Below are 63,531 nucleotides of genomic sequence, written 5' to 3' on the forward strand. Positions count from 1 at the left end.
TGCCTGAAGAACTTTCTGGTTTCTTTCGTTGTTGTCGTTTTCCATGAACATGATTATTTTCCCCAGTAGAAACTTGAGGTCAAGCAATGACCAATCTATTCTTGTCAAACCTAAGCCATTGCGTAAAATTGGTGAACAATCTTTTCAATTTTCGGCCCCCCATTTTTGAAACTCTCTCCCATCACACGTGAGATGCTCGGATTCGTTGACAACGTCCAAATCTCGCTTAAAGTTTTATCTTTTTACGACATAATGTTGCAATACTATTATCATATTTTGTTGTTGTTAAATTGAATTCGTATCACGTGTCCATCAAACTTGTCTTACCGTATTATGTTTTGTTTTATATCACTGTATAGCGCTTAGAGCCTGTGACAACGGGGTAAAGCTCTATATAAATGCCATTTATTATTATTATTATTATTATTATTATTATTATTATTATTATTATTATTATTATTATTATTATTATTATTATTATTATTATTATATTAACCCCCAATTTGCCTGCTTTGGACAAAATGGGTGATTCCTGTTGACATTTGACGTTTGTTTGGTGGATAATCTTTATAGTCTTTCATGGAATGCCTAGGCGACGGTGTCGTGCGGAATGAATTTTTTTAAAATCTAAATAATAACAATAATAATAATTATGTTAATGAGACCGTCCGAATTTGGGTGGACGATCGTTTTTGGAGCGTCCCAGTCCCATGTGTCAGCCCAACCACGTGTGTATGGTAAGATAATTCAGATTGACCACTGATTGCACACATATTATGTGTAATGTGTACAGACTTGTTGATGGTCTGCTATCAATGTTATCTCCCTGGAGTGTGTTTCACGAGAGGCACCTGGATAATTCAGAATGAGGAGATTCAGATAAGCCGACGGCGCCTCTAGGTTTAAAGTAATCCATGAAAACGGGAGTATGTTTTTACTTTAACGGGGCACCAGATCTTTTCGCTTTCACAGCGACGTCGATTTGACTCGGGCTTCTTGATAACCTAGAGCCGCATTGATGTGGCTGCTTTCTTAGTGAACATGTTTGATTGGCAATGTTACTTATCACTGTATAGCGCTTAGAGCCTGTGACAACGGGGTAAAGCTCTATATAAATGCCATTTATTATTATTATTATTATTATTATTATTATTATTATTATTATTATTATTATTATTATTATTATTATTATATTATTATTATTATTATTAACCCCCAATTTGCCTGCTTTGGACAAAATGGGTGATTCCTGTTGACATTTGACGTTTGTTTGGTGGATAATCTTTATAGTCTTTCATGGAATGCCTAGGCGACGGTGTCGTGCGGAATGAATTTTTTTAAAATCTAAATAATAACAATAATAATAATTATGTTAATGAGACCGTCCGAATTTGGGTGGACGATCGTTTTTGGAGCGTCCCAGTCCCATGTGTCAGCCCAACCACGTGTGTATGGTAAGATAATTCAGATTGACCACTGATTGCACACATATTATGTGTAATGTGTACAGACTTGTTGATGGTCTGCTATCAATGTTATCTCCCTGGAGTGTGTTTCACGAGAGGCACCTGGATAATTCAGAATGAGGAGATTTAGATAAGCCGACGGCGCCTCTAGGTTTAAAGTAATCCATGAAAACGGGAGTATGTTTTTACTTTAACGGGGCACCAGATCTTTTCGCTTTCACAGCGACGTCGATTTGACTCGGGCTTCTTGATAACCTAGAGCCGCATTGATGTGGCTGCTTTCTTAGTGAACATGTTTGATTGGCAATGTTACTTAAGATAAATAATGTAACAAAATATAACTGTGAGAGATTTGATTAATTCGGTCACGTAGCGGCTATGTGGTCTTGTGGTATGGCACTCGCTTTTGGATCTGAAGGTCCTGAGTACGAGACTCGCTCGGCACATAGTTGAGTCATTGGAAAAGGCTCTTTACTCACATTCTCTTTCCGTACTCAGGTGTAAAATGAATACCTGACCGTTAACAGCGTTGATAGAGAGTCCGAAAAAATATTGTAATATCGCCTAACAGGCGTCATGTTTCGTCCTACATGTTAAGTGTTGCTGTTGGCTAGTGACCCCTTGTAAAGCGATTTGAGCATAGTGGATATTACGCTATAGGTATAAAAGCTCATTGTAAAAAAAAAATATGTATTGACCAGATAGAAAAGGGAAAAGGTGTGAATGAAACAGTTCCAGATAAAGCAGACGAAAACTACAATGAAAAAAACCTTCCCGAAAACAATTAAGAAATAAAAATGCAAGAAAAAAAAGTGACACCAGCCTGCTTCGACTATCCCTTACCAAAAAAAAAATAAATAAAAAAAGAAAGTAAAAAAGAAAGAAAAGAAAATTACACACACACACACACACACACACACACACACACACACACATACACACCAAAAAAAAATTAACCCCCCAAAAATGCAGCTTGCCTCGACTCTCCCAGTCAAAACAGGGGAAAAGTTCCCCCAAAAAAAGGCAGCCTGCCTCGAGTGCTCCACAAGCAGAGCACAAACTTCGTATGAAACACATACTCAAAATGGAAGTTAAAATGGAGACATTAAACTTTGGAAATTCTTCTGTATGTGGGTGTTCAATGTCAAGTCGGTAAACATGGCATGTGTAGTGATTGTATGGGTTTAAATAAAATAAACACCATCTCTTTCCTTTATATCAATCGTAAAAATACACAAAAAGTTTATAGATAGTGTGCGCTTGGCTAAGAAGCTCACAACATTGCCATCCGGACCAACACACAAAACTATGTGTAACCTAAAACGTTTATAACCTGGTAATACAGTTTAGTGAGAATTACTTATAATAAACGCGAGATAGAATTTTGTGAGAATAAATTATCAGATCTGAATATAGAAAGCTGAGAAAAACCCGTGCCAAATTTCAATTGTATTACATATAAACATTATGAGCAAGAGGATGTTTACCGACTTGACACGGCCTGACATAGATACGTTTTGCCTGCTATTAAAAACTCTATTATTGCCACTTCAGAAGCCGTCTCCATAGAGAATACACAACAAGTAGTCTGTGGCCGTCTCCGCTCATAATATGACCTGCATTGTGAATCGGCTGAATTCGGTCATCCATTTGCCAAGTTTTGTTTTTGTTTTATCCATTATCTACTTTCTCTCATTAAGGCGAAAGTCACAACGTGAAATTTGACGCTGCCAATAAATAATAATAGATGGCATGTGTTTAGAGCATTATCAAAATTATAAATGCTCCATGCGCTTTACATTGCTTGAAAAAAAAAGGTCTGAAAAATTTATTCGTCAGGACTCTCTCTCTCTCTCTCTCTCTCTCTCTCTCTCTCTCTCTCTCTCTCTCTCTCTCTCTCTCTCTCTCTCTCTGCGTGTGTGTGTGTGTGTGTGTGTGCGTGCGTGCACTGCATTATTTTATTTCCATCAATCAAGCGCAATGGTCAAGCATGGTCACTCAACAGCTCATTAGACAACACAGTAGCGTGTGGCGTAAACACATCATTGTGTAGTAGCCCTGGCATCTGAAGCTCTCCTGGCTGTGTAAAGATCTATGTACATTGTTTATACTGGCCTCGGGGGACTGTGCAAATGACCTTTGAATAAGACTGCCTACTCATTTTTTCTCATCATTGTTTGTAGCCACGAGGCACTGGGTTCTCTCTTTGACATGGTGTGTTTGCGTTGGTGTGTGTATGTACGTTTGTATACGTGTGTTTGAGTGTCTTTGTATAGATAGAATGAAGATGACGTCACTCAGGTCTTTGTTATTGTTTTTTGCCATCCGCGTTTATGAGTAATTCTCACTAAACTGTATTAACCAGACTATAAACGTTCAAGGTTACACACAGTTTTGTGTGTTGGTACTTTATACTTCCGGATGGCAATGTTGTGAGCTTCTTAGCCAAGCGCATACTATCTATTTGGCAGGCATGCGCGTGTTTATAGAAAACTATATGAGTAAAAGAAGGCTTTCAAGTTTTGCATTCCACAACTTATAAAACACACACACACACACACACAACATATAAGGCTACGGAAGTTTCATAGTCTGTTTGATAAATTTGTAATTGATAAGATATGATCGTCTCCATGGCCTCCCGTTAGATTAAGATATAGATAGTATGCGCTTGGCTAAGAAGCTCATAACATTGCCATCCGGAAGTATAACGGACCAACACACAAAACTGTGTGTATCCATGAACGTTTATAGTCGGGTTAATACAGTTCAGTGAGCATTACTCATAAACGCGGATGGCAAAAAACAATAACAAAGACATGAGTGACGTCATCTATCTATACTAAATGGCCGTTCTTTGCTTGAAAAGCAACAAAACAACCCCTCTATAGATAGTATGCAGATGACGTCACTCAGGCCTTTGTTATTGTTTTTGCCATCCGCGTTTGTGAGTTGTTCTCACTAAACTGTATTAACCAGACTATAAAAGTTCATGGTTACACAAAGTTTGTGTGTTGGTCCGTTATACTTCCGGATGGCAATGTTGTGAACTCCTTGGCCAAGCGCATTCTATCTATATTTATGCACCCTTATAACATAATACACTCCTTGAACTGAACAAGTGTGTATGAAAGGGGTCAGACAAAGCAAGAAAGAAAAATACAAGAAACAAAAACATCCCAAAAACTCAGTCGACCTTGACTGGGGATCGAACCTCAGACCTTTTGATTGTCAGTCAGACGTGCTACTATTACTATGTCCCCAAAAATAGCTTCAATAAATTTTCTGATAGGTCCTTTCCTCATGTCGCTCCCTTTTATTTGTGTAACGGTATCACGAGTGTGGTGAAGTACCGTACAAAGAGGTGGATGGTCTCAGTCGCAGAGTCGACTTGGGTTCCGAACCGTAACCGTTCTGTGGAGGTGCTCAAATAGAGATAGAATAGGAAATAGTAATGATGATAGCTGATTTCATGTAAAGTAAAAGGCAGCCGAGAGACAATGATTTCATGTTGCGGCTATGTCTTTCAGCTGTTGTAGGAGTAGTAGTGTAAAGAAAATGAAGATCAGCGATTTCATGTGATGAGCACACACAGTTCAGTGGTTTAGATCCCTCGTCAACCCCGGTTCCTCGACCACCCACGTAAAGAAAGGGTTATTGAAGGAGTGAACGTCAGAAGGCGAATTATTCAAGAGCACGAAAAAATCACAGAACACACTACCCAATACCTACACAAACACATGCATACACACCTCACCAAAGAAGCTCTTCCCTCAAGAGGAAGACTCCACCCATCCAAAACATCGAGAGGGAAAGATCACTACCCAGACCACCACGACACATAGGAGACACACACCCCAATACTTAAACAAAACAATACACACACTAAACCCAGACATGCAGCCTACAGTCCACACATATATACCTACATACAAACGCAACTCTAGATACAACAAACACACCACCTCTAGAGAACAAGCAAAATCAAACACTAAAAACAAACCATACAAAATAAAAACACCCTACAAAGAGGATGACCCCCCACCATTGACAATCATAACACTCAACATCAGAGGCATGAGACAGAAAATACAAGACATTAAAAATCTAATAAGGAAACAAAGACCAGACTTCTTACTGTTACAAGAAACGAACATACACGACAAATTCACACAAGAACGAACACTTCTCGAACTCAAACCAGAAGTTAAAAATATATTTTGGACAATCGACAAGAAAAAAAGAAACTGTAGAGGAGTAGCCATAATAAAAATCTCCGACAATTGGACTGTTACCCAACACGACCATGACAACACAGGACGAATAGGGAAAATAGACGTGACTCAAGACGGCTACAAACTCCAAATTTACAACATCTACGGACCTGCCTCAAGAACGGACGAAAAAAAGACAACTTTCTTAGACTTAGAGAAAAGAATGGAAATAAACCCATCAACACCCATCATCCTAGCAGGGATTTCAATAATACACTACACCCCCGCGACACAACTCACCATAGAACACAACAAACAGTCATAGACAAACAAATACTACAACGAATTTTAGAAAAACACAATCTAACAGATACATACAGAGAAACATTCCCACTCGGAAAGAAACCACCTTTAAATCATTCGCAAACACAGGATCCAGACTCGACAAAATATACATATCCAAAACAACCCCAATAACAGAAATTAAACACCTAGAGAACACACTAGACTACACAGACCACAAAGCTGTCTACGCCCAGTACGGCACCCAAATTACAAGACCCAAACAAAAAAGTGCCTACTGGAAATTCAACAACAGTCTCCTGCAGGACCATTATTACATACAATACATGACCGACATCATATTAGACTATACGGACAACATACCAAATGACAACATCCGAGAATGGTGGGACACCCTCAAACAGACCATACAAACGCTAACACAAATGATAGGGAGAAAAGTACAAGACAAAACCAACAGAAAGGAAACAAAGTACAAAACAATCATCAACATAGACAGGGCGCGTGACAACAAAACAGAAATACAAACACAACCACATGTTACTAAAGCAATAGAAAAACTGAAAGAAATTGAACAAAGAAAATTCAGAGGCCACAAAGTAAGAAGCACATACAAAACACGCAACGACTACACTGATTTAAACGACACAATAGCACGAATAGAAAACGAACTACACAATAGACGACATATAGACAAAATCAGAACAACAGATGGGCAAATAACAAAAAACGAGACAGAAATCCTTGAGACCTTCTACAATTTTTACAAACAACTATACACAAGTGGCGAAATATCAACAGATATACAAGACCACTACACCGATTATACAAAGAAGTTGACAGACGAACAGAAAGAACAATTAGATACAGAGATTACAATAGAAGACCTACAACACAGCCTAGAGAACATGAACACAAACAAATCCCCAGGCCCCGATGGACTAACAGTAGAATTCTACAAAAGTTTCTCTCCCTCTCCTTAAAAAACCCCTCCTAGAACTGACTAAAGAAATACACAAAGAAGGACAATTAACGAACAGCCAAAAGATATCATACATAACCCTCATACCCAAAGAAAGCAACACAACAGACGTCAAACAATACAGACCCATATCCCTCCTAAACACCGACTACAAAATTATAGCGAAAACTTTAAGCAACAAAATCAAAATTCACCTACCCCAACTGATAGACAAAGAACAAACATGTAGCATAAAAAACAGAACAATAGAACAACACACAAACTTCATCAGAGACCTTATAGGATACGTAAAACAGACACACACACACGCATACATTTTGTCCATCGATCAAGAGAAAGCTTTCGATAGATTAGAACACAGTTTCTTACACAAAATATTAGAACACAACAACATAGGCCCTTATTACAGAAGATGGATAAAAATACTATACAACAACCCCTCCAGCTGTGTAATAGTCAATCAAAAAGTATCTGATCCCTTCAAAATCGGTCGGTCAGTACGACAGGGTTGCCCTCTCTCGGCCCAACTATACATCTTATGTCTCGAAACCGTTTTGGAAAAAATTAGGAGAAACCCGAAAATTAAAAGCACCAGAATTCCCGGAAAAGCCAACAAAAAACTCATCGCGTATGCCGATGATGCAACCCTAATTCCGAGTGATATACCTAGCATACACAAAATTTTAGAAACTTTCAAAAATTTCGGCCTCGCTAGTGGTGCCAAACTAAATATTAAAAAGACCAAAATCATGAATCTCGGTCCCGAACCCTTAGAAACCGAAAAAGCCCAGATACCCGACATGCAATGGGTTAACCAAATTAAAATCCTCGGAATAACGTACTGTCAAAGACACACGACACCGAAACACATCTGGAGTGGAATTGTACACAATATAGACAAGAAACTACATTCATACACATACATCAAAGCCAATATATTCGATAGAACCAGGATAGTGAACACCTACATTATTCCAAAAATCTTATACTACATCAAAATCTTCAAACCTCCGTTCACCACAATAAAGAAATTAGAAAGACGCATAGACACATTTATACTACAAGACGCAAAACCCATTCCACACGAAATACTCACACTTCCCATAGAATCAGGCGGCACAGGACTAAAATGTATTAAAAGAACCTTAGACACAACTAGGATCAGATATATTGACAAAATAATACAAGAATCGACAGGAAATAAATTCGGGTCATACTACTTAGGGACACGACTAACACAATTTAAAAAGATCGACCACACACTCCCCCATTTCGGAGGTAAGACACTCCCTCCTTTTTACAAAGAATGCGTAGGACTAGTAAACAAATACCCAGACACAATAAATAAACAATTAGACAGTAAACAGATATACAGAACAATAAACACACCAAACAGACGCAGAGAACAAGACCTAATGCACGCATCAGGACTAACATTAGATAACATGAGAGTGGCCTCAGAAAACTTACATAAACATGATACTTCTAGATACAGTAAGCATATAACATACAGACTGATGTTTGTGATGAGAATATTGGCTATTAAGCTTAACTGCTGGTCAAAATTATTTCGCGATGGTGGTGAACGAATCGGCGATCTCAAGAAGTGGGTGAGAGAGGTATCTAGAAATGACTTTGGGTTTGAAACGAATACCAGTTCGTGGATAGCTCACACGGTAGAGCCACGCTCTCACCTGCCAGGCGGAGTTGTCGTACCAATAAGGTCGCAGGTTCAAACCCCACCACCGCCGCGGAAAAAAAATTTTATTCTCTATTGTCTTCTGGCACTTTTCTACTCACTTCATATCAGACTGATGTTCAACGCCTTACCAACAAACAACACGCCCAGATGCGCCTTATGCCGAGCGCTTTGTCCAACACAAAATGTACACATTTTCACAAACTGCATTAAAACAAAAACACTGATTAGAGCCACAATAATAATAATAATAATAATAATCTTTATTGTCCAAATTAAAGGCAATTCATGTGAGGTAAACAAAGCTCAGTTTGGTTCATGGTATGAACATCAACACATTTACAAATACAGACACAGCCATACACGAACATACACGCTTGCACATTGTTTCTACACATGTATACAAAAGAAATGAGCGTACATACAAACACAATACAAAAAACAATACGACAACCCATACATACAGAAATAGCGTTTAGACATAATATCATCCCCAAAACTGACAATGCAACACATGAAATAAACATACACATCCTAGCAGCAGCAAGACAAGCGATTTGGACTGCATGGATGGGTCAAGTACACAGACAAAACACCACTAATACCGACATGTCATTAATATTTCTTAACATAATACAAAAGAAATACAAAAACGATTTAGATAAAGAGAGAGAAACAAGATGGAACAAATATACCGACCTAATAGCACAATTCAGATAGATGACCTTCCACCGAGACATTTCAACTCTCTGCACCACACCCACAACCTGACCCTACCCCTCCCCTCCGCCCCCCATAGCTAGCTTTACAAACTTTATTTATACATATATTATTTACACCTCTATTATCGATCATTTACCTGACTGATCACTTACTATTATATATTCCTACCCCTAGTATTTAGTTATTCCTCCTTCCCTTACTTTTGCTGTAGTATTATCCTTTTCTATATTAACTTCCCCTTTCGCCCCCTCTACCACACTGATATAGCCATAACTTTTTCACCAACTTCACTGCCAAACAACCTAGTTACAAACAACGAGGTGCGTCCATGTCTATTCTTACCCCCCCCCCCCCCCCCCCCTTTCTCTCTCAGCATTGATAATGATACACAACCCGATGATCGATCATCCTTCTCCTAACTCTTCGGCCTCCGGAATAATATAATCAGAACCATTCTGTATATAACTAATTCTACCTTTTCCTTTGTTTCTACCCCCCCCCCCTCCCCCACACAGTACATCCAATCCTACCCCACATTTAGATAGATAATACAGACAGCCCCCTTCCCATCAACCTGATACAAACGGAGACGGAAAAGAATACCAACATAAACGACAGAATATCTCGCCAAGGAAAAATGCAGAGTACCACCTTTTTTGTATTTTTATTTATCTGATTGCAAAACTATAGCTAGAGTAGAGAACACAGACCCTATTTCGGCTCTAAAAAATCATGTGGCAGAAAAAACCATCTAATAATTAATGATACTAATACTAACATACAAAACAACATCCCCCCCCCCCCCCCCCCCCCCCACCTAAAAATTCCCACTTATACTAAACTCAACAAAATAACAATAACAAACCTCCAAGGAAAGGAAGTGACACAAGTGTTTAGTAAGATATAATCCCCCTTTTTTTTAATTTATTTTTTTTCTTTCCGATGCGGCCCCGGCGAACTCGGCGCAACGGCCCACGGCAGGGACGGCGCGGGGCAATGTGTGTGCCGCGCAGCATGCCGGAGGGGTCTAGTCCCGCCCAACCCGCCTGAAGCGCGGCTGAAACAATTGCGCTGCGGCGTCTAGACTGCCGTGGACTACATGTATGCAGATGAGATCAGTCGGGGCCGACTCGGAAAGAAGAATATTTACAATATTTATAATATTAAAACGTACACCTTGTACACCCACAGTCACAACTGCCCCCCCCCCCCCCCCCCCCCCCACGATTCTAACCTTATCGAAAAATTAACTATATTCATAGAATAATAAAATAACCAATGCTGCATAGGAAAGACCACGTGCACAGTAGTTGAAGCAGCGAATGACGCTCGGCTAGAGAGCGGGAAAGTGGGTGGCCACCCTTGGACTCCTAAGGGAGCAAGGGAATAGGTTACTAACAAATTAATCAAAAGTTTTCCTTTTAAAAGCATAACCACCTTCATCACCAGTTCCAATCCACTCCCATAATTTAGCAATAGCCCAAGAACATCAACCGACCACAACAATTAATAAACCCACAAGACGTTTGACCCGTGTATTCACCATTCCAACAACAGAAGCAATTCAGAAACCTCCCCCCCCCCCCATCCAACCTAAAACCTAAACCTAAACTCATTTCCACAATAACTCCATATTACAGAAGTTCGAATATTCTGATCAGCTGATAGGCTGCAGCCTTTTAACTCCCACCAATCAAAACCCTCAGAATCCAACACCCCCCACCCCCTACTAAACCTCTGTCAGTCCCAGACAATTTATCTAAACAACATTACAAACAGCCCTGAATCATCAATAAACCGATTGGTACAGGATCTCTGTCATCCACCAATCACAACACATTTATCTACTATCCACATCCAACCATGAACAGCTATTTAATTGTTAATTTAAATCATCTAAAAAAAAAAAAAAATAAAAAATAAAAAAAATAAACAAAATTTATTACAACCCACCAACCCAATATAACCTCTAACTGACCAATTAACCCCCCACCCTCCACGAACGCGTTAGGCAACATTAATATTTCAACCATTATTTCATTTATAAAAAAAAAAAATTAAAAAAAATAAAAATAAATTAAAAAAAAAATCAATGTTTGAGGTTTATTGAATAAAGCAAAACAACATCAAAATATGAAAAATGCATGATATAATAATATCGACGCGGACCTCAGGGAAAGCACTTACGTCACAACAATATCATAGATGGGCATGTTTAGGAAAATTGGGAATTCCCGCGAGGGTGTTCGACATGCTAAAATGAAATGGCAATAAATCACAAAATGCAACATATAAAAATAAATGAACTGTTACAGGTGAAAATGTGGTATCATAATAATATTCTTACAAATTTGTGGGTACAACAGCAATTTGGTTATTGTGTAACACATGAATAAACAGTGTGCGAGTTGCTTGTTTGTAAATAAAAATGAAGATATTGGAATTACATCAATATTGTACAGAGAAATAAAATATACATTTTGAAGGCATGGATATCCCCGATCTAAGGAGAGTAAATTTGTCTTTTAAAGTTAACTGGAACAGGAGAAATAAATATATCAATAAAAAAATGTATCAACCGACACCGAGTACAAGGAAGACAATAACAAGATATGAAGTGAATAGAAAAGTGCCAGAAGACAATAGAGAATAAAAATTTTTTCGCGGCGGTGGTGGGGTTTGAACCTGCGACCTTTTTGGTACGACAACTCCGCCTGGCAGGTGAGAGCGTGGCTCTACCGTGTGAGCTATCCACGAACACAAAAATATTCGTTTCAAACTCAAAGTCATTACTAGATCCCTCTCTCACCCACTTCTTGAGACCGCCGATTCGTTCGTACACCACCATCGCGAATAATTTTGACCAGCAGTTAAGCTTAATAGCCAATATTCTCAACACAAACATATAACATAGAAACGATTGAGACATTGAGTATGCTCCGGTGTATGGGGTGAATTTTTAATTCAGAAAAGTGAGTGGAGCAGGCACTTATGTTGGTAACAACAAGATATGAAGTGAATAGAAAAGTGCCAGAAGACAATAGAGAATAAAAATTTTTTCGCGGCGGTGGTGGGGTTTGAACCTGCGACCTTATTGGTACGACAACTCCGCCTGGCAGGTGAGAGCGTGGCTCTACCGTGTGAGCTATCCACGAACACAAAAATATTCGTTTCAAACTCAAAGTCATTACTAGATCCCTCTCTCACCCACTTCTTGAGACCGCCGATTCGTTCGTACACCACCATCGCGAATAATTTTGACCAGCAGTTAAGCTTAATAGCCAATATTCTCAACACAAACATATAACATAGAAACGATTGAGACATTGAGTATGCTCCGGTGTATGGGGTGAATTTTTAATTCAGAAAAGTGAGTGGAGCAGGCACTTATGTTGGTAACAACAAGATATGAAGTGAATAGAAAAGTGCCAGAAGACAATAGAGAATAAAAATTTTTTTCGCGGCGGTGGTGGGGTTTGAACCTGCGACCTAATTGGTACGACAACTCCGCCTGGCAGGTGAGAGCGTGGCTCTACCGTGTGAGCTATCCACGAACACAAAAATATTCGTTTCAAACTCAAAGTCATTACTAGATCCCCTCTCACCCACTTCTTGAGACCGCCGATTCGTTCGTACACCACCATCGCGAATAATTTTGACCAGCAGTTAAGCTTAATAGCCAATATTCTCAACACAAACATATAACATAGAAACGATTGAGACATTGAGTATGCTCCGGTGTATGGGGTGAATTTTTAATTCAGAAAAGTGAGTGGAGCAGGCACTTATGTTGGTAACAACAAGATATGAAGTGAATAGAAAAGTGCCAGAAGACAATAGAGAATAAAAATTTTTTCGCGGCGGTGGTGGGGTTTGAACCTGCGACCTAATTGGTACGACAACTCCGCCTGGCAGGTGAGAGCGTGGCTCTACCGTGTGAGCTATCCACGAACACAAAAATATTCGTTTCAAACTCAAAGTCATTACTAGATCCCTCTCTCACCCACTTCTTGAGACCGCCGATTCGTTCGTACACCACCATCGCGAATAATTTTGACCAGCAGTTAAGCTTAATAGCCAATATTCTCAACACAAACATATAACATAGAAACGATTGAGACATTGAGTATGCTCCGGTGTATGGGGTGAATTTTTAATTCAGAAAAGTGAGTGGAGCAGGCACTTATGTTGGTAACAACAAGATATGAAGTGAATAGAAAAGTGCCAGAAGACAATAGAGAATAAAAATTTTTTCGCGGCGGTGGTGGGGTTTGAACCTGCGACCTTATTGGTACGACAACTCCGCCTGGCAGGTGAGAGCGTGGCTCTACCGTGTGAGCTATCCACGAACACAAAAATATTCGTTTCAAACTCAAAGTCATTACTAGATCCCTCTCTCACCCACTTCTTGAGACCGCCGATTCGTTCGTACACCACCATCGCGAATAATTTTGACCAGCAGTTAAGCTTAATAGCCAATATTCTCAACACAAACATATAACATAGAAACGATTGAGACATTGAGTATGCTCCGGTGTATGGGGTGAATTTTTAATTCAGAAAAGTGAGTGGAGCAGGCACTTATGTTGGTAACAACAAGATATGAAGTGAATAGAAAAGTGCCAGAAGACAATAGAGAATAAAAATTTTTTCGCGGCGGTGGTGGGGTTTGAACCTGCGACCTTATTGGTACGACAACTCCGCCTGGCAGGTGAGAGCGTGGCTCTACCGTGTGAGCTATCCACGAACACAAAAATATTCGTTTCAAACTCAAAGTCATTACTAGATCCCTCTCTCACCCACTTCTTGAGACCACCGATTCGTTCGGTCGCAGGTTCAAACCCCACCACCGCCGCGAAAAAATTTTTATTCTCTATTGTCTTCTGGCACTTTTCTATTCACTTCATATCTTGTTGTTACCAACATAAGTGCCTGCTCCACTCACTTTTCTGAATTAAAAATTCACCCCATACACCGGAGCATACTCAATGTCTCAATCGTTTCTATGTTATATGTTTGTGTTGAGAATATTGGCTATTAAGCTTAACTGCTGGTCAAAATTATTCGCGATGGTGGTGTACGAACGAATCGGCGGTCTCAAGAAGTGGGTGAGAGAGGGATCTAGTAATGACTTTGAGTTTGAAACGAATATTTTTGTGTTCGTGGATAGCTCACACGGTAGAGCCACGCTCTCACCTGCCAGGCGGAGTTGTCGTACCAATAAGGTCGCAGGTTCAAACCCCACCACCGCCGCGAAAAAAATTTTATTCTCTATTGTCTTCTGGCACTTTTCTATTCACTTCATATCTTGTTGTTACCAACATAAGTGCCTGCTCCACTCACTTTTCTGAATTAAAAATTCACCCCATACACCGGAGCATACTCAATGTCTCAATCGTTTCTATGTTATATGTTTGTGTTGAGAATATTGGCTATTAAGCTTAACTGCTGGTCAAAATTATTCGCGATGGTGGTGTACGAACGAATCGGCGGTCTCAAGAAGTGGGTGAGAGAGGGATCTAGTAATGACTTTGAGTTTGAAACGAATATTTTTGTGTTCGTGGATAGCTCACACGGTAGAGCCACGCTCTCACCTGCCAGGCGGAGTTGTCGTACCAATTAGGTCGCAGGTTCAAACCCCACCACCGCCGCGAAAAAATTTTTATTCTCTATTGTCTTCTGGCACTTTTCTATTCACTTCATATCTTGTTGTTACCAACATAAGTGCCTGCTCCACTCACTTTTCTGAATTAAAAATTCACCCCATACACCGGAGCATACTCAATGTCTCAATCGTTTCTATGTTATATGTTTGTGTTGAGAATATTGGCTATTAAGCTTAACTGCTGGTCAAAATTATTCGCGATGGTGGTGTACGAACGAATCGGCGGTCTCAAGAAGTGGGTGAGAGAGGGATCTAGTAATGACTTTGAGTTTGAAACGAATATTTTTGTGTTCGTGGATAGCTCACACGGTAGAGCCACGCTCTCACCTGCCAGGCGGAGTTGTCGTACCAATAAGGTCGCAGGTTCAAACCCCACCACCGCCGCGAAAAAATTTTTATTCTCTATTGTCTTCTGGCACTTTTCTATTCACTTCATATCTTGTTGTTACCAACATAAGTGCCTGCTCCACTCACTTTTCTGAAGGAAGACAATAATAATAATACTACTCTGCTTCGTTATCAGAGATAACAACAAGATATGAAGTGAGTAGAAAAGTGCCAGAAGACAATAGAGAATATTTTTTTTTTTCCGCGGCGGTGGTGGGGTTTGAACCTGCGACCTTATTGGTACGACAACTCCGCCTGGCAGGTGAGAGCGTGGCTCTACCGTGTGAGCTATCCACGAACACATTAAAATATTCGTTTCAAACCCAAAGTCATTTCTAGATCCCTCTCTCACCCACTTCTTGAGATCGCCGATTCGTTCGCCACCATCGCGAAGTAATTTTGACCAGCAGTTAAGCTTAATAGCCAATATTCTCATCACAAACATATAACATAGAAACGATTGAGACATTGAGTATGCTCCGGTGTATGGGGTGAATTTTTAATTCAGAAAAGTGAGTGGAGCAGGCACTTATGTTGGTAACAACAAGATATGAAGTGAGTAGAAAAGTGCCAGAAGACAATAGAGAATAAAAATTATTTTTTTTTTTCCCTCGGCGGTGGTGGGGTTTGAACCTGCGACCTTATTGGTACGACAACTCCGCCTGGCAGGTGAGAGCGTGGCTCTACCGTGTGAGCTATCCACGAACACATTAAAATATTCGTTTCAAACCCAAAGTGGGTGAGAGAGGGATCTAGAAATGACTTTGGGTTTGAAACGAATATTTTAATGTGTTCGTGGATAGCTCACACGGTAGAGCCACGCTTTCACCTGCCAGGCGGAGTTGTTGTACCAATAAGGTCGCAGGTTCAAACCCCACCACCGCCGCGAAAAAAAAAAAAAAATTAATTTATTCTCTATTGTCTTCTGGCACTTTTCTACTCACTTCATATCTTGTTGTTACCAACATAAGTGCCTGCTCCACCCGTTATCAGAGATACCTGTCGGAATACACACATACGCTCACACACACTAACCCCATGCATCACTGCTTGCCGCGTTAGACACACATATACACACACGCACACAAACACGAATGCTAGCCTATAGTAGTAAGGCGTAGTAGTAATAGTAATAAAATGGCATTCTATTACATTTGGAATTCTGTTTCAAATTTAACCCCCCCCCCCCCCCAAAAAAAAAAAAGCAATACAAAAAACAAAAACAAAACAAAAACGAACAAACAAATAAACAAAACAAATATAATTTATTATCGAAGCTACCTTTGATTATAATATTCAAACCTATTATCAAAGAATATTTGATAACATTAAACTTTTTCTAGTTATATCATTTACATTTAAATTTAATGTAGGGCGTAAATGTTTTATGTCATTTTTATTATTTGTATGCAACTGCATGTGGTATTGTATTCGTAATAAAAATGCGCCTAGAGCTGTTTATAGTAGGTGGAAAAGGCAGGGTATAAATGAATTGTTTTATTTCTATTTATTACGCCTATCTGAAGATGACAACAAAATGTTATAAGTGACCCACTCCGCAACCTTCCACGCTATGTTTTCTCGTAGGTAATAACATGTATTCATATTTATTTGTCTCTCTCTCTCTCTCTCTCTCTCTCTCTCTCTCTCTCTCTCTCTCTCTCTCTCTCTCTCTCTCTCTTTGTTTTTGTTTTTTGTTTGTTTTTTGTTTTTTTGACGACGTCGCCATGTATTGTGACATTTGAGGGGCATTGTCAGGCTATGAGCCAACCATTAACTTTGACAAATTACCTTTTGTTTTATTTTGTATGTTATTTTTTTTCTTCTATTTAATAACTATTATATTTTGTTTTGTTTTGTTGTTTTGTCTTGTTTGTATTCTAACTTTTCGGATGCAATGGACACCTTTTTAAAAATTGTATTTTCATTCTTACTACATATTCAATGCAATATGTCACTCTACCATTGGGTGTGGGGGGAACTTTTACCGTGAATATTTATCGATTGATTATGGTACCCCACAACTTCCACACAGTCCCAGGTTTGAAACTTTTTGACAATATGGAGGTTAACTTAATTGACTTATTTCCAGGTCTGATAACCCCATTGTTTTAGTCTCATTGTTGTAATGGAAATGCTCTCAAACCAACACAAAATAGTGTCCATTACAACAATGACAATGTTATGCCCATGCATGCGTTCGGTCATGAAAATGTGTGCATATAGTTCCCACCAAAGTGCTCATTTTAGCAGGTCTGATAAACAAACACAATTATGGGCTTGATTTAACATTGTCCTAATGGACAATATTATTTTGCGTTGATTTGAGAGTATTTTCATTACAGCAATGAACCCATGACAATTTGGGTTATCAGAACTGGAAATAAGTACACAACGGTTCCCACTCAAACAATTTTATATTATTATATTATTATTATTATTATTATTATTATTATTATTATTATTATATTATTATTATTATTATTATTATTATTATTATTATTATTATTATTATTATTATTATTATTATTATTATTATTATTATTATTATTATTATTATTATTATTATTATTATTATTATTATTATTATATTATTATTATTATTATCATTATTATTATATTATTATTATTATTATTATTATTATTATTATTATTTATTATTATTATTATTATTATTATTATAATTATTATTATTATTTATTATTATTATTATTATTATTATATTATTATTATTATATTATTATTATTATTATTATTTATTATTATTTATTCAATGATGATATATTAATAATTATATTATATATAATAATAATATAATAATAATAATAATAATATAATAATAATAATAATATAATAATAATAATAATAATAATAATAATAATAATAATAATAATTATAGTAATAATAATAATAATAATAATAATAATAATTTGTTGTTGTTTTGTTGTTGTTGTTTGTTTTGTTTTGTTTGTCAGCATCCGGGACAAGACGAAATGTACAGGCCAGCAGGTCCAATTCGCCCACATTACCACTGACTGGGTCATCTCGCTTACACTTGGGAGATGACACATAATAGATATTAATCCGCCATGCATTCCGTGTTATATTTAAGCAGTAGTAGTAGTAGTAGTAGTAGGTAGATACAAGACAGGTCGGCTTGACCTAACCATACACGGTCTCAATGACATTTTGTTGTACACCGTATACGACATACATTTTGCTACCTCAATAACATTCCGTGGTGTAGGCTCCTATCATCACCATTGCCTCATCGTGTGTCATGCCCTTATCTCAATGTCAAAGGGATTATGATTAAACGAGCTTCGTTTACTTTTAGTGTAATGCGAATCCACGAGTTCTATTTGTGACCAATCGTCTCAAAACGGTTTTTTAACTGTGGTTGAATCTGATGCTTAATTACAATTAGATTTGAACTTTAACCCTCTCCTTACAGGAAAATCGTTAAATTCGTTACGTTACAAACAGCATATTTATCTTAATAAAATTTGTAGAGTAAAACATTTATTATGTTTACAAGAACCTAATGCTGTTTTGAAAAGTTTCTTCAGCTCAACCTTCTAGCCTTTTCTTATTGCTATCAAGTTTAAGCTAAAAAATACAATGTGTGTTGTATCGGTATGGCATTTCAGTAAAAATCTTGAAAATGATCAGTTTGAAGAGAGTTAATTAAAAAAGTTTGAGTGAAAATAGATATTTCTTAAAATTCTAAAAGCTTAAATTTCCAAATTATCATCATTTTTGCTTGAAACTCAATTATATTCTTCACCCAGATAATTCCGGCCCCCCCCCCCCCCCCCCCCCAAATAAAAGATAAAACACAACAGAACAACAAAAAACCACATTGTGCGGCAGGTCACATTTTGTATCGAATTCGTAATTAAGCTGTTTGTTTGTTAGTTTGTTTTCTATTTAGGAGTTAAACAGCACTTGTGGCTCATATACTACATATCAGCGCCATAAGAGATGAAAGAAACAGAATTAATGAGGGGGTGGATGGCAGTGGGGGGGGGGGGGGGGTAGTTTGGTCGAAGGTCCATAAGACGAGTTTAGAGCCCAAGAAAAAGTAAGACAAAGAGTAATATTTGAAACAGAGAACATGGGAAAGGGGGTGGGGTAGTTACGTATATATAACAGAATTGATGCACAATATTCCCTTAAATGCTTAAAACACCTAACAAGCCAAGACCGGCACTAAACATGCAGGACATGGCAAAGCGCTTTCAATAGTTATTTATTTATAAAATATAGTTGTATTTATTTATCTTCTCTGTCACAAATGAGTCAATCTGGTAGGTGACCGGTGTCGACTTGACTCGAATAATGTATGAACGAAATCACGTGACCGGAGATTGTGGATGGAAAGGTTGCCGGTGCACCATATCCGAATTTGTAAAAATTCGGAATTTGACCCCAAGCCCAAGACCGTTTGCGGATTCTTTTTGTTTTGATAACTCGTTGCCGACCCCAAAACTTTTTTACTTCTTTGCCGACCCCTTTTGATTTTTCCTTTTTGAATTACGAGACTACGGCGCTTGAAACTCTATCAGGTGATATTGAATGGGTTTGTTTTTTTTTAAACAAAGGAAACTTCGTTTCTTTTAAATATTACTAGGAAGAAAAAATACGAAACGGGGAGGAGTCTCAGTAGGGAGTAGAGCTTTCGCCACCGAGTGCTGTGCACTCGAGATTTATTTGGGGACCCCCCCCCCCCACCCTCACACATATCCCCTTACCATAATAGGGAGTTGCATCTGTATAATATATGGCTGAAAGCACTTTTCGAAAAACTAGCTTCTTATCAAAGGACATCATAAGAAAGGAAATAAGGAATGTAATGTATTGGTAATACTACAATTACAACAATGAGTCCATAACCATTTGGCTGCGAAGTTCCAGGTTTGAGAGTTTTTGCCAATATGAGAGTCATTTTAATCGATCGATTTTGAAGGACGAGTTTTCTGGCCAAATTTTGTTAATACATACGTGTCCCCTCCCCGAGTATGACAGTATTTTGATCACATCTTAAATATCAACTATTCATTAATTTTTTTTTTTTTTTTTTTGGGGGGGGGGGGGGGTGTTCATCCAAACTCCTTTATATACAGAAGGAACGAAGTTAACGTCACTCAGCTCTTTGTCTTTGTTTCTAACGATTTAATGATTAGTTCTCACTAAATTCTATCAATCAGACTATTAACATTCAAGGTAACACATAGTTTTGTGTTAGTGCGTTAACCGCTGGCGCATGATGTGTGTGGGTATTTTAACTAAACGCAAAGCATCAATAAGATGTGTGGCTGTGTGGTCTTGTGGTATGACACTCGCCTCAAGACCTCTAGGTACCCTACCTGGTTGGCGTTCCGCTCAGGGAGGCTTGAGTGGAGTCCTAAGAAAAGGCTCTTTATTCATATTTTCTCACCACACCTATGTGTAAAATAAGTGCATAGGTCCTTTGTCGGTAAAAGCGTCGTCTCTGGGGGAAAATAATGCAGTGGCGCCTTGCAGAGACTCATATACATTTTGAAAAGCGCTTTGAGTAAATTTAGTGAAAATCACGCAAAATAAAAGTTCAGGACTTCTCAACTTTAAATTGAGAAATACAACATTGTGTTCCATTCGACAAGAGATTGTTAGTGCACGTCGGTCGGTTACACTTCAATGCTTCAGACAGCGGCCTAACTCTTAATATTGATGCCTTGCGCTTAGCCAAAAAGCTCACAGCATTCGCCAATCGGAAATAACGTACCAACAGACAACACTATGTGTACCCTTGAACGTTTGTAGTCTGATTAATCCAATTTAGTGAGAACTAATCATAAAAATGACTAGCTAAAAACAAATAATAATAAAGACCTGAGTGGTGTCAACTTCGTTTTATCTATAGCCATCCTCTTCGATATTAAGTGGATGGGTTTGCTACCAAATTCAGTCTTTTGATTTAAATAAATAAAATAAATAAAATCCTATTTATTCATCCCATTGGGGAAATTTGTCTCTAGGGTCTATTCCAATGGAAGACTGGAATAACCCAGGCGTCAGCCGCAGTGCAGCACCGCAAATTAAGCTAGGGCGAGGTGACTTGCTCAAGGCCACACAGTGCAGCGGCGGGTGATCAAACTCGGCACCTTTCGGGTACGAATCAAAGACCGTACCGCTGAGCCACGTTGCCCTTCAAACCAAAAATGATCAAATGTCCAATTGTAGCCGTGTTAAAATGCAGGGTCGATTTCGATATTTTGTTTAACATCATAACTTTTTTTTTCTGTGTGGTCCTGTGGTATGACACTCGCCTTCGGATCGGAAGGTTCTGGGTTCGAGTCCCTCTATGAGCGGCGCATAGTTTACTCACATTCTCTCACCGTACTCGGGTGTACAATGAGTATCCGGCCGTTGGCAGCGTTGTCGCTGTCCGAAAAAAATAATGTAATATCGCTTAACAGGTGTCATGATTGTCCTACTTGTTATGTGTTACTGTTGGCTAGGGACTCCTTGTAAAGCGCTTTGAGCACGTTTAGTGGATATTGCACTTTATAAAAGTTCAAGCTTTTTCCTCTTCTCTCGCTCTTTCCTGATTTGATATTCGTGTAACGTCATGATGATTCTTAGTGTAAAGTTCATAACATTTAATAACATTAAAATGAGTGTGGTGACTTTGGAAATGAAAGGTTTAATTATTTTTCATTCTAAAATTATCTTTAAACAATTTAACTTTAAATAAATACGCGCAATATTTATCGCGTGGAAAAGCAATAGAAAACGAAACTAGCAACGGCCTTTGGACAAAACGAAAGGAACAGGAAAGCACGCAATTCCGAAAAAGACCAAAAAAATTTTCCATTTTCAGAATACGCGCACCATTTCGAATCCTTTCTTAGACGAGCGTCATTTCTGTAGGACAATCTTTTGGTCTAAGTTTCTTTTTTTTTTTCAAAAATCATAATGCCAGGCGTAAGTATTGATTTGTTTACATTTTAAAATGCATTATTAGTACTTATTTTAATTTATTGTGATAAATTGTTTTTAATTTGAGCTCCCTTAGTTATGCATTTAATTTTTCTTTTTGAAGGTCTAAGAACGCGTGGTTTTCCTAAGGTCAGCGCCATTTTGTTCGTAAAAAGAGCAGATCACAAACGAAGACGCAGTGATCTTTTTTTAAAATAATGCATGAACATTTAAAGGTTGACTGCATCTATAATTTTCTCCTTTATATATTTGTTGTTTGCAATAACTTCGGTGCAAATGAAATCATATTATTCAAATTCTAATTGATTCTTAAATTTCATTATCTGATTCGATTCATGTGCCTTTCTGCCTTTCTTCTTTTGTCGGTCACCACCGGCACTGTGACTGGGTCAAGAAAGAAGAAATGGTAGAAAGAAATTAGGATGATTGTGATTTGAGTTTATGAAAGAAAGAATGCACGAGTGTTGTGGTCATGGTTGTCTTTGTTTTTTTCTTTACTGTCTCAAACAGAACGATTGAAAAAAAAAAAATAGATTGCCAAAAGCCAACCAAAAGGGAATTAATTTTACATTTTAATTAGGAAATTTAATTGCAGTCCTTTCCCCCCTTCTTTGCCTTTACCTTTCCCATTCCATTGCCGCTCTAATACTAATAGTATCACTAATACTAATAGAGCTACATTACATGTGGTGATAGTGATATGTAGCTATGCCGGAATACTGTCTTCATGTGTTTGGTGGCAAAGTTGGTGGTCATTTCGATACAGAATTTGAATATCCATTATTATTGTTCATATTCATAGTTAAAGAATTCCTATTTTTTTGGTCTCAAATTCCTATTTTCAGACATTCTCATTCCACTTTTGGCAGTATTAGTATGAGAAGGGTTGGCAGGTCTGGTATTATCCTGGACCTGGTGTTTTAAACAATTTTAAAATAAATGAAAAATGCATCAGTAAAGTTAGTAAATATGCATGCGGAATGTTTGATATTGATAATCAAACTCACCCGAACCCTTAGCAATCGTACCACCAGTTCCTCACTGCCAATTTCGAATTAAAAAATGGTCATGAAAATGAAAAGTTCACCTGGCCAAACACCACCAATTCTGTGGTTCCACTGAAAAATGCATTGGTTTTGATCAACAAAATATTGAAATCTTTTTTTATTGAAGACGAGAATCGAAACACCTTCCTCAGTCCCATAAAAAAACTTTAACATTTTGGGGTTTGAAATTAGCCATTGATTTTTGGATCTTGTTTGCCTCAATTTCTAAATGCTAGATGATTTTGTCATCGTTCTGCTGATCTATGATGTATAAAACATTTAAATTTAAATGGTCTTGGCTTGAGGACACAGACGGCACTGGTGACTTTCTCTCTGATTATATGCAAAAACTTTCAGATCCAGGCATCTGCTTTTGCATCATATAATGTAACCAGAAGATAGCTTATTTGAATTTGAATATTTTAAGACTTTTTATCTAGCATTTACATGTCTGCTTTAAACTGATACCCAACACCTGTATTTCTTAGACCTTTAGATTCTCAGTCAAGTAACTGAAATCAGTCAATTCGTCAAATTCAAACATTTAAAAAAAAAGAATTCATGAATCGTAGTCGAATGACTGAAGTAATAAGGAATGTTCCACAGCGCTATGAATAGCTCAAGGGCCGTTTATATTTACGATGGATATATTGCCAAGGCTAAGCGACGCTTCTTAGAATTGCCGTGTCTAAACACCCCCCCAGTGTATTTTCACACAGCCTTCGTGAAATTATCTTTTCACTTTCCAAACCTGTCCTGATCCCAATGGTAGCCGCCGAGTGATAAATTTCACTGTTTCGTTTAAGCCAAAATTGACGACATTTACTTGGTGGAACCTAAAAGTATGGAAAAGTTTAATGCGAAAGCCGGAAGTGCGTTATGAAGACACCTTCAAATCGAAAGTTATATGATTGCTAAAAGCACATATCAATTGTCTCATGTTGTAAACAAACTGGTTGACCGTTTCTTCACTAATTGGGTACCTAATTATAAGAAACAATTGTAAGTAGCCTAATTCCCACGTAAATTAGTTTTCTGCCATTGTTTTGCTCAAGTGAGCTTGCTGTCGACTATTCATCTTGATTCTTTGGATTTTTCTGATACAAAGAGTTTCAGTGAGGTTCAATTTCAGTCTCAGTCAATTTTTATAGAGCTCATTTACAGGTCTAATTTCTAGATTGAGACAAATTCATTTGAGACTGGGTACTTTGGTAAAAAAAAAAAGTAAAGTTTGTTTGATCTCAACGAAGTTAACTTCTTAAATTGCTTGCGGTAATGATAATTTTGGTTTTCTGTTTTATAAATTATCCATAGTTAAATTATACCCAGTTTCATTGCCGTGGAACTAAAATCCTGTCTTGGGCAAAATATTCCGGGTTACGGGCAACTTCCGTCAAATTTCGTTGAGGTCAAATTGTTCCAAGGATCCCCCCCACCCCAGGCACCACCACATTATCATCACTACCTCTAGTACTACAACCACCACCATCACATTGTCATCACTACCACTACAAACACTATTACTACAATCACCGTAACGACCACCGCTACTACAACTATTATTACTACTATAATAACCACGGCCAGCACATCATCACTACCACTGCTACTACAACTTCATCATCACTACCATGACTACTACAACCACCAACACCACATCATCCTCACTATCACCTGTACTACAATCACTACCATTAGGTTTTGGAGCTTTACTATTCATTTGAAATAAGGAAACTTTGGGATTGTATTTGGCATTATGTTTACATATAATATAGTTCTAGTTAAGTTTCCTGTTTAGAATTATAAAATGTGTAAATGCAATGCCAAATGCCGTCCCAATTTCCTTTTCTTGTGTGTGGAAATTCCCCCGAGTGGTATTCCTTGAACCAAATTGAAAGTTGGCGTCTCTGTATACCCTTTGATTAAAGGGAACCCGAATTCGCACTGATTGAAATAGGTATCCCAAACTACTCCTGTTCAGCAGGTGAATTTTTCTTCACAAATTATCTCTTTCTCTTGAATTTAAGTTATTGGCGAGAGACTTGTATCCATTAAAATCAGCAGCCTTTAAAATAAAGAGTTCAATTTGGTCGGGACTCAAATGCAGGTATAAGATTATAATATCACAAATTGAGCATGCTAGTTTCACCGCAAAATGCTGTCTCTGTAAATAAATTCTTTTTTTTTTCTTCACAAATCTTATTTGAAACTTTAAAAACCAATAACTTTAAAATTTGTTTTCCGATTTTGATAAATTATTTTCCATGGTTTGTGAGGTCACATGTGGTTGGTCATTTAATTTTTGCTAGGTTGTATAATGTAGTTTTAGTTTATGACACTTAATTCAAAGAAAAATCAAATGACGGTCATTCCTCCAGAAGAAAATGAGATGTATTCACCCGTCATTCAAAAATGAAATTGAAAATGGAGAACATTTTGTAAAGACGTTAGGCACACAATTACGTATGAGAAATCTTGTGATAATAACAATAATAATATTTGTTTGGCAGTCAAGACAGAATTTGTGTTGATCAATGGACCTGGAAATAAGTTTGAAAATCCACATTGATTTAATTTTATATTTAGTACTATACAGATATGAGGAATTACTGTTTTTGTTTGGACCTACTAAAATGAAATCTTTTTTTTCTTGTCTAGTATCATCAACAAAGAGGTTTTGGGATGTCGCCCATGAATTTCAGACAGGGGCCCAATCGCTATGAGGAACCAGACCCAAATGGAGAACAGTTCCGTAAACTTTTTATCGGAGGATTGAGCTTTGAATCAGATGAGAACAGTTTGAAGGATTACTTTTCTAAGTGGGGAGAAATAGTCGACTGCGTCGTTATGCGTGACCCTGTCTCAAAACGGTATGTTTTACCTTTTTCTCTTCCAAAATAAGTACTGATAATTATCTCTCTAATTTTAGGAAATACTGAGATGCTATGTGTATATATTTTTTAAGGCTTCTTTCATGTGGTTGATGCTGCTGCTGCCAACATTTTGTTGTTCAATTTAAACTTTTTTGCCGAATCTACATTTTAATTGTATTTTATTTGTTTTAAAAGGAAGCTTTGGGCTAGACCTATTAAGAACTTGGTAGGATTGGTTAATTGAAGTAAATGATGGAACAAACGTATAACACCAATTTTAAAATCCCTCCACTGGCTGCCAGTAAAGTTTCAAATTGATTTTGAGATTCTTTGTTATGCATATAAATCCATGAAATTTCCCCTCCTTACGTCCAAGACCTAACTTAACTTCTTCCTATAAACCATGACAAGATCTTTAATTATTTCAAAATGTTGAATTCTTCCATGCTCCAAGTATTCATTGAACGTTATCAAAAAGTGATCATAACTCTAGTAATATAGTGGAAAGTCGAGCTTCCTATAACATTTTATATTTGTATTTAATTTTTAGTAGGAATATTAAAATTTGATACATGGTAGATGGTGGCTGCGGTCCGCTCAAATTGGATTAGTCAGTAAAGTGATATGCAGTGAGATACAGATTTGAATTTTAGCAATTGGCCTTTGTTTTGCGGCAAACGTTTTAAAGCTTTTATTCTAAATTCTACTAATCAACTCCAGTTCTTATTGATGTTGTCTGCTCTATTGACAGATCCCGAGGATTTGGTTTCATCACATTCAAAGATAAAGACAGTGTAGATGAAGTACAGAGAGATAGAAAACACAGGGTAGATTCACGTGATGTAGAAACAAAGAGAGCAATGCCTAGAGATGTAAGTATCAATTGGGTAAAACAGCAATGAATAGATAACTATTCATCTTATTATTTTTAGATATCAAGTTACAACTTTTGCTACACATTTTGATGACTGAATCCGGTCTGATACAGATTTTATTATTATGCAGGGGTTGCCAATTTTCCTCATATTTGCAGTATTAAGTTATTAAACCTATATTTTCCAATCACTGGGAAAACGGGGGCAATAGCTCAACCCTTCGGACGGTTGGTCGATTAGTAAAAGAAACTCCATCAAACACCTGGATACAAGTATTATGTTAAGATTACACCGACTTATCCTTATCCTTAAACAATGTAAGTGCATAATATAGTTTAAAAACAATTTTTTCTATTTTTTTTTTTTTTTGCTGTAGTCCAGTGTTCAGATACTCCCGAGGGCAACAATGTTTTTGCAGATCTGAAAAATTTAAGATGAGCACTCTTGCCTCTTACATATTTAATTGGTTCAATTTATTTATTTTGGGCCTATAATTATCTCTTTTTATTTTAGTTTTATTATTATTATTTGGAATGATGTGGTGCTCATTTTTGATAACAGGACCCCAATGCCAACAACCAAGTAACAGTCAACAAAATGTTTGTGGGAGGATTAAAAGAAGATACCACAGAGGAGATGATTCGTTCAGTGTTTTCAGAGTACGGCAACATCAAAGAGATTGAATTGATTCCAGACAAAAACACTGGCAAAATTAAGGGCTTTTGCTTTGTTACATTTGATGACTATGACCCAGTAGACAAATGTGTTTGTAAGTTGGATTTTATTCATCTATTTGTTATTAGAGTAATATTTTTGTTTTCTTGTTTTTCCATCAATTTTATTCGAGTGCATTTCTTTTTATTATTTTTCCATGGTTTGGCTTTTAAATTTAATGGTTGAGGTCAAGAATATTCTTGAAATTAATTTGTCAATAGGGGTAAGGTAGGCATTTTTTTTTTATAGCAGGCAGGGTTCCATCCTTTTGAGAGTTAAATAAAGAATATATATAGCGGTATATCCACTTGTAGTCTCAAAGCGCTTTACATGGGGTCCCAGCATGGGTTTGCAGGTGTATGCCGGAAATACCGGCGAATGAGAATTTCTAGGCAGGTCTTGCCAGTCGAGAGAGTTGATAGTTCACCTGCATATGCCACCATTACTACTACTATTGCTCAGTGGTGATAATCTTCTGCTGGATTTTGGGAATTTCTCAGAAATTTACAGTGTGAAACATTTTCCTCAAAACCACAAAATCACCATTATGTCATATGTCATATTTTGACACCTGTGCTCATTCTCCTGAAATTTGGTGACGGTCCCATTTGTATTACGTCGGGCCAGACAGAATGGCGCCAGATGTCACAGTTGACACAGTGGTGTTCTTTGATTAGTTGATGGTTAAAGGGGAGGGACAAATGGTCTAGATTTTCTTTGTTGTAGGTACCTGTTGCCTTTTTAATCTCTCTCTCTCTCTCTCTCTCTCTCTCTCTCTCTCTCTCTCTCTCTCTCTCTCTCTCTCTCTCTCTCGTTGTACATAGATAATTTATTACAATAAAGTAATGGTGATTGACTTAGTTTACTCTTTTTTTATTTTTTTCACCTTTGGACTATGGTTTGAAATTTTGAGAGATTCTTGGGTTGTATTTATAAGCTGCATGACCAATAAGTTTCGATAACAGAGATATTGTAGCCTGCTATATGAAGTATTAAATCAAAACAATACTTTCTGGCCTTTTATTTGAACAATATTGTAGGCCTTTAAAATGTTATGTGGACAGGACAATTCATTAAACGTTTCCATAAAAGTAAATTTATGTCTAATGATAAGAATGGATTTACACTAGTAGTAATATATTACATAAAGTACAAAACTATGTTCTTGTTAATTTTACATTTTGCTTGTGTTTGATCGAGAGACCTAGAAATTTTCCTCCTTTTTGACAAATTGCTATTATCATCACTGAAATTACTACTACTGCTGCTGAAATTACATATGAAGCATCTTTTTTTGTTGTTGTTGTAAGTGTACGTTTTTGTGATTTATAGCAAGGTTATTTATATTTTCAAACTATCTTTGATATTTACATACAGTATTATTTCTAGTACATTTTATAGTATTGGTGAGTTTGAATCATATATTATTTGGATTCAGTTTTCATTTTATAGAATCTATGGCAATAACACACTGCTAAATCAACTGTTACAGTCACTTTTATATTTAGTGATTTTGTAGGTGTCACATAATTTTGTTTGATTACCAGCTTGGTGGGTCACTGGATTGTTTCAGGTTTTTTGTCTATGGCATTCAACACTTTCAGGTGAAGTGACTGTTGCCAACTTTGACCCATGGGTCCCAGGCCAACAAACCGTTTGACAATGTAGAACGATACATGACGCCTGTTAGGCGATAATTAATTTTTAAAAAAATTTTCTGTTCCGGACAGCATAATGTTGTTAATGGCTGGGTACTAATTTTACTCCTGAGTAAGCTTGAGAGAATGTGAGTGAAGAGCCTTTTTCGAAGACTTGACTATGCGCCGCGCGAGATTCATACCTTTAGACAACATAGCTGCACATGATTAAACCATTTCCATTTCTGTCTTCAGTGTATCGCAGGATTTCCGTTAATACAAGAAAAGTAGAGATCAAAAAGGCATACGGCAAGGACGAAATGAACCGTTATAAAAATATGATGATGAACATGGGACCAGGAGGCCCTGTCCAACAATCACGTGGAGGTGAGTATTCATCAATTGTCTCTTTATTCTACAGGATTAGTCATTATTCTCAATTTTGATTTCAAAGCAGACTGTTGTCATAGTGGAAAGTAAGCATTTTAAACGTTTTCATAAATTATTGGATATTTGAAGGTCATGAATCAAATGTTTATTTGATGGGTCAAAAAAAGATTTGTGGTCTTTTCAAGCTTGCAAATCAAAGTTATGCGTTTATTTGTGAGATTTTATCCAAAAAGGAGGGACAGAAAGAAGGGAAAAACATAAGACATTGAAAGTAGTCAGATGACTGGATGCTTTATGGTGTTTTAAATCTATAATCGGGAATGTTTCATAGTGCTACACATAGCCAAGAGTCTCTTATGTTATCGATGGAACTTTAGTGGCTATGGCTAAACAATGTTCTATTTTATTTTTGTTGTCTGAACATATCACTGTGTTCCCTCTGTCTTTTTCAAATCTGAAAGAAAAGAAAAAATATTTTTAATTATATTCCCCCCCACCCCCCCACCCCTCCCCTCATAAACAAGACCGTCACAACCACAATTTCATGTGAATTAGCTATATTAAAGTTATTGGTGATTTGTTTTTAATTAACTATCTAAATATTTTTATTTCCTAGGTTGTAAATTTTACTTTGAATTTTTGCTGGACACTCTGTAATCTTAACCAAGTGACTGAGCGATACTTTTCACCGTTTTATTGAAGCAAACATTGGCCACTCTGTAATAGCTAATTAAAATTTTATGTGAACACCGGAAAGTACATTTTAGAGAAAAAAGTAACATTGTTGTTACCACAATTGCTTTATAGTAAATAACTAGGCGAAATATTTCAGTCAATTTTGGTAGAGCTCATTTAGAGGCTTATGTTAAGTTATTGAAGTTTTACGAGGTGCAGTCATTTGTAGAAAAATTAGAGACTGATGTCAATAGTTGTTAGATTGGTGGGCCTTGTCTTTAAATCTATGGAATGAAATCTATCTTGCTGAACACATAATAGTTTTGGTTTTTCAACTTATTGATTTTTTGTATATATATTTTAAATATTCATCATGAAGCATTTAAATGTGGACTTTTAATGTGTGTGGTTTTTGTGTTTATTCATAATTTTCTCCTTCAACAGGTATCCCACTATTTTTAATAAGTTTTTATTTATTTTCTTCCCTTCTTACAGGTCGTGGTGATTACTCTGGTGGCTACCGTGACTTTTACCATCAAGGTATGGATTACATTTTTGAAATTATTGTGATCATAAGTTGTAAGGTTGAAATTTCTGTGTATGTGTGTTGATTAAAAAAAAAATTTTTTTAAAGTGATTTGTGCAACATCCTTTGTTTTTTAAATGTATGACATGGTGTAGATCAGACAGGGTGATAGTTTGAAGAGATCAAGAACATAAAATTATAAAAATTTCATATAGATTACATTTCGAGCTCAATCAAGTGAAAATGGTGCTTGGTAATTATTGATATAAGGTCAACTGGTCAACTATGTTTTATTTTTAATTGTAAGTCATCCCCATGCTTTTGCTAGCCTTTTTCAGCATTCTTTTCTTATTTCTTTTTTCATTCTTCACAAAGACTTCATGTTTCATAACTCAGGTATGGGCTACCATCCCAATGGACCAGGCGGTATGGGCAACAACTTTAATTGGCCAGGACAAGGTGGACCTTCCTACAACGACCACTTCTTCAACCACCAGGGAGGAAACCAAAGGGGTGAGTGCAATTGATGCCAATTCACTTCTCTTCTTCCCCCCCCCCCCCCCCCCTTTTTTTTTTTTTTTATATATGATGTTCTTCATGGCTATGATAATGATAATATTCTATTTCTTTTACGCCATTTATGCTAAGCTTGTGTTTTATTTATGATTTTAATAGTTCGATCACACAGCTTTCCCTGGTAATGTGTTATCAGTTTGACTATCCTTACCTCTCTCTCTCTCTCTCTCTCTCTCTCTCTCTCTCTCTCTCTCTCTCTCTCTCTCTCTCTCTCTCTCTCTCTCTCTATCTCTCTTTCTCTCTATCTCTCTATCTCTCTCTGTCTTTCTTTCTTGTTAAAATGTTTTTACTATTTAATGTGCAATATAGTTTTACCAGTGTGTGGTGTTTTGTCTTTTCCTATTTGACAGGGGGATACAACAACAACTTTGGACATAATCACGGTCAACACTACAACAGGAGGTGATGGTCTGGCAGGACAGTCCATCATTTTTCTCAGGTATGTCTATTTTCTTCCTAAGGCTGCACAGTTGTTACTTTTCTTAGTTCATGAGATGTCCTGCTTGTCAGTTTCATAGAGAACCAAACCTGCCTCTTACATACCTGCCTACTTTTACGGATCGTCCGTAATTGTTACGGAAATTGGGTAATGATTTCTGACATACGGAAACGGAAGAAATATTACGGATTTTTATTTCACAGAAATTTGGTCGTAGTGTTAGAGAGAAGAAGAAAAAACAATTTTTTTTTCTTTTAAGTACCCGCAGTTATCCAAGAAATAAAAACAGTTGTTCCCTTAAAGTTATAAAGGCTACTGCTCAGTTCACTCCCATGGTAGCTTAGTCGATTGCCGTAATGGTGGAGGTCAACATCATTTATAAGTATAGAAGGTTGTAGATGCGCAATATTAAAAAAAAAAATTTTGTTGTTGTTGTTAATTGGTGGAGAATTACTAAAATTGTACCATTTATTACTGATGACTTTTGTGTTGGCTACTGATTTTGAAATGTTCAAGTAGACAGGTATGTACTTATATTAATTTAATCAGCATATTACAATTCTCGTGTTGATTTCTGTTGATCCCCTTTTTTAAAATAGCAAGTTTTGTTACCACATGACAATCTAATATGTTTGTGTATATGTCTATTGGGAATCCTTATTTGAATGAGGTAAAACTGGTTTGAATGCTGTAGGATTGCTGCACGGTAAATTATGTTTAAAATTATGGCATACCGTATAACATTATCAGGATTTTCAAGAGGCATTTTTAGTCTTCTGCTATTATTCATCCCAGTGTCATGGAGTGTGATGATATAAGATAATAAGACAATTAGACATACTTTATTCATCCTTTTATGGAAATTAATTAAGAAATATCAGCATATATAAATTATAAAAATTTTGACATGGAATATTACATGTCTTTAAAAAGTACAGTGGTACAACGAACAAGTGGATATGTGGTGACTGTGTGTTAATAATACTTATTTTAGAATTCTTACATTGTAAATAGATTTTCAAGTGAGTGTGACAATAGTTTATAAACTGGTAAGGTTTAATTGATCTCATAATAAAAAAAGGTATGTGTAGAACCGTGTTAATTGTGTATTTTGTCTGAGGGATATTTCTATAATTATATTAATTCGTTTGGCTTTACATTTTACACATATAACTTAAAATAAATTTAAGACTGGACACACAAGTTAATATCATGTATCTGCATGTTATGTTAATACTATCTAAGATTATAACTCAATGACTGAAAGTTGAATCTCTCTTAAAAGATGGGATTATAGCTAAGTCTAAGTGTCAGTGTCAGTGCATAAGTTTCTCACAGCCGTGGAGAAGAAAGAATTAAACTTTCTTTGTGACAAGACTGCTTCTTTTGCTGAATTGTGTAGTGGATGAGATTCATCCCTAATGAGTTTGCTTTTTTCATTACATGATTTCAGATAAAATTAGAATTTTAATATTTTCTGGCAGTTTTTAACGAGTCATTCATTGTGGTCTCATTGTCAAGTAAGAGGGGACTGGTGCGTCAGCGGCGGGATTGTTGGGAGGGGAGAGACAGGCAATTGAGGTATTGTGTAGTAGTGTGGGTAGGAGAGGAGTTAGTGTGCAAGGGGTGTTGAATGTATACAGGAGCCTTTTGGGGAACAGCCTTTTGTAGGAGTTACAGATGCTTTTAAAAGATTTTGTTTGGTTATCCTAAATTCTTTTCATTGTAATGAGTTTGACCGTAGTGTCTTTCTGTTTATCAATAGCATGTTAACAATATGGAAGAAGTGAAGATAACATCTTTTCAGTTCAGTAGAGTCCAATGGAACTGGTTTTTATTGTATCACTTTCTTCAAATTTGCAAAAATTGGTCTAGAAATATCTGTATCAGTGGCAGGTTTGTTATTAAGGATATGGGTTGGAATTGTATTTCACTACTCCTGTAAATGTATACAAATTCATTTTTTTTGTCTTTGGACTTCTACTTTTAGGTGGAAAATACGTTTTTCCTTTTTGTTTTATTTTGCCTGTGCTGGCTCTGACATGGTTTATGAACAAAATTTAAATGAAGTCAATTATGAGAGCAGCTGACCTGCCATTAGAAAATTGCATTGTTACCACTTTTACACAATCCATTGCATAGTGGCCAACTGTCCTGATATCAGGATACGGGGGGGGGGGGGGGGGGGGGGGGGTTTAAAAAAAAAAAGTTTGGACTTATGTATGTAAATGACCCTGTGTGTCCCAGGATTGTGCTTTTTTGACTAGCAAACTTAAACAAGGAACGCAAGATGCTCTAAATCTGTATTATATTATGTAATAGTCCAAACATGTTTTGGGTCATGGTGGTATTCTCCATAAAGGTGTCCCGATTTAGCTCTTTGAAATGTTGGCCGCTATGCTACTGCAACACGATTGCTTTTACTTTATACATGTTTATCACTTGTTTATTTTCAGAATTTTCCAATATTGTTAGTATTATGAGATTTTTTCCAATTGTTTTTACAGGCAGGTTCATAGTGCATGGTCCAGAAGGCGGCAGGCGGATAAAATGCTAGTGTGTGAGGTCGTCTAGTTGTTTCTAGTCATGGAATGGATTGGCTTGGCACCACTCTTGGCCTGAATCCTCCCCCCTCCCCCACTAACCCCCTCCTGCATTCATGCCACAACGGATGGAAAAATAAAAACGAAAAGCAGGTCGTCGTCTTAATCACATCATCATTGTCGTCGCCCTGATGAAGGAAGAAGAAAGCAGTAGTTGTACAAATGGCACATAGCCTCGTCGTGCGAAGATCAAACAATGAAATGTTAACATCCAGCATCTACCTCATCATGCCATTGAAAGGAAAAAAGGGCAGCTAGCTATGTATGAAAGCTAGAACAACTTCATCTCCTCTCTGAATAATGTTGTCATTTTTTTGGTAAATAACGTCAAGACAGGCTTTTGTCACAGAACACAATAGTACAACTAATCTTGAACCGTTGTGATCATGGTTGACGGAAAACATTTCGGTCACTTTTCATTTTTTTTGCAAAGGCAATCATTCATTGAGAATTAGAATCATGTTCAGGTATCCATACTATTATCTTTTTTTTTTAATTTTTGGGGAGTCAGATCATTGTATTATCAGAGCTAGGTTCAGAATAGCCAGGCAGCTCGTGGGAATGGCCAATACTAGATCTTGTTTCTTTCAAGTGGCTTGTAGCACATTTAGATAGCAGCACGTGTATCAATTTTATAAATTTTTCAGTCCTTCCAGTCATTTACTGTCATGTTTTATGGGGTTTTACCTTTTATCACAAACAATATCACATCATTTATCATCATCGTCGTCATTCATCAGAACAGGGTTTACACAATCATTTTACCAGATTCATATTCATATTTTGTATTATTTTCCCATCACCATGTAACTGCTGCATTGTTTTATTTCATTATACTGATCTTTTTTGGATCACAGCCATCTCATTTTATACAACCATGTTGGTTTTTTATTTGTTAAATATTTTAAAAGCTAGAAAACTGCCAAGTTTTTGATTTTTGATTTTTTTTTTTTTTGTAAATGAAAATTCATATTTTTGGGGGCATTATTTTCTTTTAGTATGGAATATCTCTGTCTATCTGTGCTGCAGCCATTTTTAGGTTGATTCTCAAGCTACTTGCAGAAATGATGTATAATCCTGACCGGGCATAAATTATTTGAAGGTAGTCAAACCCAGTGCTAAAGGCCATTGTTTTTAAGTCTGTCTTCAATTCTTTCTAGGATTAAATGATTGTTTTACCCGTTTCATAAAATGATATTTCTGTTTTGAGCCTTGGTGCTTTTTGGTTGAGGGTTTTCCATCTGGAGCCAATTTAACCCCAAAGTCAAGGCCATACAAAACTTGAATTTTGATTTGAGTCGGAAAATTTTTTTGTTTTTTTTCTTCAATTTGGGATTTGTTTGAAACAATCTTCAGTCTTGTTTCAAAACATTGGTTTGGTACCATCGTGTTCAGAAGAAACCTTTTCGACCAGGCAAAAGATTCGAAGACAGCTGTAATTCAGTGGCCTTTGATGCGTTCTTGCTTTCCTCTTCACTCTAGCTGATTTTGAGATAACCCAGTCAGTTTGTTGTGTACTAATATTATGCACCCAACAAGCTGACTTCCGACTTGAGATCTGTTTTCCTAGTTGTAGCTTTATGCAGCATAAATATAATAAATGATCTCACTATCCCTCTCCATCGTTGTCGTCCAATGATTAAAGCCTCCTCCTGTATTCCGGTCTGCCACCACCCTTGATATAGGAAGGAGGAAAGTGAATTGCGACTATATGCCTAGCTACGAAATTTGTGGAATAAAATGTTTTAAAGAAAGCTATTTAGGGGGGGACGGATCATGTCCTCTCCATTCGGTTTTGGCCTTTATTTGGTATGTACATTTCTTGTGTTTACAACAGCTGATGGCATTATTTTGCTTTTCTCTTTCCTCCATGATAGGTGTCTTAGTGTTATTGTTAGGGTGAAGTTGCTTGAGAAAAAATACGATAAACTTTTTTAATTGAATGAATTTGTATTTAACACAGATTTAAGGTAGAATTTAGTGTACTCATCAGTCGTCATTTATAGTGTCAGTGTTCGATTTTATTTTTCTTTCTCTTTACTTTTCCTTTACTTTTTTTTTCTTCTGTATTATTTATGTAGTGCTTTTATTTTTTTCAGTGTAAAATCCCTTGCCCTTGTGGGCAGGAATGGAATTTAAAAAACTAAATAAAAAAGAGCTGCAATTTTTAGCTCATTGGAGATGAAATCTGACTTTTGTTTATTCTATTCAATTAATTTGTCTCCTAGGTTTGGACCCTTGGCCTTGACTTGTCCCCAGACATGGGTTGGGAATTGGGAAGGTCAAATTTTGCTCTCTTCTGTTCTACTACTACTGCTTTTGTTTTCGGTTCTTTGTATTCGGACTCGAGAGCAGTGAATTTTTATTCTAGTTATTCATAGTGGGTGGGGAGGTCACTTTTGCTTTTTGTCTTCGTCTTGGATTACTCTCTGGTGCTGGCTGGGAGGGAAATGGTCAAATATATTAAATATTAAGAGTTTGGGGGATTGTCTATATTCTTTGTCTTGTAAATCATCTCGCTGTTAAGCATTGTATGTTTTACATTGTTATGATTTGCAAACATTCGAGCTTGTTCTCCTTAGTGGGGACCTGTGCTTGTGTCAGTGTCGGTGTACATTTAGGTAATCTCAACCTGGGTATGGTTCCTGGCCTCCCATAGCGGACCCGAGGGAGGCAGTTACTGTGTCTTCTATCCCCTTTTATCTATTTTGCGGGTGGTTGGATGGGAGCATCACCCTTGAATCATATACCTATGATGTTCGCATGGGTGTACGATCCGATAGTGATGTCGTTTCTTCTTCTCTTTACTAGCCTATCCTGCTTCTTTGGTTTGTGATTGTATTTTTGACAGGGGATATTTTTTTTCCTGTAAATCCTCTGCCTGTTTGTTCTTGGTTATTTATAATTTAGCTTATGATATCTTTAGGTTATGCTTTTGATTGACATTTGTACTATTTTTGTTAGATTGCTTGTTTTTTTGTTTCAGCGGTCTCTCATATAACCTCAATTGTGTTGGAAGAGACCTAAAGCAACAAACAAACAAAAAAAAACAACAAGCTTTCTGTCTTTGTCTTGGAATGAGATTACTTGGTTTTGTCCTGCCCCTGGCTGGGTGGGAAACAGTCAAATGCATAGTTATTGTTTTGGGAGATATTTTTTTCCTTGTAAATCATCTCTGTTATGTGTTATTGTATTTGTTATTTTGAATGTATAATGTAAGTATTTGAGTGTATTCCTCTTTGTTGGATCTTTTGCTTATGTCCGGATGAGACATCTTGGCTGGGAGGGAAACAGTCGAATGTATAGTTATAGTTTTGCGAGATATTTTTTTTTTCCTTGTAAATCATCTCTCTGTTATGCATTGTATTATTTAGTTTACATTTTTATTATATGGTTTGTAAACATTTGAGTGTATTCCTCTTAGTTTGGACCTGTGCTTGTGTCTGGATGAGACTTTTAGGTGATCTCAAACTATAACTAAGTACTTTGACGGTGTGCTCTTGGAATCTACATCTGATCCCTATTTGAACCAATTCCCCTTTGTCTCATTTTTTCTTTTGTGCTTAAATTGTAATTCTAGAACTTTTTCTTCCTTTTTACTGGCGCTGATATGACCTTAATGTGTTGCAAGCGCCGTAAAACCCTAAAAACAAACAAAAACGGATGAGACATATAGTGATCTCAAACTAAGTACATTGATGATATGCTCTTGGAATCTACATCTGATACCTATTTGTTCCCAGCTCCCCTTGGTCTTACTTTCTCGGGTGCTTTAATACTTTAATTGTAATTCTAGACCTTATAATACTAGCCATTTTCTTCCTTTTTATTGGCGCTGATATGACCTAAATGTGTTGCAAGCGCCGTAAAACCCCTAAAAACAAACATGGTATGCTCTTGGAATCCACATTTATTCCCTATTTGAACCAATTCCCATTTGTCTTACTTGGGTGCTTTAATTGTAACTCAAGATTGCAGCGATGATGATGTGTCGTGGAAAGGCAGGGAATGCGGAATGATTGTCCCATCGGCGGACCAATCTCCACTGTTGCCCGATGGTGGTGTTTGCGGTGATGATACTATCATTGATAGTGATTTGTCGTGGAAAGGCAGGGAATGATCGAGATCGTCCCATCCGCAGTTTTTCCTTGCCAGACCAATCTCCATGGTTTGCCCGGGGTGATCATGCGGACCAAACCCCCACATTTTGCCCCTGCGTGTAGATTGCCCTTTAGTAGAGTCAACACAATATACGTACTTATTATTGGATTATATTGGTGATTTGATTTTGAAAACACCCTTTTGAATTTTTATTTTTATTTTAAAAAATTGTGAGGGTGTAAAATGGTCGTTTTTGTAATCAATTTTTAGTCCAATATGTTCTTTTCGTTTTCTTTTTTTTCTTTCTTTGTCTTTCGCTTTTCTTGAATAGCAAGAACACATACATCAAGCCGTTTGCCCTATGAAAAACATGGAGATCCTACTGGTGATGCAAACCCGCGGACCTCCCACGATTTGCCCGTTTGTAAATGTCCCAATAACCATTAGAGTTAGAGCAAGAGCTTTTTTTTTTTTTAATATAGCGCAATATCCACTAATTTGCTCAAAGGGTCCCTGGCCAACAGCAACACGTAACATGTAGAACGAGACATGACACTTGTTAGGCGATATTACAATTTTTCTGACAGAGAACGCTGCTGGCGGCCAGGTACTCATTTTACACCCGAGAACGGTGCTCGAAGCCCAGGACCTTCCGATCCGAAAGCGAGTGTCGTAGTCGTACCACAAGACCAAATAGCCGCACATAGCCCTGGCAAAGTCAATGACTAAGTCTCATTCCAAATACATACGAATATGTAATGTTTAGTCCAGGCCTGAATAAAATGATGGAAAGGAGAAAAGCTATAGAACAACAGGTCCATTCAGTGGGAAATATTGCCAGAACTTAAGCCATCAGAGAAAAGTAAACGTACACCATTAGTGGTAGCGCCCAAAGAGGAGAGTGCACAATAAATGAGGATTTCCCCAATACTCAGTAGTATCAATGATACTTCATCACATCCGTTGCTCTAAATAATAATAATAATAATAATCTTTATTGTCCAAATAAAAGGAAATTCACGTGAGGTAATCAATGCTCAATTCTAAATGTGGGGTTTAATGCAGTTCAGTTTTTTAAAACCGGGCTCAAACTCGAATGCAATCGTTAAATTTTTCCTCCTCTTTCCATCAGCACTGGTTGATAATAGTAATTGAGATAAGGCCCCTAGAGATAATCCATCAAAGAAACTTATGTCAACAGGAATCACCATTGTTCTCTAAATTGGGGGGTTAATAATTAATAATCTTGACTAAGGAAAAAAATAACGGAAGTGCTAGTAGCTGGGTTCGAACCCAGGACTTTTAAGGGGCACATCTTTTTATTAATATAAAAAATAGGGAAGTGGAAGTTGGCCATAATCTGAAATTAAAGTTTACCAACAAATCATCCTCACTTTACTGAAACCTCGCTTGATGGATGCCGAATCTAGGCCTTGACACGGCGTTCACTTGATGAGACATAAAGTTAAAGCCTATTGAACCGGATTTTGTGACGTTAAACAGACAGTATCAATTGGACGCTAGTCCATCGCAAGTTGCTTTCTGTCAGACTTGACCGACCCAGCTGCCCAGTCACCGCGACGTGGGAAGGCTGCGTCATGATTCAATATCCAAACGGATGCTCTATGTGGTTATGTGCGGCTATTTGGTCTAGTGGTATGACACTCGCTTTCGGATCGGAAGGTCCTGGGTTCGAGCCTCGCTCGGCGCATAGTTGAGTCCTTTGAGAAGGCTCTTTACTCACATTCTCTCACCGTACTCAGGTGTAAAATGAGTACCTGGCCGTTAACAGCGTTGTCTCTGTCCAAGAAAAAATTGTAATATCGCATAACAGGCGTCATGTCTCGTCCTAAGTACAATATTATGTGTCGCTGTTGGCCAGGGACCCCCTGTAAAGCGCTTTGAGCACGCTTAGTGGATATTGCGCTATATAAAAGCTCAATAAAAATAATCAATAATGCTCTGCGTCTTCAGGACGGTTGCCAAGTGAACTTTAAGATCATCTCAGTCCCAACTTCTAAAGGTGACCACCTCAAAATCAACTTTTGGTAAGAAAAAAAAGCCTTTACATCCATTGCTCCATCCATGCCTATGGAAGGAATTATCACTAAGTCCTGAAGACTGAGTTGTTCCGAAAAGCTTGTGGTTCCATTTGACAGGCCCTGGACTACGGTAACCTTGTATTCCCTTTCTATTTTGCCAGGACATTTCACGGTCCACTTTTACTTTTTTTTTTTAATTAAAAAATTTACGGCGATTGCGACACATTTGGAAGATTATTTCAGCGCCAGTGAAAAGGGAAGAAAATGCGATAGAAAAAAAAAAAAAAAAAAAGAAAAAAAGAACGGTTTACTGTTCAAACACACACAGAATAGTAATATAAGACAAAGCTGTCATCTGCATTGTGTGCGGCCGCAAATATCAGGGCGTTCCGCAAATTTTGGCAAATTTCCCCAAATTGGCAAATTTTTGTAGAAAAAAAAAAAAAAAAAGAACAGCGAAAACAAAATGCACTTGAGGAACTGGGGTTTCTGTACACCGACTCAGGGGTGAATATGGCTGAAGCTGAGGAGTTCTTCCCTCATTGCTTCACCAGCAGAGAGAAGGAAGAAGCCAGACAACTTTTCTGATGTTTAATAAGCCTTATCAGGCAAAATATGCTAAGCTTCAACAATACATTCCATTGAGGGGCAACCCGGCTAGTATAGGAATTTTTGAAGGATACTGTATTAGGATTTTCAGTCCAAAGAACATTCCTCTTACTCTTATTCTTATGCCTCGCAGTGTATCTGCATACATTGCAATTCCTGATTTTTGTCATCTTCCTCAGCATGAGTTGACTAGATATAAATTTATTGAGAAACTGGGGCCCAGTGCTGTGAGAGAGTCCGATTCCGGAATCATTGATTTGGCTCTTTTCTGGAAGTCTGTGGCCGATCATGTTCCAGCTCTCGCTGCCTTGGCGTCCCGGTGTGCCTTCTCAACATGCTCGTCAGCTGCTTCTGAACGAAGTTTTTCTTTATATAATCTTGTTTTATCTTCTAGAAGGCGTAGACTCACAGAAGACAACACCAAAGGACTAGTTTTCCTTTACTACAATAAGTTCAATAATGCTTCTTTTTTTTTTTTTTTGAGTAGTAAGGAAAACTAGGCCTTTGATGAGTCTGAGAGAAAGTGTACGTTTGATAATATAGTCTGTAGGTGTGAAAGTTTAGTAAAACTGATACTGTGAATGAGAGGGAGTAGGCCCTATGTGTGACTGAGTTGAATGTTCGCCAGTCTAAGTGTTCTTTTCTACAGTATGTCTGTGTGTATTTTGTGTGTGTGTGTGATTGTCTGAAAGTTTGGGCGCATAAATCGCGTTACAGTGCAGAAAATATTAAATGCAGCCTCCTTTAAGTGTAATAAATTGTCTTTTATATTTATTTTTCCATATAGCGTTATAATTTTTACCGGGAGGCTTAGTTCTGCTCGGCAAAGTTTTTGGCAAATTTTGGTCTTTTTGGCAAATTTTGGGAATTTTTGGAGCAAATGTTGGCAATTTTTAGGCCCCAACTTGGCAAAAAAAAAAAAAAAAAAAAAAAAAAAATGCAGATGACAGACAAAGAGGAATTGTTAAAGTGGGGAATAGATGTAGATTCCACAAGCAAACTCTGCTGTATTCTGAAAATAAAAGAAGTATTTAACATTTTGGCCAGAAAACTCTTCCCTCAAAGTATATCGATCTATTGAAATGACCCTCATCTTGTCAAAAACTCTCAAACCTGGGACCACATTCTGGCTAAACATTTGAATACGATGCGCAACCTCTGGATAACGACACCCCTGAAAAATGACACCTCTGGATAACGACACCCCTGGATAACGACACCATTGGATAACGACACCCCTGGATAACAACAGCGACATTGACTTTGGTACTTTTTATTTTATTAATTAAAACAATTTTTTTAGCTATTATTAGTGAAAACCCCAAAAATAGCGACATACATTTTAGTAAAACTCCAGTTTAGCGACATCGAAATAAAATACCACCTCTAAAACCATAACTATACACTTGACTGTTACTGTTACCCTCCCAGCCAGGGCCGGGACAAATAAGTAATCTCATGTCAAGACCGAGGCAGAAAGGAAGTTGGAATTGGAAGATAGATAATAATATTATTATGTAGGGATGGAAGAAACAGCAAGTGACTCCCCTTTCTACTACGGGAGGACGACAATAACGAGAATCTCAGAAAAACAAAACAAAACAAACTGTTCCTTTATATAGATAGAATGCGCTTGGCCAAGGAGTTCACAACATTGCCATCCGGAAGTATAACGGACCAACACACAAACTCTGTGTAACCATGAACTTTTATAGTCTGGTTAATACAGTTTAGTGAGAACAACTCACAAACGCGGATGGCAAAGACAATAACAAAGGCCTGAGTGACGTCATCTGCATACTATCTATAGAGCAATATCCACATTTCAAAGTGTTTTACAAGGCCAACAGCAAATGTAACATGTAGGACCAGATATGGCGCATGTTCGTTAGGCGATATCACAAATTTCTTTTTGCGGACAAAGACAACGTTGTTAACGGCCAAGTATACTGACCTAAGCAGTTAAGCAGACAAGACGACTGTAGACTCCGTGAGCAAAATAAGCACAAGCCAAGGATTACTATACTGGCTGTATAGTGTATAGTTGTCCTTGGCACAAGCACTAAAGCCGCGCCGGTCCGAATTTTATTCACTTTATTTTGAGCTTTTTAAATTAAAGAATTAAAGTTTAATTGTATTCCTGCTGGTCATGGATCGTGTGCGATGTTATCATTGTGTGGACGTTTTGATGAAATCTTGTCATTTTGTTGTTTTTCTTTCTTTTGAAGGCCAACTTAATTTGTAACGTTACTTTTATTTGAAAAAAAAAATTATGAATTTGAAAATATTGAATAATAATAGAAATAGAAATAATTTTAAAAATCTATAAAATAACAAACTAAAGAAACGAACAACCAACCCCATAAGTTACGTTGTCATCGGGTTTAATCGTCTTGACGAAATCTTGCCATTTTGTTTTTGTTTGGAATACTGAATTTGTGACGTTATTTTTATTTGAAAGGAAATATCGAAAATAACAACACCAGAAGCATCAGCAGCAACAGTGATTAGAAATAGAAATAATAATCACAAAAAAAAAAAAATAAAAAAATAACAAACTACAAAACAAACAAACAAAAAAAAAAAAACAACAAAAAACAAAAAAAACAAGAAACAAAACAACAAAAAACAAAACAAAAACAACGGCAACAAAACTGACAAAGACAATAAGAGCAACAAAGTCAATTATAACAAAATCAACACCGGTATAACTGATTACTTCACTTATATTTACAACATCAACAACAATAGACGACGACAACAACAACAGACTGCAGAGAGCAAAGACATCGGTATCAATCCCGAGCACGCCACACACACACACGCACACAAACACACACATCCAAAAAACTAAAGAGCTTGTTCTTTTTCTTGTTTTCGGATTTGATTGTTGAATTAATCAGCATTCAATAGTTTTGAAGAACTCTTTAGATTCTATTGATCTTAAAATATAATCTATTTAAACCGTGGCATTTAATTTAAAAACGTCAAATTTTTTGTCGCTTCCCCCCTTCCCCCCAAGTCGGCCGAGAATCACAATCATAATGATGATGATAGTAGTAGGGCGTTTCCCCAACAAAGTCATGTATAGGTTTGCATTACACGCGCATTCTCTAACTCTACGGTACCAACCGTTCATTTAATCAAATTCAGAATAAATTACAAATTTGTACATTTTAATTTGCAAATTAGTAAGACTTTTTATCCCCATAAGAAAGAGGTTAAAGAAAACTCAAAATCCCAATAAATTAAACAAACCGTAGCTGACAAGCTGATAAGAAGCAAGTAAAATTTACACGTCAGTACTTGACTCAAGAGTCGCATCGGTCCGAATTTTACTCAACAACAGTTAAAATCTTGTCGTCAGTCTCAATTGTATGGTACAGATGATGTCTAAAATGAATAAAAAAATGAATAAAATTAAGTGTAAAAACAACAGAGCAAAATTATCAATAAAAACAAGTTGCTCAAACTAAATGAATCCCATCAGTTGTGCTGTCATGAAAAACGCCACTTTCTAATTAGGTATGGTTGGTTTTAGTGCTTTTCATCTTTTAAAATAGAATTTTATATGTGCATATGTAACAAGAGTTGAAGAAAAATAATGAATTGTATAAGAAATAATTTAATTAACTGACACAACTGCTCGATGGTTTGAAAAGAACAAAAAAATATGTAGCCTATGTGAGTGCGAGTCTGCTGAATTTGCTGGACGAAAAACTCGACAGTCCAGTCGTCTCAAGCCGTTCTTGTATTTCTTCATGTATAATTGCATTTTTTTTCTTTAAACTAAAGTATAATTTCTATATATAAGTATAATATTTGGTATTAATATATAAACACCTATAAAAAATTGTTGAGAATATACCCATAAAACTCATTCCCTTTGACTTTCTCTCTCCGAAAATCTTTTCGAACAATCGACCGAGGCGAGGGCGAGGGTTTGTGATTTGTGCTTCAAATCAAATCATCATGAAGCATAAACAAACATTACCTTATTGTGTTGCCCTTTTGACAGAGAATCTGACCTGTTTAAAAGTAGCCATCATTTAGAAATATAAGTTTTCAATTATCAAGAACATTACAAATGATATAATAGTTATTCCCCCCCCCCCCCACCCCCTCGGCATAGCTTGGAATTGAAACATTTTGGGGGGTGACAGTGACAGGAGTAGTGGAGTGTTTTGGTAGTTGGTGAATTATGACAAAATAATAATTTACCACTGAATATTTAAAAATTTTGCTGCTAGAAATTATTAACAAAGATATAAAGCCATTATATAAGAAATAATTAACAATTTTTCTTATACCTAAACAAATTTAAAGTCAAATATTGATGTAATTGAGTAATATAGCCATATAGCGCTCAGCGGCAGAGGAAGACCGTTATTTTACATGTTTTACACATTTTACACAATAATATCAGGTATAACATGTAAATGCATTGAAAAAGGATTATCGTTCTGTTGTTTTAAAAGATAAAAAGGAATATTTTCGATAAATAATAAATAAACTGAAAACTAAAACAGAGAGTCCGCACAGTAGATTCAGTTACGCTAACGGATTTTCGACGATCGAAGGAATCAACCGCTATGCGTGACGTAGGTGCTTTCCCTGACGTTCGCGTTCGTATCGTATAAAGCTTGTCGTTCGAATAGCGGTATCAAAACATTAGCTTTTTCAAAGCCCGCTGTTTTTATATTCGAATAGAAAATGTCTGACGCCGCCCCCGCCACTACCCCAGCCAAGAAGGCGAAGAAGCCTTCCAAGCCCAAGGTACCCGCTGCTCACCCAACCTACAGCAAGATGATTGCTTCTTTGAAGGAGCGTGGCGGTTCATCTCGTCAAGCCATCCTCAAGTACATCAAAGCCAACAACAAAATTGATGACTCCGATGCCAAAATCAATGCTCATCTCAGGAGAGCACTCAAGATGGGTGTTGCCAAAGGTGATCTGAAACAAGCCAAGGGAACTGGTGCCGCCGGGTCTTTCTGCGTTGGTCAGAAGAAAGCTGAACCCAAGAAGAAGCCTGCTGCCAAAAAACCCGCAGCCAAGAAGTCTCCCAAGAAGGCTGCAGCCAAGAAGCCAGCCGCCAAAAAGCCAGCTGCCAAGAAGCCCGCTGCCAAAAAGCCAGCCGCCAAAAAGCCCGCTGCCAAAAAGCCAGCCGCCAAGAAGTCTCCCAAGAAGGCTGCAGCCAAAAAGCCAGCTGCCAAGAAGCCCGCCAAGAAGTAAATCTCTTTGCTCTCTTTTTCCTCATCAAACGGTCCTTCTAAGGGCCAACCCCAATATTCCAGAAGTCAAAAAGCCTTCTCATTATGCAATCAAATCCTACTATTCTCATGAACTCAAATTCTCACTTTTCTCCCAAGCTCTTTCTTTTCTCATGAAATCAAATTCTCACTTTTCTCCCAAGCTCTTCTTTTCTCATGAAATCAAATTCTCACTTTTCTCCCAAGCTCTTTCTTTTCTCATGTCATTCTCATTTTCCAAATTTTTTTCTATGAAATAATTCTCACTTTTCTCCCAAGCTCTTCTTTTCTCATGAAATCAAATTCTCACTTTCTCCAACTCTTCTTTTCTCATGAAATCAAATTCTCACTTTTCTCCCAAGCTCTTCTTTTCTCATGAAATCAAATTCTCACTTTTCTCCCAAGCTCTTCTTTCTCAGATCAATTCTCACTTTCCCGCAAACTCTTTTTCATGAAATCAAATTCTCACTTTTCTCCCAAGCTCTCTTTCATGAATCAATTCTCACTTTCCAGCTTTTTTTCTCAGAATCCAATTTCACTTTCTCCAAACTCTTCTTTTCTCATGAAATCAATCTCACTTTTTCCAAGCTTTCTTTCTCATAATCAATTGTCAGTATCTCTCGTGAAATCAAGTCCCGTCTGTTCTCATGAAGTCAAACTTTCTCTGCCGTTGCTATTTTGAAATCGTCTTCTTTATCTTGTCCCCCTTGTCATTTCATCCCCCCTTTCTAGTTTATACGATTCGCTTTCTTCCCACTTGATCTTATCTTTTCCCCTTATCACTATCACCTAGTCATGTCTCCGTTCATTCCATCTCTACTCAGAACGTCCTTTTCTGACTTTTCTGCCACAACTTGGCCGCATTTCTCACGACTCTTCACTTTTGGCTCGGGCACTGGCACCTATTGGCATTGGTCAGTTTTGACCAACAGGCACTAGCACCAATCCGATAGCCATTCCGTTCTTTAACTGTCACTGCTAAAGTCTTTTAGCTTTTATCATGAACAGATATCTAACTCCTCGGATCTATAAGAAGTGGTTCACGCTCTCTTCCACCATTTTCCCGATGATATCGACGTGCGTACTGCACCTCTTTTCCAGTAATTATTACTATTACTATCCTTTCATGGAATCAAGTCGAACATGTCCTCCTTTATTGAGGGATCAAAATAACCAGTGTTAGTGTGTTCCCTTTTCATGAGATTGAAATCTGTAGGAGTTACTTAATTATACTGTCGTATACTATTTCTGTTACAGTTATAGTTGCTTAATTTTAAATTATACAAACACCGTTTCTGTCATGCTCGTTGCGTTAAATTAAGTACGAACAACTTTTCTGTAAATTAAAGTTGCTAAAGTACAAACAACACTTTTTCTTAGTTAAAGTGGCTGAATATATAATATAAACATCTCTTCTGTTATTATATCAAAAATGCTAAAAGACAACAACAATCAACAACACCTCCAAATTAAAGTAACGTTGGTACCCCCCCCCCCCCAAACAAATAACGTCTTTCCTGTCTAGATTAAAGTTGTCAAAAATTAAACAAAATATATATATCTATATCATTTAACATTTAGGAACTATTATTGCTTTTGCTGCTACTGATTTCGTGTTAACCTGAGTTTCGCTCTGTTACATCAGGTAATGACAGTATTTGTGACATTAAGAAAAGTGACAGAATAATGAATAAGGCAAGGAGCTATACTCACCCATTTCAAATGTGGAAGAACTGTCCAAGAGATTTTGTCTTAGTCTTAGCAAACTGGAGAGTAACGTTATGAAGGATGGCGATCACCCCAACCAGAAGTATTAAGTTCTCCACGAGAAGCCTTCATCCTATATCAATCAAAACAAAGGCGTCATCTAAACTCATTTTTAGCACAACGTGTTCGAATTTTGAATGCGCAACTGTGATTTATATAGTTTTTAAATTTATTTTTTTTACAATATATACATATTCAAATAGAGACCATTAGAATAGGTATCCCAAACTAAAATTTCAACTGCAGAAAACTGCTGTTATTTTGAATTGAACAAATACAGATTGTCAAACCATGAACAACAGTCTTTAAATGATTAAAATCGGACAACAAATAAAAAAGTTACGAATTTTTTATTTATTTAATAACTTGTAATTTTCGTACACCAACAGAACATGCTACCAAACAGCAAGTTTAAGGTGCATCAAAACAAACAAAATAATAACAAAATTGAATAATTTGCAAGCAATCGCAAGCCATGGACATAGAGAATAAGAAAAATACTCAAACAAATATTCACCTAGTATAATTCAGTTACTATACAACATCAAAATCAAGAAAAAACATGACCCGCGTGAAAATAATTTCACCGAAATCGCCAGACTCGTCAGTAATCTAAATTAAGGCATGAAACTTATCTGAGCCTTAGAACTGGCACCAGACAGTAAGCCCAATTTTTTTCAGAGAGATAGAGGCAATAATTACTGAGATTTTACGTCTCAAAATTCGAAAAAAGGCCGAAATCGCCAAAGGAAGACATTTTGAGAAATAAACAGTTTTTCCGCTACAAAAAATTTAAATGATGAGATATGGCTATGAAACTTCACATACAAATGATTTGAGGGATGGGGAATCCAAATTTTATGTCCTTTTCACAATAAGAATGACAAAAACAGAGTTATGAGAAGAAATCAAGATTTAAGCTCTCGAAAATCAACAGAAATATATGTCAAAAAGGGGGAAAAGTCAAAAATTCATACCACGACCTAACACAATAATGGAAGTTAATGCTGCACCTACTGGTGGCGCACTGTCGATCAAATAAAATAAATAAATAAAAACATTAGACAAAAAAGTCAGTACACAAAAGCATACAATATCCAATGCAACCCACGAACATGAAAATTTATACCTATCCATAAGTACATATTTTGAGACACCTCAACAATCAACCTAAAATTCAACGCCCTGCCCTAACACATTTTAGTTTATATAACTAAGGCAACGGTATAAGGACACGCTTTAATGCATATAAATGCACAGACACCGGGCAAACCTATCTTAGCGCTCTTGTTACTCATCATGTTGAGCGTCAGCAAGATGGCTTTCTATTATTTCAACATTTTTAACACGCCTGAGTGTACTTAAACACTTTAATATGTTTTTTTACCCGGAAGTTCATATTCATACAGGGAGTCCAATATAATATCTAATAACAGATTATACATACGCGGACTCTGGAAGCTGATCATATCCACATAGCCTATAAATGATAAAGATTAATTTAAACACGGACTATAATATTGCTATTATGGTCTAATAGCCCAACATCAGTATGAGTATAAGGGTTATCATTGGCTCTCCACTATACACATTTTAAATGCATCTATAAAATGTTTAAATAGAAATAGACATTATATTGGACTCCCTTATTGTATGAATACGAACTTCCAGGTAAAAAAAACATATTAAAGTGTTTAAGTACACTCAGACGTGTTAAAAATGTTGAAATAATAGAAAGCCATCTTGCTTGACGCTAAACATGATGAGTAAATAAAACATATGTAATAATCAGAAAAGCTACATGATAGGTACATAATTATGAGAAACAACAATTGTTTAAACAAAGCATGTCACTGATCAAATGTAAAGTGATGGAAATAGATACATAATTTCATTAATCAATATAATGTAAATGTTGCTACTCGAAGCGATAAATAATGTGAAATTGAATGTAAGCTTCAATTTAATTATAAAAACAGATAGAAGAATGGATGTTTCGTGTTTCCCCTTTACCAACAAACGCATTCAACTTAACGGCACTACCACATCATCTATACTGTTTGGTTCATCCTGTTTGTTGACAAAGGAGAAACCTGAAACGTCCATTCTATCTGGTTTTGTAATTAAACTGAAGCTTGAATTTAATCTCATAGTGTTATTCAATCAACATCAGAATCTGAAACCCTTCTTCGTTTGACAGCAGTTGACAAAAAAGATGCTTCTGCCTCATCATCAGTAATCATCCTTAACAAATAAATTTCTCAAAAATAACATCCAATCTTTTTGACATAAGAGGGGAATGACCCATAAGGAATTTTACTTTTCATCAACTCCCAGTATGGCCCAGTGATAGATTAAACAGTGAAATAGCAGCAACTAAAGAAATTACCCTACTATCCCTCAAATCTGCAACAATACTTTGAAGCTTTAAATTGTCACCTGAAACTTCATTTTCTAGAAAATCAAGAACATGTTTATGATGGTACAAAAGAGCATGAGCATTTCCAAATATATTATTGAAACGATTACTTCTAAAACTGCAAAACTGAGACTTAATATTATTAGCTTCAGAATAATTTAGCCATTCTTCCCTTGCCCCATTTTTCTCATCCCCCCGAGGTCCCAATACTTCTGCAGTTAGTCTTATAGCACGTAAGGCTGCACTTTCTTTACCAATACTAGACTGAAAATGATTAAACTTTTGCTGACTGTCCCTCCCAAGTGAACCCCCCCACTTTAATTACATCCCTCTCAAATTCTAACACAGCACTCTCAACAGCTTTAGATAGACCAAGCAAAAAATGCGCGTTACAATACAAAAAATGTGTACATAGACCGTCTATATTCCTCATCATGCAAAACACTCTTACGCCATTCATGAATTTTTTTATTTAAAAGTTTCATATTTGCCGCTCTATCGGACATAAGTTTTGTTCTTTAATTTTAAATTAAAAATTTCTTTCTTTAAAATATTACATTCTGATGAATCGACTTTATAGATGAAAACAATTTTTTGGAAGAGACAGACTTTGATAATCTTCTAACATGGTCAACATTAACAATTGTGGAAGAAAGTGGGATGTGGGACTCTGAAAAAGATTCTGGCAATAAAACAGAAGTGATCAATGCAGGGGTACATTCAGGTTTGGCTGGATTCTGAGTAGAAACAGACGTAGAGGGTAGAGGGGTAGAACCAAAAGTGAATGACGATGATGGTAGTGGTGCTGAACATGAATCAGGTGTGGACACATTCCGAGAATTAATATTCGTGGAGAGATGAGGGGTAGAACCAGATACAGTAGAAATGCAGGACGATGGTGGTGGTGGTGGTGAGCTGAGAATCTTAGTAGAAGTAGAAGGTTGACTTGATGATGGTAGTACAGATGAAGGAAATAAAACGGTTGGCTGAGGACTCAGTGCTGGCCAGTCAACAGTAGACGACGGTGGTGGTGAGCTGAGAATCTTAGTAGAAGTAGAAGGTTGACTTGATGATGGTAGTACAGATGAAGGAAATAAAACGGTTGGCTGAGGACTCAGTGCTGGCCAGTTAACAGTAGACGATGGTGGTGGTGAGCTGAGAATCTTAGTAGAAGTAGAAGGTTGACTCGATGATGGTAGTACAGATGAAGGAAATAAAACGGTTGGCTGAGGACTCAGTGCTGGCCAGTCAAGAGTAGATGACAGTGGGGGTGGTGGTGGTGGCGATGACGAGGGTGGCTTTGTGGCTGTGGCAGGAGGAGAGTTTAGCTGAATTTCCGTCAGATGACAGGGAAAGAAGGGTTTCCTGAGCCATGCCTGAAGTGCTGCTGGGTCCCTGCTGATATTTTTTATCAGCTTCCCCTTCTTTGTTTCTGCAGCGAGATACATGCCTCGCAACTTCTCTCTCGTGCAAATTACATGTGTGTATGGAAGTCTCCATAAGTATGTCCATGTTTCAGGAGAAAATTGCCGAGGTCCACAGCAATTTCCTTTGACACAAGTCTTTTTAAAATTGTTCTTCTCCAATGTCATGTCTACACCAATGGCATTGAGGGCATCACTGAGGTGGTGAAGATCCACAGGTGCATTCAAAAACGTTTTATCTTTCCCTTTTGCCGCCTTCACCACCTTCAAAATTTTTCGCCAGATACTATTGACAGGATAACGAGTCTGGACTTAACATGGAGAACCATTGTTCCACCTAGAAGGGAAAAAATAACCAGAAAATATTGAAGGGCTTAAAACTAATGCATTAGTATATTAGAACAGAAAAAAAATAGAACCTTATACAAAAAGATAACGCTTGATAATACATCAGAATCCAACAAGTTTAAAAAAAGATAAGGATTAGGTATGAAAAAATTAATATACTTTGCTCGAGAGAGGAACACAGGGATGGTTTAGAATTTAATTGTATTCTATAGCAAAAATCTAGTCTTGTCTAACCTAGTAAAGACCTTTTAAACTAGTGCTATTATACCAACAGCACATGGCCCATTGCTAATTGCTGACTGTTGCAGGCATGCTTAAATTATATCATAAAAAGAGCCATAAACACGTCTTTTACTTGTCTATGTCACTCAGTCACTTGTAACTACAAACCCAAATAAACTCAACCATACATGTTAACAATAAAATCTACTGGCAACCATCATGAACTTATATGAATCTGAAAGCTCCATAGCGGGACCTTGTGTTTTACAACAAAAAATCAAATCATAAGCTGGTTTAGCCTCACTGTACTGATAATATTAGCGCAGTAAAAAACATCAAAAACAACCAAAATATTTATTTAAAAAAATATAATGGTGGCCTGTGACAACGAAAACAGATGTGTCATATATTCATAGAAACCTTACCTCAGACACTGTCGTTTTGGCTTCAAAGCGCAGATGATAAAGCTGGACAAACAGGTGTCACTTGCACAGGTGGGAGTGCAGGTCTACGACCTTTCTCCCTTCATCAAAAATGAAGCCCTGAGACGACTCATTTGTTCGTCATCTGAAAATGGAGAATTAAAATGTTCAAACTTATTTGAGATGTGATAATAATAAATAGTTTCTATACACCGCCTTACCCCGTATTTCAACAAGCTCAACGCGCTAAATGATTACTCATTACCATCAACACTATCTATCAAAACTCAACTGTCAAATTCAAATAGGCAGGATTCAAGAATTTAATATAAATCTAAAACTTATATTATAAACAAGCAACCATCACCAAGTCAATCCCATAGCATCAAATAAAAACAAGCCTTTCTACCAAGTAGTCTATACAGTAAAAGGTTAAAAGTTAAATTTAAACTGGAGTTTGAGTCACTATATTATAATAGTAATAGTTCCATCAATCATGGCATGGGTGAAACTGGATCTTTAAAAAACGATTGAAAAACAAACAAGTTGGATACTACTCATTGATGACACCTGATGAAGCAATGGAGCAATCCTGTTAAGATTATTATTATAAGATCAAACAATGTGCACCAGATTTCGTCCCAATTGTCAATAATTTCTTAATGAATGAGCTTGACTTAATTAATCTAAATTTCAGAAAATTGAGAAACAACTAGACTTAGACGTCGATAGTGTGATACTTTCCATTTCCTAGTACTAGTAGGACTTACAATCACAAGCACAAGTCTAGCAGTCAGGACGGACACTGACACGACCAGTTTCTATTATTTTATTTTTCATCTAGAAGTATCAGTTCAGTGATAATGATGACACGTTCATTCTTAGCGATCGGTGGGCTCCGATAATAATAATAATAATAATCATGATAATAATAATATATAATTAATAATAATAATAATAATAATAATAATAATAATAATAATAATAATAAGCCTTCATGAATGAACACGAATACAAACATTAGCCATTAATTCAGAAAAGTTAGTGGAGCAAACAGTATCATGATAAGATTAAGACAAGATAGAGAAAATCTTCGATCTACTCAAACACCGATCATAATAAAATAAAAAACAATAAGATTTACTTACCACATAATTCAAGTAAGTCCATGTCCATAATTGAAACACTTTTGACTATTCTAGATGGCTGTTTGGAAACGTTACAATACAATCGGTCTCGGTCACCGGCAGTGTATCAACTATGCATCTCACGCGTCCGCGGTAGGAGAAAAAGTAAAGAGGTAACGGAAACAAGCAGGGTGCCAGATATTTCAACAAGATGCCAGGAAACTCAAAAAATGCCAAACCCAATGAAATGCAAAGTCTGTTTGAATATCTAACCAACTAAGAAAACTACTCATTTTGATGACAATTTACTATCTATCCTGATGTTTGCGATTTTCCTACTTATTTTCTTCTTTTTTTTTTTTTTTTTAATATACTTTATTCCTGTTGGGGTAATATTTAACTGATACTAATGAGTGCTAAACCATACACCAGGTTGGATTTTATTAATGAAAAAGAAATTAAGATTTTGATTTTTACGCGTTTAGTACATATTAGAAAAGTTCATTAATAATAATATACAAGAAAAGAAAATCCAAATGAAAATGCCAAAGCCCAATGATTTCCTAATGCCAACGGTTTCAAAATGCCAGATTTTTGGAATCCGCATTATAAATGATAAAAGCAAACTGGCAACGGAAACAAAGGCTTTGCTTTTAAAGATGGCGCTATGTGTTGAATCAAGCCAGCATGCTGGATTTTTGAATATATAGCCTTCAAATGCTGCAGATTTTTATGGTGTAATTTTTTCGCCGTTTATTAACCGTTAAGAGAGTCAAATTTTCAGTCAAAAATAGGGCAAATTCAGTTAAATTTTAATAATATTTTTGTTGTGTTTATAAACGAAAAAATTACACCACACGAAAGGGCATTAAAAGGAGATTCTCCCACACTTGATTTCACAGCTGTTGGTCCGTTCAGCTTTTAGCGCGAGCAGATCTTGTGACGAGACCCGAATTTCGGTCGATCGGTACGCAGTTTTCAGAGCGAAAATTTGCAATCGGATCTCTTTATGAGAGCGTTTTTGAATAGCTGTTAAAAACTTCACATAGCTTGAATAGTTTAAATATTTAGCTCATCTTGTTGAGATGTTATTGAAATATAATATTATCCTTTTTTTTTTTATTAAATAAAGTTTAATTCAAGAGAGAGAGAGACAGATATTAACACCCCACTTTTTGATCGATCCCGGCAAATTCGCCTGCCACACAGCGGTAGTTTGGGATACCTAATTAGAATAATCTATTTCAATTCCTAAAATTAAAATACGTATACATTTTTATGCATGCCACGTATGTAAACGAATTTACATTTTTAGATGAATAAAGTATATTATTATTACTGTATTATTATTATTGTATTATACTAAAAATCATGGGAATCACAGGATCACTACCAAACCCACCATATGCACAAAAGTATAATTTCAACCACTACCAAAATTACCACAAAGGTTACACCTCCATCTGCCACCTGGTAGACATAGCTTGTAGTCCTTCAGAGCCAACAGGTAATATGGAGCTGGAGTTGCAATTGCTTGGTACCCTTTAGATAGGATGCCAGTCTATCGCAACGTAATTTCCGCCAGATCTTACAGATCGACCTCGGTCCCTTTACCTTTAAGCGAGTGCTCTATCAATTGAGCTATCAGGACCCCCACATTGTCTGTAGTAGACGAGCATATTATGTGGGTGTCTTTGGCTGGCTCACACGTTTGTTTGTTTTTAAGGGTTTTACGGCGCTTGCAAAACATTTAGGTTATATCAGCGCCAGTAAAAAGGAAGAAACTGGGATAGTAAAAAGTTCTGGAATTACAATTAAAGCGCCCAAGAAAAAGTAAGACAAAAGGGGAACTAGGAACAAATAGGGATCAGATGTAGAATCCAAGAGCTTACCACCAATTTACTTAGTTTGAGATCACCTATAAGTCTCATCCGTACACAAGCACAAAATCCAACAAAGAGGAATACACTCAAATGCTTACATTATACATTAAAAATAAATATAATGATACATAACAGAGATGATTTACAAGGAAAAAAATATAATCTCCCAAAACAATAACTATGCATTCGCCCATTTCCCTCCCAGCCAGGACTCCGAACAGGGCCAAGTAATCTCATTCCAAGACAAAGACAGAAAGCATGTTGGAAAATAGATATAAAGGGATAGAAGTAGAAGACACAATATGTACCTCCCTGCCCACTATGGGAGGTCAGGATCCCCACCCAGGCTCACACGTTTGTTTTTAAGGGTTTTACAGCGCTTGCAACACAATTAGGTCATATCAATTCCAGTAAAAAGGAAGACTATGATTCTAGATTCAGAATTAAAAGGATACAAGAAAAAGTAAGATAAAAGGGTATAGAACAGATGAAGATGCCTAGAGCACACTATCAGTGTGTACTTATTTGTTTGTTTGTTTTAAAGGGTTTTACGGCACTTGCAACACATTTAGGTTATATCAGCGCCAGTAAAAAGGAAGAAAATGGGATAGTAAAAAGTTCTAGAATTACAATTAAAGCACCCAAGAGAAAGGAAGACAAAGGGGAACTGGGAACAAATAGGGATCAGATGCAGATTCCAAGAGCAAACCATCAATTTACTTAGTTTGAGATCACCTATAAGTCTCATCCGGACACAAGCACAAAATCCAACAAAGAGGAATACACTCAAATGCTTACATTAAAAATAACAAACATAATAATACATAACAGAGAGATGATTTACAAGGAAAAAAATATCATCTCCCAAAACAATAATTATGCATTTGACTGTTTCCCTCCCAGCTAGGACTCAGGCCAGGGCCAGGACAAAACCAAGTAATCTCTTTCCAAGACAAATACAGAAAGAAAGTTGGAAAACAGATATAGGGGATAGAAGACACAGCAAGTACACCCTGCCCACTATGGGAGGTCAGGAACCCCACCCACAGTGTGTACTTAGTTCGAGATCACCTTAAAGTCTTATCCAGACACAAGCACAGGTCTCCACTAAGAGGAAAACACTCAAATGTTTACAAATCATGATATTCAAAACCTAAATATAATACAGCGCATAGCAATGAGATGATTTACAAGGGAAAAAATATCATCTCTCAGAACTAAAACTATGCATTTGACAGTTCCCTACTCAGCCGAGGACTCTGGCCAGGCCAGGGAAACCCAAGAACTATCATTCAAAGACGGAAAGCAACTCGGGAAACATATTGGGGGAAAGAAGACATCAAGTGACTTCCTGCCCAATATGAGAGGGCCCACACATGGCTATCATGTGTAACTAAAACTAAAGGGTGACCATTCCAGCATTTGATTTGATTAAACTCACCTTATAGAAGAAATGACGTTGACGTCACTGAGCTCTTTGTCGAGCTTTTAGTTTTAATGAGTAGTTCTGACTGTTCTATATCAATAAAAGTTTAAGGTTACACGTAGTTTTGTGTGCTTGTAGGATATGGCTGGTGGATGTTGTGAGCAATTAAGTTAAACGCATAAAATCAATATCTCGGAAATCTTGCACATTTTACTCTTGGCCCATGTACCAGGCCCCTATTGACAGATCACATCTATGGGAACAAGTTTCTATCTCTTGCCGCACATGAGGGAAGGAGACGTACAGAGTGCAGATGTAGAGGTCAATGTAGGGACTGATGTATGAGGTCCTAACACTTTAGTCGAAATGGAGATTCAGTGGCTCCTGGCAGACAAGCGACATGTTGTATATGGTGCTCAGATGACAAGTAGTAGGTCTCGGCTGGAACCACTCCCAGTGAAATGAGTGGCTTAGTTCTTCTTTACACCCTTCCGCCACGGCATCATAAGATACCACCCCTTAGGCATTCCATGAAGGAATATAGATAATCCATCAAACAGGATGTCTGATGTCAACAAGAATCACCCATGTTGTCCAAGTGAGCAAATGGGGGTTAATAATAATCTTACTAATTACTAATGTATAATAAACATCCAGATTCAGTAACATTCCCATACCTTATATACAGACCACTCTGAAATCTCCATTGGAATTAACCAGGAGCAAAAACTATACCAATGTGCACTGGGATATCCCTCATAGCGACGTTTGTCTGGGTGGCAGTAGTCCAACACTGGCCATTCTCCGTGGATCACACTGGCCAAGGAGTAAAAAGTGTGGGCAACAGCCCACTGCACAACTGCACAAGCACCAGACAAGTATTTTCGATTCCCAATCGTTACACTAGGTATGATTGTAATTTTTAAACGATTCAGAAATACACACTTTTGTGAATTATAACTCTTTAAATGATTCAATATCTTCAAAAATACATTTATGTGAATAATAGGTTATCTGTAAATGATTTATTTTGTTTTTAAGGGCTTTCCAGCGTTTGTCGCACATTTAGGTCATATCAGCACCAGTAAAAAAGGAAGAAAATGGGATAGTAAAGAATTTATAGAATTACAATTAAAGCACACCAAAAAAAAAAAATAATAAAAAAATTTAAAAAACAAAGGGGAATTGGTTGTTTGTTTGTTTTTAAGGGTTTTACGGCGCTTGCAACACATTTAGGTTATATCAGCGCCAGTAAAAAGGAAGAAAATGGGATAGTAAAAAGTTATAGAATTACAATAAAAGCACCCAAGAAAAAGTAAGACATAGGGAACTGGGAACAAATTGGGATCAGATGTAGATTCCAAGAGCAGACCACCAATGCACTTAGTTTGAGATCACCTAAAAGTCTCATCCAGACACAAGCACAGGTCCCATCTAAGAGGAATACACTCAAATGTTTACCAATCATTTCATATAATATATAAACTCAACATAATACAATGCATAACAGAGAGATGATTTACAAGGAAAAAAATATCATCTCCCAAAACTATAACTATACATTCGACTGTTTCCCTCCCAGCCAAGGAGCTCCGGCAAGGATAAGGCCAAAACATTCCAGGACAATGACAGGAAACAATTGGGAAACGGGTATGGGGGGATAGAAGACACAGCATGTACCTCCCTGCCCACTATGGGAGGGGAATTGGTTCAAATAGGGAACAGATGTAGATTCCAATAATACACAATAGCTACAAAAAAAAAAAAAAACACATTTGTGTGAATGATTAACTCCCTATGGTTCAAAAGAGACAAAAACACATTTGTGTGAATGATTAACTCCCTATGGTTCAAAAAAGACAAAAACACATTTGTGTGAATGATTAACTCCCTATCGTTCAAAAAAGACAAAAACACATTTGTGGCTCACCACCTCAATCTGGTATCATGTCATGCCAGGGTGAGCCAGATGCCCAAAAGGGGATTTGTTTTTGTTTTGTTTTTAAGGGTTTTACGGCGCTTGCAACACATTAAGGTCATATCAGCGCCGGTAAAAAGGAAGAAAATGAGATAGTAAAAAGTTCTAGAATTACAAGGCACCTAAGAAAATGTAAGATTAAGGTGAATTGGTTCAAATAGGAAACAGATGTAGATTCCAAGAGCACAATATCAATGTGCTTAGTTTGAGATCAATTAAAAACAAAGTTTCATCTCACCCAGACACTATCACGGGTCCCCACCAAGAGGAATACACTCAAATGTTTACAAATCATATATAATATGTAAACAAAACAATATAATGCATTACAGACAAAAAATATCATCTTCCAAAACTCTTAACTATACATTTGACTGTTTCCCTCCCGGCTAAGGTATTCGAACAGGGACAGGACACAACCAAGTAATCTCATCCAAGACAAAGATTGAAAGTATGTTGGAAAACAGATATATATATATAAATAAATATATATATATATATATATATATATATATATATATATATATATATATATATATATATATATATATATATATATATATAAATATGGGGGATAGAAGACACAGTAAGGGGATTTCAGGGATTTCTTTTAACATGTCCAGAAAAATTAAATCGAATTCTTTCCACACTAATTTAAGTTAAGGAAATTGTGTTCACTTTCCTTAATAAAACGTACAAACTTGATCAAAGTCTCAGTAAAAAAATAAATAAATTCAAGTTTCAGCATTAAATTCATCTGATCTAATACTGCTAGGAGAGGGTGGGTCACATTTAATTAGGGTGGCAAAATTAAAAAAAAAATCATATAAAAATAAATTCTTTACACATTTTATTTATTAATCTTTTTCAGAATAAAGCTAACATGACAATGGTCTAGCTGTTTTACAATTTAAAAAAAAGGACAGTAATAGTAACATTTCTATTTGCCAACATCAATTTTTACATAAAATAAACATTATGCTTTACAAGTTTAGTTTTAAAGGATTTTACAGCGAATGATTTTTAATCTAAAATTAAACTCAAGTATCTAGAAAACACGCGGCCAAAATAATTATAAAAAAAACAAACAAACAAACAAAAAACACAACAGAATACCCCCTCCTAAAAAAAACAACACAACCCCTTCCGCCCCCCAAAAATAACAAAACAACCCTCCTCTCAAACCCCTATACACATACATACACTCCCACAAACCCAAACAAAACAAGTGAACTCCTCAGAAAAAAATATTTACCCACCCCCCTTCCAAAATAAAAAAAAAACCCAAAAAACAAAACAAACACAAAAAAACTAAAACAAATCCGCTGCCCCCACAACCCCCCCCCCCTCGTCCAAAAAAACAAAACAAAACCAAACCAAAACATTAAACAAACTAACCTCCAAATAACAAAACTAAAAAAAAAACCACAACCCCCCCCCCCCCCCCCGCTCCCCTCCCATCAAACAAAAAACAACAACAAAATAAAACCCCACAAAAGAAGCACTCACACATGCATTAAAAGAAATAGAAAAAAAACCCCCAAAAACAAACAAAAAAACAACAAAAACATGATCGGTCCAAAACAACGAAGAAAGTTGACCCAAAATCAATCGATCTCTCTCTTTGTCTAGTCAAAGGATCTCCATCAGCTAAAATGGAAACACTCCAACTCAAATCTAATCCTTCAAAGCCACAAATATATGGACATGGAGTTTATCCCAGTTTATGAAGCATAAATTGGACTATAGCAATTGCTTGCTACCCTTTGGATAGGATACTAGTCTATTGCAAAGTACTTTCTGCTAGATAGAAAAGTAAACAAGAGAAGTCAAGAACTCCCATCTATTATATAAATATCATGATGACGTCATAATAAATATAAAAATGAAAGCATGATATGTATCAAGTATCAAATATAACAATTCGTTGAAAAACATCAATGCAATGTAGTAAAACTTTAGGAAATTCAATATATATATATAAATAAATTAAGCGGTGATAAATTAATTTTTTTTTCATAAATATATCACAAAATATTTGCTGAATAATGAATAACAAATAAACAAACAAATAAAATAAAACTAAAACAAAGCCGAGATCTTCCCTTTTCCTTTCTTCTTAAAACCCCCCCCCCCCCCCCCCCCCCCCCAAAAAAAACCCCCCAAAAAACAAAAACAAAAACAAACCCCCCCAAAAAACAACAAAAAAACAAACTCAAAACAAACCAAAGGGTAAAAAAAAAAAGAATTACTTGATAATTTGGGCAAACCGAGTTCTGAAGTCTAAATAAGGAGATTTCAGATCAACTCATATAATATTTCTGCTTTTAGGAAGGAGTAAGGAATGTATTTAAACCAGACATTCGCTTCCCTAAAACAAATTTGGAGAGCAATGGGATTATATTCCAGCACTAAAATAAAGATTTTAAAAAGTCATGTCTTGAGCATTTTGCTCTATGGATCAGAATGTTGGAAGATCAAGGGGTGTATCATCCAGAAACTTGAAGTATTCCAAAACAAATGTTTGCGACGAATCTTCAAGATATTCTGGTCAAACAAAATCTCAAATGAGGACCTGAGAGTGAGAGCTGAAGTGGAGTGGAGTCTCTGGAGAGTCTTATTAAAAGGAGAAGATGGCAATGGTTGGGGCATGTCTGTCGCAGACCTGATGAAAAACTGATAAGGAAGGCTCTGCGATGGACACCCCAAGGAAAGAGGAAGCGAGGCCGTCCCAAGGAGACTTGGAGACGTACCGTAGAGAGGGACCTAAAGCAGAGAGGTCTGTCCCTCCACATGGCCCCAAGAATAGCTGCTGACAGGATGAGGTGGAGATAATTACATTGCCTCAAAAGCCAGCAGGCCCGGAGAGGATTCAGTGAATGAATGAAGGAATGTATTTTCTTCAGGTTAAAGACAGCTGAATACTCTACCAGTGAACCAGGAAAAGAGTTCAAGTTCTAATGTCTCTCATGACAAGAAACCCTTTAATTAATGGCAACTGTGAAATTAAAAAAAAATTATTATCTAGACATGTACGTTTTATCAAGACAGCAGTAATGGTGATGTGATTCGAGTTTCATTGAAGCATGAGTTATATTGTGAATACTCCTCTCTTGGGGAAAATGGTAAAAAAATTTGATGATGGATTCCAATACAATTGAGAAGGCCTATAAAGGATTAACCAGTCAACCCGTACTAAAGTGTCCATGGAATGTGATAATAACTTTGTGTATGATAAATCAAACAGGAATATTAAGGTATAGATGGAACGAAGTTGATATCACTCAGCTCTTTGTTATTGTTTTAAGCCAGCCATCTTTATGAGCATCTCTCTCTCTTTATATTGTATCAATCAGACTATAAACATTAAAAATTACACATAGTCTTCTGTGTTGGTACTTTATATTTGACTGGCAAGTTTTGTGCACAGCATTCATATGTTGTGATATAACTCTGAGGCAGGACAAAGCAAGACAAAAAGCCATCTCAGACTCTAGAGAGTTGCACAAATGTATAAGAGCCGGTCGACCACTGTGGCCCTCACTCTAGTTCCAAAGGTATTCCTAAAGTAATAGTGTCTCGTCACATGTAGAGAGAGAGAGCAAAAGCGTTTTGACTGGCAAGTGAACACTCATGCAACTGATAGCATCATTTACGTAAGCTTTTTGTCTCACTATATCCTATCTAAGGGACATGCCTATGATCTTTAGATAGTTGACTTTTGGATTTTCCCCAAA

General features: G+C 36.7%; 3 protein-coding genes across 4 annotated transcripts; 2 read left to right on the plus strand and 1 right to left on the minus strand.

Annotated features, from left to right (window-relative positions):
- The first annotated feature begins 22,250 nt into the window (after nucleotides 1-22,250).
- On the plus strand, nucleotides 22,251-36,964 carry LOC144958363 (heterogeneous nuclear ribonucleoprotein A2 homolog 1-like). Of its 2 annotated transcripts, none has more exons than XM_078890321.1 (9): nucleotides 22,251-22,408; nucleotides 26,128-26,339; nucleotides 27,094-27,214; nucleotides 27,779-27,986; nucleotides 29,824-29,955; nucleotides 31,129-31,173; nucleotides 31,556-31,672; nucleotides 32,086-32,174; nucleotides 34,682-36,964. In XM_078890321.1, exons 1-8 carry the CDS (start codon nucleotides 22,400-22,402, stop codon nucleotides 32,139-32,141), a joined length of 900 nt encoding a protein of 299 aa, XP_078746447.1. In that variant the 5' UTR covers nucleotides 22,251-22,399; the 3' UTR covers nucleotides 32,142-32,174; nucleotides 34,682-36,964. The 2 variants fall into 2 exon arrangements, with proteins under 2 accessions (XP_078746447.1, XP_078746446.1); XM_078890320.1 differs by having other exon boundaries at nucleotides 22,284-22,408; nucleotides 31,535-31,672.
- Nucleotides 36,965-46,233: 9,269 nt separating this feature from the next.
- On the plus strand, nucleotides 46,234-46,890 carry LOC144958341 (putative histone H1.6). Its single transcript, XM_078890262.1, has one exon. The coding sequence runs from the start codon at nucleotides 46,243-46,245 to the stop codon at nucleotides 46,759-46,761; it is 519 nt and encodes a 172-aa protein (XP_078746388.1). The 5' UTR covers nucleotides 46,234-46,242; the 3' UTR covers nucleotides 46,762-46,890.
- A 1,986-nt stretch (nucleotides 46,891-48,876) lies between these two features.
- Nucleotides 48,877-54,640, minus strand: LOC144958340 (uncharacterized). Its single transcript, XM_078890261.1, has 3 exons — nucleotides 54,529-54,640; nucleotides 53,384-53,525; nucleotides 48,877-52,725 (listed from the first exon to the last, which is right to left on the minus strand). Exon 3 carries the CDS (start codon nucleotides 52,554-52,556, stop codon nucleotides 51,510-51,512), a length of 1,047 nt encoding a protein of 348 aa, XP_078746387.1. The 5' UTR covers nucleotides 52,557-52,725; nucleotides 53,384-53,525; nucleotides 54,529-54,640; the 3' UTR covers nucleotides 48,877-51,509.
- Between the last annotated feature and the right edge of the window lie 8,891 nt (nucleotides 54,641-63,531).

This window comes from Berghia stephanieae, chromosome 12 (genome assembly GCF_034508935.2).
Source record: "Berghia stephanieae isolate SIO BIC M18660-M18661 chromosome 12, UCSD_Bste_1.3, whole genome shotgun sequence".
Taxonomy (NCBI): Eukaryota; Metazoa; Mollusca; class Gastropoda; order Nudibranchia; family Aeolidiidae; genus Berghia; species Berghia stephanieae.

What these genes read in the sequence shown, in the direction of transcription:
- LOC144958363 (XM_078890320.1), top strand. An exon ending in CCGTGACTTTTACCATCAAG is followed by an intron (nt 31,174 to 31,534) that starts GTATGGATTACA and finishes TTCTTCACAAAG; the next exon opens with ACTTCATGTTTCATAACTCA. An exon ending in CCAGGGAGGAAACCAAAGGG is followed by an intron (nt 31,673 to 32,085) that starts GTGAGTGCAATT and finishes CCTATTTGACAG; the next exon opens with GGGGATACAACAACAACTTT.
- LOC144958341 (XM_078890262.1), top strand. Translation starts at nt 46,243, where the DNA reads ATGTCTGACGCCGCCCCCGCCACTACCCCAGCCAAGAAGGCGAAGAAG.
- LOC144958340 (XM_078890261.1), bottom strand. Translation starts at nt 52,556, where the DNA reads ATGACATTGGAGAAGAACAATTTTAAAAAGACTTGTGTCAAAGGAAAT.